Here is a 72,089-nt window from a genome sequence, read left to right on the forward strand (position 1 = left end):
GGTATACAAGAATGAATATAGAATTTTTTAAACCTGTTGAAATCACCATAAGAAGGGGACTAAGGTAGAAAGGAAAAAAATGTTGGGGATGAAACAATTGGGTTTATAACACATATATACAAGGAAATGTTACAATAAACAACCTGTATTGCTATCTTAAACAAACAACAATTTCTTTTTTTCACAAACAGAGAACAAAAAGACAAAATGGGTCCTGTCTGGGATGCTGGTACCAACGGGAGAGGGGAGAATATAAGGAAAGGGTGTAGGAGGGTGAAAATATTATGTACTCGTGTTTGAAAATGGAAAAATGAGACCCGTTGAACTTATTCCAAGAATGGGGTGGGAGAAGGGATAAAGGACCATGATGGAGAGGGTAAATTCAACTATGATATATGATATATTGTAAGAACTTTGGTAAATGTCACAATGTATGTCCAGAGACCAAGATGGCAGATAGTTGAAGGACCCAGGGACCCTGAGCTCCATGATTCCAGAAAAATAGTTCACAATTGTGGTAGCAAGGATTGGGTGACTAGGTTGTTTTTTGCCAACTAAGATACTGCCAATACATAGGATGCATTTAAAATGCAGCAATGACCTGTAAATTAGCTTCTTAAAGCACAAAACCACCCCACAAGCCCAGTTGCTGTGGATCATTTGTGGAGTGGCCTGCCTGCCCACTGGAACACAACTCAGAGAACTACAGAATGAGTTCTGAAAGTATTTAGGACGTCTTAGACCTGCCACAATTAGTGGACTAATTGTCTGCCTGAGCCTTCCTGGAGTTGATTTGATTCAGCCAACTGAAATGCAACCTTTCCATATGAGTGCAACACATCATCTACTCTGGAAGGAATCACATAATCCAGTGCACTGGGTAGGAAGCTTGCACCCCTTCTCTCCCCAGGCAAAACTGGTGGCCAAATAAATGGAGGGAACATTTCACCACCACCTGGTTGGGGGTAGGGTGTAATGCTGAACCAATCCAGCCTGTGTGGGGTCAGGGCGGCCCAACTGCTGTCTGTTGTAAACAAAACATTCACCTTGGAGAAACTAGTAGTGAGAGGAAACTGACTGACTTCCAAGACAAAAGCAGTCCACCAAAAAGCTCAAATCTAGTCCCTAGGCTTGACTTGTGGGCAGTCAGGGCTGGTGACAGCTCACATACCAGCTCCTCATAGGACCACTTCTGAGAACCTGACTGCACAGACAGCCCATTTCACCAAGGAAAGCCTGGCTCAGACACCATGAACTGATCCCATCCAAAGCTGTCTGATAGGGAGAGGCAACATCCATTGCAGCACAGCCCAACAGAACAGTGTTAAGGCGCAGAGACACAAAGAAAACCCTTGTCAAAAGTGTCAGTACCTGGATTAGAAATCAGAGAAAACAGCCCAGAACATTCATTGAACTAAAAGAAACCCATTCCTCTCCATAACAAGGAAAAAAGTTGGAATATATATTCATATTATTTAGTTTTTAAAAAATTATTGTTTTTCTAAATTTCTTGTTGACTGTCTCCTTCTTCCATTCTGTCCAACTATCAATTTGTGAGTCCTGTCTTGTTCCACTTTCCTTTCTTTCCCCCATTTTATTCCTCTCTTTTTTCCATTCCTTTCTTCTCCTTGTATCCCTCTCCTCCCTTTCCCCACCCCTCACAGTCCCTACCTCCTCCAAACTCAACACTGAAGAGCCCATTATAACAACTTTGCATGTTACCCCATCCTTCCTACTCCTCTAAAATTGCTGACAATAGCAACCTCCCCCAAAATGACCAAACTACACATTTACACATATTAAGGCCTTATGCTTTAGGTCCCACATCTTATACCTCATCTCTCCCTTGCTCCATACACTCTCACTGCCCCCTAGCTCCTTCTTTTCCATCTTTTTAATTACCTGAGTATCAATCTCTATGCAAACAACTGTTACCTCCTCAATACCCACTGTTTCTAGATAGTATCACCAAAGGATTTTTTATACATTATTTAAATAAGTGGTTTGGAACTGGATTGGTTAATCTGATATTTCTATGTTACACCTCCAGGTCAAAGAACAGAACTATTGCAACAACCTAGCTGACAACTTGCTAGTCAGAGAATAGAAATTTAGTCAAAGAAAAGATAATAAACAATTAAAACCCCCAAATAACTAAACAACAACACACAAGCAAAGCAGAAAATATAAACATGGGGAGACAAAGAAGGCAGGGAAATACAACTCCTCAAAATATATAGAATTTAGTGGCAAGTGAAGGGGATGAATCCCCATTTGCTGATGTCAGAAGAATGATGACAAGAATGTTCAGTGAGTTTAAAAAGGAGCTTAAAAAGACATACAACACACCTCAATGAATCCCAAGATAACAACAACAACAAAAAAAAAACTAGAGAAGACAAAGAAACAACTAAATGAACTCAAAGAGAATTTCAAAAACTCCAAAATGAAACTAAGGAGATTATAAAAAAAGAGACAAATGAGACAATGATATGAAAAAGGAGTTTAACAAAGATATGGAGAGTCTCATAAAAACAAACAGAAATCTGTAAATAAAACTTTCCTTAAGTCAAATAAAAAATACAGTTGAAAGTTAGTCCAGCAGACTGAAACAAGTAGAAGACAGACTTTTAGCACTCAAAGACAAAAGTAGGTATTAAAGAAAAAACAGAAGAATTCTTAGAAAAGTCTCAAGAGATGTGAAAGGGATACATAAGATCTCTGCAACTCCATCAAAAGACCAAATTTGTGAATCATGGCCATCAAAGAAAGAGAAGAGGTATAAGCCAAAAGCACAGGTAATATATTCAATAGAATAATTGCAGGAAAATTCCCAAATCTGGAGAAAGAGAATCCCATCCAAGTGCAGAAAGCCTCAAAACAGACATAACCCAAACAGAACCTCCCTATGGCATATTATAGTTAAAACAATTATCACAGAAAGCAAGGAAATAATATTGAAGGTTGTAAGAGAGAAAAATCAAATAACATATAAAGGTAAACATCAAAATGATAGCAGATTTTTCAAAAGAAACCTTAAAAGCAAGAAGGGCATGGAGTGAGATATTTTGAGCCCTTGAAAACAATTTCAATACTAAGATACTCTAGGAAGCAAGCCTATCATTCAGGATTGAAAGAGGAATAAAAATCTTCATTGTAAACATGATACATGACCACTAAACCATTACTACAGAAGAGTCTGAAAGGCATCCTACACACAGAAAATGAAAAAAAAAAACCACAGCCATGAAATAATGGGAATCATTAAACCTTAAAATTCCACATCACTCCTGTTGTAATAGCTATCATCAAGAACATAAACAAGAAATATTGGTAAGGATGTGGGGAAAACATAAATTACTGGACTTAAAGACACAGATATACCCCAACAGAGTGGTGGTGGGTGACTTCAGTACTCCTCTATTTATTTACAATGGCATTTTATTCAGCCACAAAGAAGAATGAAATTTTGTTGGTTTGTAGGTAAATGGATGCAACTGTAGAACATCATCTTTAATGAAGTTAGCCAGGCTCAGAAGGCCAAAGCTGCATATTTTCTGTCATATCTGGAATATATACCTAACACAAATACAGCAATACTGTGGAAAACAAGTCACACTAAAGGGAGATCACATTTGAGAGGGGCAGGATAAAAGAAAGAAGTTAAGAAGGTGAATATGATTGATGTATTCTCTATACAAAAATGTATATAGAATTTTTAAACTGTTTCAAATCACCATAAGAAAAGGATGAGGGAGAAATGACCCAAAAAATGTATGCACAAAAGGACTAAGGTAGAATGAAGAAAAACAGAGGAGATGAACCATTTCATCTATATTACATATATACATGGAAGTGCCACAGTGAAACTCCGGTGTAGCTATATTAAACAAGCAATATTTCCCCTTACAATATCGAAGAACAGTTGGTATCAGTGGAAGGGTATGAGGTGGTGGATTTGGTGCACATGTATGTAAATGGAAAAATAAGACCTGTTGAAACTATTCTAGGAATGGGGGGAATAAAGGAGAATGATGGAGGGGGTGAATTTAAATATGATATATTTGATATATTGTAAGAACTTTTGTAAATGCCACAATGTACCTCCACCCAGCACAACAACAAAAATAAATAGCGCACCTCTAGTACAACAATAATATGATACTAAAAATTAAAGCATTAAAAATAGATGTTCTATACAATATAAGAACTATCCACAATAAAATTGCATTGTTATAGGGATTTTGGTTAAGTTTATTTTTAGATGCTATCATCAAGAAAATAAGTAACCCTGAGCTGATAAATATGTTAATTTGCTTCAGTATACTAATCATATTACTACATATATATATATCCCAGAACATCAGGATGCAAATATCATATGCATAAAATAAAATGCACTTTAAAATAACGCATTAAATTTAGTATAGTCTAGGAAATTTATCAACAATTTTAATTTGGAAGCATTGCTATTCATTTATATGTGAAGAAATGTTTCATTGGAAAAAAGTCAAAGTTATTATTATTTTTATTCCATATTTGAATTTCAAATTAAAGCATAATTATGATGGAATTATTCAATATGCTTTTTCAAAAATCATCACCCTCTAATTACTTACTTATGGACACACACTTGGTAAATACAATTGTAAATGATTCAAAAAATACAAATGCATGTAAACGTAAAAATGATACCTGTTGAAACTACTCCAAGAATCAGGGTGGAGAGATGAAGGAGAATGATAGCATAGGTAAATTCATGTATGATATATTTGATACACTGAAGAACTTGTGTAAATGCTACAATGTACCCCCATCCATCACAACAATAAAGGGAAAAATATAAATGAAAATTGATAAAAGATTGAAGATATTTAAATAATTGTTCATTTTTCTAAAGATAATGTTTTCTTTCTTTCACTAAGTTGCAGTTATATCAAAAAGGCACAGTGAAATGGTGCTGCATACATGGAAATTCCACTTAATGACTGCAGAGGAACCAAGCATACTTGGGAGAATAAAATTTTCAAGGCATGGTTTATATCAGGATCCTAGATTCTTGCCCAGTGTCTTGCAGTTTCATTGATGCTTATGATCTTCATAATTGAACTGTTCTATGCTTACTCTAAATTCATCTTTGTTAGCTCATGACATATTGGTTCCTAACAGTCATTTTTATTAAACTAGCAAAGTAAGATGAAACAAAGTAATTTATTAGATTGTTTGCCATGAGATATATTCCATATAATGGCCAGGAGAAAGAAACAACACTACTGCCTTAAAAATCAAAAAAGGAAAAGAAAATATCTCCTTTGAGCAGATTTTGTGGTATACACTTTTGTTTCTTTATTCTTTTTTTTTTCTTTTTCTTTTATTATTCATATGCATACAAGGCTTGGTTCATTTCTCCCCCCTGCCCCCACTCCCTCCCTTACCACCCACTCCGCCCCCTCCCTCTCACCCCCACCCCCTCAATATCCAGCAGAAACTATTTTGCCCTTATTTCTAATTTTGTTGTAGAGCGAGTATAAGCAATAACAGGAAGGAACAAGGGTTTTTGCTGGTTGAGATAGGGATAGCTATACAGGGCATTGACTCACACTGATTTCCTGGGCGTGTGTGTTACCTTCTAGGTTAATTCTTTTTGATCTCACCTTTTCTCTAGTACCTGTCCCTCATTTACTTTTAAGGTATCTGCTTTAGTTTCTCTGCATTGAGGGCAACAAATGCTAGCTAATTTTTTAGGTGTCTTACCTATCCTCACAACTCCCTTGTGTGCTCTTGCTTTTATCATGTGCTCATAGTCCAATCCCATTGTTGTGTTTGCCCTTGATCAAATGTCCACATATGAGGGAGAACATACGATTTTTGGTCTTTTGGGCCAGGCTAACCTCACTCAGAATGATGTTCTCCAATTCCATCCATTTACCAGCGAATAATAACATTTCATTCTTCTTCATGGCTGCATAAAATTCCATTGTGTATAGATACCACATTTTCTTAATCCATTCATCAGTGGTGCGGCATCTTGGCTGTTTCCATAACTTGGCTATTGTGAATCACTGCTCTAGGTGAAGGCAAGAGGATCACTTGAGGCTAACATAGAGAAACCCCTCTCTAAAAGAAAGGAAAAAAAATCTCCTTTGTTGTTGTATGTGTCAAATTGACTATACTTTTATTTGAATTGTGAAGGCCTGGGGTTCAATTTCTATAAAAAGTATCTTCATTATCCTTTATGAGATCATTGGGAAATATTTGCAACTAATTACAAAAGCAAATTCAAATCAATTTATAGTTGTCCCTTGGCCACATCTAAATTATTTTTCATATGGAGCACAATTCTAATAATTATGATCACATAAAATATTACTCAATTTCATAATTCTTAAAAATACAATTCATTGCTTATTTAAATTATCTGTGATATCTATAAATTTTTCCTTTCTTTTAATTTGTGGTTTTTAAATATCATCACATTTTTTTGACCTTTGCCACAATTACAAAGCAAATTATATAATTAGTCAAGGGAAAAGAATTAATAGTACCTCTTTAAAAATGTAAAAATGTATAGTTATATTTTAATTCAGCATGGTAGTCATTTAAATATTTGCTCTAGTTTAATCATTTATCAAATGAACTTACTTATCTATATTGAAAAAGAAATGCTATTATTTTGATATGATATCTACAGAGAAACAACCTAAAGATAACTGAACACTGATTCTTGCCTATGCTGATTTAAATCCCAATTCCTATAAAAAGAATTCTATGATTGACTGAAATACAAATAGCTGTGAAATTTTATAACATTGTTGAGAGAATCAAGATAAGATCAATCATTTTTCTGAATAGTGGTTAGGCCATAATCTTTATTATAAGCATTTACAACTTATTGAAGGGCAGACTGCAGGAGGTAGGAGGTCCACATATTTCCCAAAGGTGTCAATTAGCCAGGGGGAAAAAATCACCTCTTCTCCTTCCCACAATTGTTCACACCAAGAAGACACTTCTCCTTCCATCCTGCCAAAATCTCTGCCCTGGGCAATAAAAAAAAGCTATAAAACCCAACTTCCAACCTGACCCAGGGGACCACCAGTTTCCAGTACTATTGCATGACCCCTTGCAGTCTTTTCTTTCTTTTTCTCTATAAATAAAACTTTTCTGACCTTTGCTGCTGGAGTCCACCTTTGTTTTCTAAGAGCCAACCAAGGACGCTCACCACCTGATCTCCCCTGCTTGTCATTATGATCATAAAAGTACTATATTGTGTATGTAATATAAAATATGTATCTATAAGTATAATTCAGTATCAAGTAAGAGAAAAAAATTTCTCACTAGTTGAAAAAAGTGGAGACACACTTTTCTTAGAGTTTTAATTCAGAAAATTTGTAAGCTAGACTTCCTCTGGCTCTGTGAAATGTAAGTAACCTATTTTACATGCAAAATGAACTGCTTCCTCAAGAGCTGGGGGCCATCTCTTCGAAGACTAATGATCAACAAAGATAGCCTCTCTATCTCCTGGTTCTGTAGGTAGTAGCTAATGTAAGGAAGTGCAGTGCTCCAAATTGCAGAAATACTTTTTGTCTTCTGTCATAGTTTGTTTTTCTTTTGGATAAAGCCAACTTGTTAACACAAATGTTCACCCCAAATGCTAGGTGAGTTCAGGATAACCTATTCATGACAAATGATGCCTTAAACTCTTTTTACTTAAGGATTAGCTATTATTTATCTTAAGAACTTGAACTTAATGGGCTGTAAGGTTTTATCTGTGTGACTATATGAAAAGGTAAGCTTTCATCTCTGTCTTTGCAATTGCCTTTATGGATTGTCAGTGATACTTATCACATACTGCTTTAATGATTATTCAATAAGGAGGATGTTTTTCTTTCTCTGCTTTCTGAAGAGACTTTTGAGGATGGGCAGAGATGTTTCTTTTAATTGTACATCCCCAATAAATGCATCAATTTATATTTCAAAGTGTAGGCAAATGCAGGCCCAAAGTGACCACGTGAACAGGAGTGATCTGGTCAAGAGATTCTTTACTGTCAGATGGAGGAGAGAGAGCCAGAGAAGCAGGAAGGGGCATGGGTTAAATACCCCTTGGTGGGCCCTGGCACAACCTAATCAGCTAGGACCCTTCGGTCCATTCCGATTGGAGGTTGAGGAGTGAGAAAGTCCCAAGCTGGGTGGGTTCATGATCTCAGGAAACTGAAACCTAAGGGCCCTGGGAAATGGAAACTCAAGGGCACAATAAGCAATAGAAACCTAACAATGCCAAGAAACTGAAACCTATCAATGCCAGTAGTGCCAACACAAAGAATATCTTTGGTTGAGCTTTTCAAAGACAAGGGATAGTATGCGTTTTTATTACTTTTTGCTGAAATGGGAATTTTTAGTTCTTGGAAAATGAAAAGGATCATGATTCAATGTAGACTGCTATACAATGTATGTTGTAAACATGCACAATAAAAACTACCCACAACTAAGGTTAACACAGCTGTATATCAGTTCATCTGTGTAAGACATTGTGTCCTTAGAGACACTATGGTCTATGTAGAGTAATGTAAACTAGCTCTTGTTTTTCCTCCTAGTTCCAAAATTACTGTTTTAAAGAACTAAAGTCTGAATCTAAATTTCCAAATGTAGTTAAAGGAGAAAGGCACTAGGAAATACTTTGTTTGTATGAATTTTACAATGTGCAAGTCAACCTTACAAAGGATTGGATTTTAGAAAATGCTCCAAAATTATATGAAATAGGTTTCTGGCTAGGATATCTAGAATATACTATTCAAGAATCATTCAATTTATTTCTTGAATTATTTTCCAATGTATCAAATTTTTAAAAGTTATACAAGTAATAAATCTGAACAAAATGGCACACATTAATTTATGTATAGATTCTGCCCTTTAAGGTAAACCCTGCTAGTAATTCAAAATCGTTTACCTGTGATTTCTCAGTCTGCCTGCTTATTTAAAAGTCAAGGTCTTGTTAAATATAGGCATAAGATAAAATGTGTCAAAGATTTTAACAGAATATAGTTCTTTCTCTCACCTCATTCCACCCTGAACAACTTTGACCTGTCTTAAATGTTACCATTATTTTGTAGCCCAATGACTTCCAAACAAATACATAATTGAAATATTTATTATTTTTATTTTCATTGTTCCTCTTGTCACATTGGTATATAAATTTTATGAGAGCACAGATTCTTGTTCACCTTTTTCACTAGTGCGTCTCAAGTGTTTGACACATAAACTATGCATAGTGAGTATTTATGTAACATTTTAATATCACCATCTCAATGAATGATACTTGAACTGAATATCAATTAGAATGCAACTGATCTTCAAACTGTTATTGAATCATACCAAATATTCCTAGATTTATCTCCATACTTTCATTGAATGGGACCTTAATAGATGTTGTTTAAATAGAAAGGAGCTCAAAAGCCACAGAACAACATACCAAGTCACCAAAAGAAAATTATATAACATCTAAACAAGCTCACAAATGGGCCTAGTGGACAGCATAACACTTTTTTTTTAAACAAATAATGTTGCAAATGCTAATCTTAGAATGTGCCAAATTCTTCATCATAACTTTTACTTATGGGAATAAATTTTCACACCAAATTTTAGGGATGAAACAGAGAGGGAAACTTGGGTTTAGCCAAGTCAAGTGCTTGAGGTAGGACTAGCAAGGTCCTGGATTCAAAACTGCTAGATGTAAGGAATCAGCTCACTAGGAAGTTTAAGGAAAAGCCAAGAGCCAGCTTCTGGAGTTACTAGAAGAGAATGAGTGCTTCCAGATTGCAGGAAAGAATAAAAACAAAGTAGACATAAAAGAGGTCTAAACGGTTTTCTATGTTACTGCTTATCTACTATAAATAGCAAATTTTAGCACTGAATTCAACAGGTAAACTTTGATTAACACACGGTAAAGACAATAGCCTCCCAATCATTCAATATTATGTTGAATGCCAAGTTCATCTTGATTTTTGTTAACTGGCACATATATGATTTGGTGAAAAGTAGTTAAAACTAAGCATGAAGATAAGTCATTCCAAAAGATCTTCATTACAATTTACTGTTATATTAAGACTCACTTATTCTGACTTTGTTAAATTGAGGATTTACCCATAAAATCACGGCTTACATTTTTCCCAATTTAAATCTAATCAGTGGTGGCTCTTCTCTTGCTTGGCAAATAATTTTATTTGTATTCTGACAACAACAATACAGAGCTATTCACCCTATATTGTAAAATTTATGAGTTGAATATGGTGTGTCTCCTGTGTATTTTTTTTCTACAATTTGTCCAGCAACATTTTCTTTGAGATCAAACATGGAGGATCCAGAGTTGGAGTGTGAAATGTACATGAGGAAGGAACTGAAGATGGTATTTTTTTTAAATTTTAAAATGCTTCAAGATTGGAATAGAGGATCAAGTGTGAACCTGTGCCGTGCTCTACAATACACCCCTTAAAATGAATGTACCAGGTCCTTAGCTATGTACTCTATTCTAGTTATTTCCTTTAAAGTCTGTACCACCATGAAAAATGAAACCCAAAGCATTTGACATAACTCAAACAGAAACGATTCATGATTCACTTATTTAGTGAGTAAGCTAGTAAAAAATCTGTTTAAAAACAAAGAAAAAACAACCCTCACATCCTGTTCCATTCTTTTTCATTCTATTTTTAGTTAGGAGGTGTTGTCTTATTTATGCATTTTTCACATCACATTAATTTAAAGAAAAACATCCAGTTCAACCTACTTTTGTAAACAATGGTGCTGAAAATCACAAATGGTGCTTTGTCAAATGCAATGACTTGATAGTAAGTGGAAGAAGAATTGGTATGTTCCAGTTACTCTTTCCACAAAGCTATGCTGCTTTTCACTGTACTAGAATTTTGCTACAGAGTAGCAACTTGCAAATGATTTGTGAGAGACTTCTATAAGAAGTTCCTAAATAATGATTGCATTTTTGTTTGTATGTTTGTTTTAATTTCTGGCTTGTTCATTGAGCCTGAAGATAAGTTTATTTAAAGCTACAAAATTCCTTTTCACCATTTTCTCTCTTATCCTTATTTTAATAGTACTTTACTCCAAAATTTTAAATGCAATAGATCTACTCAAGAATTTTATTTTGTTTATGAGAGAAAAATATGTACACTAGTTATGTTCTATGTGACATGAAGGAACATTGCACTATCTTCCCAAAAGAGTGGTCCTATTCTTTTCTCTTTTGCCCTTGTGGTTGTTATGAACAAGCATCTCAAATTAACTGATATCTAAAAGTATTTCAGGACGAATATAGTGGAAATATTATGTACTCAAATGTGTAAATAGAAAAATGAGAACTGTTGAAATTATTCCAGGAATAAGGTGGGAGAATAAGGGAGAATGAGGGAGGAGATGAATTAAATTCTGATATATTGTAAGAACTTTTCTGAATGTACCCCAATATGACAATAATAAAAAATTCAGGTAAAAAATAAAAGTATTGCATGAAAATAGCACTTTTGTACAACAAAAGAAAATTCAATTAAATCCATCACTATGGAAAATGTGGAAAAATATCTGAGCTGGTCAGATCATGACACTGGATTTGTTAGCTCTATTCCACAAAACTCAATACCCAGTAAAAGTTGAGTTAGGCCTTTATTTTTGGGTTTAAATCTATAATATAAGAATACTAACATTTTAATAAATTTTGATAGCATAGAAAATTTGGCCAAAAATAGAACAATTTTGTTTATAAGAGAATATTTTATACCCCAAACCAACATTACTTCTATGTGATAATAAAAAATGCCCATTTTGTTATGCCAATAAATACAAACACAAACAAATTTTAAAACCAGCATTTTTTTGTTCAATTTAATTGCATAGCTAGATATAATACTATACTATTAATAATATAATTTGTTACATAATTACAGTGTTTTACTCTGGGGGACATTCAATTTCAGTCAAAATTTGTGTTTACAATCCAGTGCTATTTAATTAATTGATTTTCTACAGATAAACTCATAAAAGCAGAATTTCTCAGTCATTAATCTAGATTCTTGAAGTTTTTTTAAAAATTTACTAAACTATTACACAAAATATCATACTAATTCATATTGCAAATGATAACATATAAACATCCATTTTTCAGATTTATAGATGAATGGTACTCCAATTTAAAACAATATTTGGCAATACATTGAGTGAAAATGAATCGCATCACACCATTCTTCTACTGGGCATATTTGAATATTAGTAAAACCAAACATATTTTTGCATATTTTTCTTACAGTGCTGAACCACAGTGTGTCAAGAACTTTCATATGCATTATTTTGCAGGGTTCTCTCTAATATTCAGAGAAAATAACTGGCAGAATAACTGAGTCACAATTTCTTGAAAGTGAAGTAACATGAAAGCACTTATTCATATCTAAAGTAAAATTCAGTTAAAAAAACTGGAGCTAGAGTTTATTTTCCTTTGAAACTCCAAAACAAATTAATTTTTGACTGCCAAAAATAAATGTCAGAAGGGAATATTTCAACTATTATTGTAGTGATACTTAATGTTTTAAAATATTTTATTGTTCTGGGTGGGGGTACACTGTGCCATTTACAAAAGTTCTTACAATATATCAAATACGTTGTATTTGAATTCACCTCCTCCATCATTCTTGTTTACCTCTCGTCCTTCCATTCCTGGAATAGTCTCAGCAGTTTTTGTTTTTTTAATTTACACAGTCTTTGTACTATATTCACTACCATACCCTTTCCCCACTTCCTCATCCCTTCCAGTTGTTCCATCCCCCATCCCTCCCCCGACAGGAATACAGACCTACTAGAAATACAGCAATAGTATGAAAAACACATCATGCTAAGGGAAGGTCACATATGAGAGGGGGAGGGCAAAAGAAGAAAGTTGAGAAGGTGAATATGGTTGATGTACTCTCTATACAAGAATAATTAGAGAATTTTAAACCTGTTGAAACCATCGTAAGAAAGGGATTCAGGTAGGAAGAAGAAAAATAAAGGAAATTATACTCTATTTTTTTTTTTCAGTACTGGGGATTGAACTCAGGGCCTACACCTTGAGCCACTCCACCAGTCCTGTTTTTCCTATGATAGTTTTTTTTTTTTTGAGATAGGATCTTGCAAACTATTTACTAGCTTAGCTTCAAAATGAGATCCTCCTAATCTTACCAACTGAGTGGGATACTGTAATATTTTTAAAAAGGAATAGCACAATAGCCAAGTTATGGAAACAGCCAAGATGCCCCACTACTGGCAAATGGATCAAGAAAATGTGGTATCTATACACAATGAAATTTTATGCAGCCATGAAGAAGAATGAAATGTTATCATTCACTGGTAAATGGATGGAATTGGAGAACATTACTCTGAATGAGGTTAGCCTGGCCCAAAAGACCAAAAATCGTATGTTCTCCCTCATATGTGGACATTTGATCAAGGGCAAACACAACAAGGGGATTGGACTTTGAGCACATGATAAAAGCGAGAGCACACAAGGGAGGGGTGAGGATAGGTAAGACACCTAAAAAACTAGCTAGCATTTGTTGCCCTCAACGCAGAGAAACTAAAGCAGATACCTTAAAAGCAACTGAGGCCAATAGGAGAAGGAGACCAGGAACTAGAGAAAAGGTGAGATCAAAAAGAATTAACCTAGAAGGTAACACACAAGCGCAGGAAATTAATGTGAGTCAACTCCCTGTATAGCTATCCTTATCTCAACCAGCAAAAACCCTTGTTCCTTCCTGTTATTGCTTATACTCTCTCTTCAACAAAATTAGAGATAAGGGCAAAATAGTTTCTGCCAGGTATTGAGGGGGTGGGGGGCAGAGGGAGGGGGTAGTGGGTGGTAAGGGAGGGGGTGGGGGCAGGGGGGAGAAATGACCAAGCATTGTATGCACATATAAATAATAAAACAATAAAAATTAAAAAAAAAAGAATAGCATTATCAGTTAAAACTGAGTTCAGTACAATTTGTGTATTCAAGTAAATATAATAATCAATTATATTTGTTGGAGATAAAGATAAGTAAAATTTATAGACAAACTTACAATAACTAAACAAAACAAAAATCTTGCTTCTATTTTGTGCTTCTGATTTGTTGGAAAACTTCCTAACTATTTAGGTATCTTATACAACCTCAAGGAGCTTTTTTATTTAATTTTTTTCCCATGCTAGGGTTTAAACTCAGGGCCTTCACTTATTAAGCAGGTACTCTACCACTTGATCCATGACCCCAACCCCATCCCATAACTGCTGTGTTTGATATCTTTCTTTCTTTCATCTTTTCATTTCTTTTTTTTTTTTTGATCTATACTGGGGTTTGAACTCAGGGCTTCCTTATGCTATCTCAAAATGAGAAGCAGACACCACCAATGCACATAATTTCCAAGCTCCCCTTTCTTTTCTGTAGAGCATCTCTTTTACACTGACCATTGCCCAAATATTTCCATCTCATCAGCAATTTTTATCAACACAAGATGAACCAAGCACTTTTATCACCTTTGACAGAAGACAGTTATAAATGTCATTTCACTGCCTTTCTTAAACTTGCTTCAGATTAATATAAGAGAGTAACATATGAGAAAAAATTGTGTTAAAAAGTAATATTACATGGCCTCAGTTGTGGCTTAGTGAAAAAGCAGACCATTCTAGGTCTGCTTTCAATGCAGTGCTGATCTTTTTCTAATAACCCAAAATGGGAAATGAGGGGTTGATGCCTCTGCTGGCCCCTGTCATATTGTCCCTGACCCAGACAATAAGTACTGTGATTTTGGTCAGCTTTTTACTTTCAGCAAAACTAAAAGGCTGTTATTTAAAATAGTCCCTGGCCACTAACTTGTCAGGTCACTCCAGCTGGGTAAGAGTCTGCTTTCCAATTTCTGGAAAGTACATGTTATTTTTATTGTTCTGCCTGGGAGCTCATAACAGTTTCTCTTTGTCCTTGGCATTCTGTGGTTATAGCAGGATATGACTAGATCTATCTGTTCATAACAAGATGCCTAGAACTCTCTGTGCCCTTTCAATTTATTGATTCATTTTTAATGCAGAAGATTTTGTTATCACGTACTTTTTAAAAAAATATTTTTCCTTCTCCGGGCTGCTCTTCTCACCATTTTCTGAATTCTTATTTGCATGAGTTTTCCTAGCTCTGAAAATGTCAAAATCACTGCTGTGGGATGCCTTCTGTGGGACTGTGTGAGTAGTGCCTCTCCTAATGGGATCACTGGATTCTTACCTTTTACATTTGAATTTCCAAGCCTGTGTATTTTTACTTGGACTTTGAAATATTTCTTACTTGACAGTCCAAGTCATGAATTCAGGTCTGACACTAAACATCTTTTTCTCCTATTCATATATTAAAATTGTTGGTCATCATTATATATTAATTATGTAAGAATTATTATCTGTTTTCCAAAATAGATTTTCATAAAGTATTCCTTTGTTGAGGTCACTGCTGTCTGTACTGAAGTTGGAATCTACTTCCATGTGGTAACATTTCTCTAAGAGCAGTGTTTTCCTCCTCCTGGGTGTTTTACTCTTCATACAGGATACAGGGTGCTATTGGTGTGTGCTCTTTGGCCTAAGTGCTTTTTTTTTTCTTTTTTCATATATTCATATGTGCATATTGTTTGGGTCATTTCTCTCCACCACCACCCTTGCTTCCAGGCAGAACCTGTTCTGCCCTTATCTCTAATTTTGTTAAAGAGAAGACATAGGCAATAATAAGAGAGACAAAACATTTTTGCTGGCTGAGATAAGGATAGCTATACAGAGAGATTCCTAGCATTGCTTTCATGAACAAGTGTGTTACAACTCTGACTGATTAATCTCTACCAGATCTCATCACTACTTCCCGGTCATCTTCCTATATTGACCCCTATCACTTTAAGGTTATTGTATTAGCTCCTATGCAGTGGAAACAACAAACACTTTCAAGGTTTGGGTTTCTTATCTATCCCCATTCCTACCATATGTGCTCTCCCCTTATCATGTGACCCAAGTCCAACAACATTATTTCCTTTGTCCCAGATCTAAAGTCTGCATATGAGGGAGAACATACGATTTTTGGTCTTCTGAGCCTGGCTGACCTCACTCAGAATGATGTTCTCCAGTTCCATCCATTTACTTGCAAATGGTAAGATTTCATTCTTCTTCATGGCTGAGTAAAATTCCATTGTGTACAAATGCCACAATTTCTGAATGCATTCATCAGTAGTGGGGCATTTTGGCTGCTTCCATAACTTGGCTATTGTGAATAGTGCTGCAATAAACACAGATGTGCAGAAGCTTCTGGAGTGACCTGAGTCACCTTCCTTTGGGTATATCCCTTGAAGTGGGTTTGCTGGATCGTATGGCAGATCTATGTTTAGATTTTTAAGAAGCCTCCATATTTTTTTCCAGAGTGGTTGCACTAGCTTCCATTTCCACCAGCAGTGTACAAGGGTTCCTTTTCCCCCCACATCCTTGCCAACACCTGTTGTTGGTTGTGTTTTTGATGATAGCTATTCGAACAGGAATGAGATGGAATCTTAGTGTGGTTATAATTTGCATTTCCTTTATGGCCAGAGATGGTGAGCGTTTTTTGATGTGTTCTTTGCCAATTTGAATTTCCTCTTTTGAAAAAGTTCTGTTTAGTTCAGTTACCCATTTATTTATTGGTTCATTGATTTTAGGAGAGTTTAGCTTTTTGATGTCCCTGTATTCTGGTTATCAGTCCTTTTTCTGATGTATAGTTGGCAAATATTTTCTCCCACTCTGTGGGTGGTCTCTTCAGTTTAGAGACCATTTCTTTGTTGTTCAGAAGCTTTTTAATTTTATGTAGTCCCATTTGTCCATCCTTTCTCTTAGTTGCTGAGCTACTGGGGTTCTATTGAGGAAGTCCTTACATATACCTATTCCTTCCAGAGTATTCCCTGCTCTTTCCTGTACTAACTTCAGAGTTTCAGGTCTGATATTAAGGTCCTTGATCAATTTTGAGTTGATACTAATACAGGGTGATAAACATCAAACTTGTTTCAGTTTTTTGCAGGCAGATAACCACTTTTTTCAGCAACATTTGCTGAAGAGGCTGTCTTTTCTCCATCGTATGTCTTTGGAGCCTTTGTCAAAAATAAGGTGGGCATAGCTGTGTGAATTCATATCCAGGTTCTCTATTCTGTTCCACTGGTCTTCATATCTGCTTTTATGCCAGTACCATGCTATTTTTGTTATTTTTCCTTTGCAATATAGTTTGAAATGATACCTCCAGCATTGCTCTTTTTGCTGAGTATTGCCTTGGCTATTCACAGTGTCTTGTGGTTCCAAATGAACTTTAAGGTAGATTTTTTTTTAATCTCTGTGATAAATGTCATTGGGATTTTGATGGGAATTGCATTAAACATGTAGATTGCTTTTGGTAGTATAGTCATTTTTACTATGTTGATTCTACAAATCCATGAGCATGGGAGATCTTTCCACCTTCTGTAGTCTTCCTCAATCTCTTTTTTCAGGGGTTTATAGTTCTCCTTGTAGAGATCATTCACATCCTTTGTTAAGTTTACTCCTAGGTATTTGATTTTTTTTTGAGGCTATTGTAAATGGAATTGTTTTCATATGTTCTTTCTCAATTTGTTCAGTGATGGTATATAGAAAAGATAATGATTTTTGTATGTTGATTTTGTATTCTACCAGGTTGCTATAGCTGTTTATCTTGTCTTGGAGCCTTTGGGTAGAGTTTTTTGGGTCTTTAAGATATAGGATCACGTAGTCTGCAAATAGGGATATTTTTGACAGTTTCTTTACCTATTGGTATTCCTTTTATTTCTTCTTCTTCCCTAATTGCTCTGGCTAAGAATTCCAGAACTATGTAGAATAGCAGTGGAAATGGTGGGAACTCTTGTCTCAGTCCTGATTTTAGAGGAAATGGTTTTAGTTTTTCACCATTAAGTATGTTGTTGGCTACAGGTTTGTCATATATAGCTTTTGCAATGTTGAGGTATTATCCTTCCATTTCTAGTTTTCTTAGAGCTTTTATTATGAAGTGGTGTTGAATCTTATCAAAGGCTTTTCCTGCATCTATTGAGATGATCAAGTGGTTTTTGTCTTTGCTTCTGTTAATGTGCTGTATTACATTTATACATTTCCATGTTGAACCTCCCCTCAATCCCTGGGATGAAGCCAACTTGGTCATGGTGAATGATCTTTCTGATATGTTGGTGAACTCGGTTTGCCATTATTTTGTTTAGGATTTTTGCATTGATGTTCATTAAGGAGATTGGGCTATAGCTCTTTTTGAAGGTGTCTTTGTATGATTTTGAGATAAGAATAATACTGGCTTCATAAAATGAGTTAGGCAGTGTTCCTTTCCTTTCTATTTCATGGAACAGTTTAAGGAGAGAGTTGGTATTAGTTCTTCTTTCAACATCTGATAGAATCCAGTGAAGAATCAATCAGGTCCTGAACTTTTCTTTTTTTGGGAGACTCTTTATTGCTGCTTCAATTTTATTTTGTCTTATAGATCTTTTCAGGTTCAATTTTGGATGGTCATAAATATCTAGAAATTTGTCCATTTCTTCAACACTTTCAAATTTATTGGAACATAGATTCTCAAAGTAGTCTCTGATTATATCCTGGATTTCCACAGTGTTTGTTGTTATCTTCCCTTTTGCATTTCTGATTTTATTGAATTGGTTTTCTTCTCTCCTCATTTTAGTCAGGTTTGCCAGGGGTCTACCAATCTTGTTTATTTTATCAAAGAACCAGCCTTTTGTTTCATTGATTCTTTGTATGCTTTTTTGTTTGTTTCTATTTCATTGATTTCAGCCCTTATTTTTATTATTTCTCTCCTTCTACTTGTTTTGGTATTTGCTAGTTCTTGTTTTTTCTAGGAGCTTGAGCTGCAGTATTAGGTCACTGATTTGAGATCTTTCTGTCTTTTTGATATATGCATTCATGGCTATAAACTTTCCTCTTAGGACTGCCTTTGTTGTGTCCCATAGGTTCTGGTAGGTCATGTTTTCATTTTCATTAACTTCCAGAAAACTTTTAATTTCCTCTTTTATTATATCAATGATTCACTGATCATCGAGCAATGTGTTGTTCAGCTTCCAACTCTTTGCATGATTTCTACTGTTGTTTTTGTTGTTGAGTTCTAGTTTTAATGCATTGTGATCAGGTAGAATGCATGGGATTATTTCTATTTTCTTATATTTGCTGAGGCTTGCTTTGTGCCCTAAGATATGATCCATTTTGGAGAAGGTTCCATGAGCTGCTAAGAATGTAGATTATGTAGAAGTTGGATGAAATATTCTGTGGACATCAGCTAGGACCATTTGATCTATGGTGTGATTTAGTTCTAGAATTTCTGTATTGATTTTTTTGTTTGGATGACCTATCTCTTGGTGATAGAGGGGTATTAAAGTCTCCCACTATTACTATGTTAGAGTCTATATATGATTTTAGGTCCTTCAGAATATTTTTTATGAAATTGGGTACACTGACTTTGGGTGCGTATAGGTTGATAATTGCTATTTCCCTTGGTGTATTTCCCCTTTTATTAGTATGGAGTGTCCTACTTTATCTCATTTGATCAATGTAAGTTTGAAGTCTACTTTGTCCAGATAAGTATTGTTACTCCTGGTTGTTTTCAGGGGCCATTGCTTGGTAAAACTTCTTCCAGCCTTTACCCTAAGCCAGTGCTTGTTTCTGTCAATAAAATGGGTCTCCTGTAAACAACAGATTGTTGGATCTTCCTTTTTAATCAAGCTTGCCAGATGGTGTCTTTTGATGGGGGTGTTAAATCCGTTAACATTCAGTGTTAATATTCATTTTTATGTGGTGATTCTTGTCACTTAGTTGTTTTTGATATTTAAGTATTTGATTGTGTGCAGCTCAATAAATGTTACTCTCTGATTCCTTGTCTTTTCTTCTCCTGTGGTTTGGTGCTCCCTGTCCTTTCATGGTTTTGTTTGCTTTCATTTTCTGTGTGCAGAATTCCTAGAAGAATCTTTTGTAGTGGTGGCTTGGTGGTCACATATTGTTTTAGTTTCTGCTTATCATGGAAGACTTTTATTGCTTCATCTATCTTGAATGATTGGTTTGCCAGGTAGAGTATCCTAGGGTTGAACTTGTTTTCATTCAGTGTCTGGAATACCTCACTCCATGCTCTTCTTTCATTTAAGATTTCAATCTGCTGTGATTTTGATGGGTTTACTTTTGTATGTTATTTGTTTTTTCTCTCTTACAGCCTTCAATATTCTTTCTCTATTCTCTGTGCTTGTTGTTTTAATGATAATATATCATGGAGTAATTCTATTTTGGTCTAGGCTGTTTGGTGTCCTGAAGGCTTCCTGTACCTGATGGATATAGATTTCTCTAGGTTTGGGAAATTTTCTGTTATTATTTAGTTGAATATATTATGAATTCCTTTTGCTTGCACCTCTTCTCCTTCTTCAATGCCCAAGATTCTCAGGTTTGGTCTTTTGATGGAGTCAGTGAGTTCTTGCACATTCCTTTAGTAGGTCTTGTGTTGTTTGACTAATAGCTCTTCAATTTTTCATTTAATTTCCATTTGACCTTCAAGTTCTGCGATTCTGTCCTCTGTTCTAGTCTGCTGGAGTGGCCTTCCATCGTGCTTTGTGTTTCTGTTTCATTCTTTTTTCTGAGGTTTTCCCTATCACAGGTCACTTCCTCTTTAAAATAGTCTATTTTCATCTTTAATTCATTTAGCTCCCTCTTTATAGTGTTCTCTGTTTCACTTTGGTGTTTATTTAGGGCTCTTATGAGTTCATTTATTTATTTCTGTGTCTCTTCATATTCATTATTTTTAGTGTCTTGAAATTTCTTCAGTGCTTCTTGTATGTTTTGGTAAACCATGTCTAGTAACATCTCCATGAAATTCTCAGGTATTACTTGCAGGATTTCTTCTTTGAGGTTGTTCTGGTGGACATTGTTGGGTTCCTTGGCATCATTTATCTTTGTTTTGTTGAAGTCTGGACCTGGATATCCATTTTCTTCATTTCCCTTTGAAACCTGTATTAAATTATTTTGGAAGTGAGAATGGTTTCCATTCCTTTTTCTTCTTCCCATCGCTGCACTTGGTACTGTGCAACTATGTTCTTGATAGGTTAGTTGGTGCTTTCAGTCACCTGTTTTCTTTCTCTTGGTTCAATTTTGTTTTGTGGCTGTATTGGATTTATAGCTAAGTGTTTGTGTGTTATTTCTGCCCTAGTCTGGTTGTAATTTAGTATTTGCTAATTCACAATAGTAAAACTAACAAAACCAATAAACACAAAAAGAAGCAAAGAAATTAACATGGAGAGATGAACAAAAAAATAAGAAACAAAACAAAGAAGCAGACAAACAAACAAACAAACAAAATTTCCAGTTTCAGGAAAAACAGAATTTCAGTATTATTTTAAGTTTTGGTTTTACTTCTCCAGCATCTAATCCTGTTGTTGGTATTTAAGCAGAGGATCTGTTATAGTCTCAACAGATGGTTGGGTAGTGTTTGTTTTTTTCTTTCTTCTGTATCTCAGAGCCAGTTGCTTGATTAGCTCATCCCTCAGTGGGGTGTGGCAGTTTATGTTTGTATGTTGTCCTCAGGTTCTGGAATCAGCTCTGAAATCCACTAGTTGTCCTGCTTTGGAATTTGGTTTTCCCAGGGCTGCCAGTGTGTTGTGAGGGTTTTCTGATTGTTTTCCAATTTTGCAGTGTCGTTTGACTTTGGATGTTCCTCACTGGCTCAGCAGATGAGGTTTGTGGACCACTACCTGTCCTACTTCAGGCAGTAGCTTATCACCCCTCTGCTGTCAGCCCTTCTTCCTTTCCAGCCTTTGTTTAGTGAAAGTTTGTTTGGAGATCAGTTCATTGCCTCTCCCCCCTTCTCCAATGCACTTTCAGCAACTCCACCCTTCTGCTGTGTGTTAGTTTTCAGTTTCTTGTTTATTGTTAAGTTTTTTTTGTGAGGGGGGTCAGTCTGCCCAGGGGGCTATGCTAGTTTATCCTAGAGGTAGCTGGGGGAATACTGCATGATGCTTGGTGCTCATCTGTTGGTCAGCCTAATGTCTACCAAGCAGGTTTGGAGCCAGCATCTGACAGCGGCAGGAACCCTCCTGTTTTCTCAGTGTAACGTGACATGGAGAAGCTTTCCATGGGCTAGGGGTTTAGGGTGTCAAAGTTTTGATTCTCCTTGCTGCTTTGTTTCTGCCAAGTGTGGCTTCAGCATCTCAGCAAGGTTTTAGAGTCATGGAGCTCACACTGTCTGTTTCTGCACCCTAGTCACCATCTTGGATCTTCCCCTGCCTAAGCTCTTTATGGGAGGTTAGAGCTAATTGTTGCTGCTTCCTAAGCAGCAGCATTTCTCCAGGCAGCTATATGTTCAGTGATTTCTTTTCCTACAGGCTTGCAATATTCTAGCCAACAAGTTGAAAATACCTTTGTATTTACAACAACTCAGTTGTAGAGGCTAAGTTTCTTCTATCATAAAAATAGAAAACTGTCCAGTTTCTCCCACTCTCCTCAGGATCCAAGAAGATCAACTGGCCTTCTAGATCTCCCTTGGCAGAGCTTCATGTACACTCTACAGTGTATGTGTATTTACACATATTGAATGTGCTGGGCAATTAGTATATTTTAGTAATCTTCTCATCACTTCATTGATGAGGGCCATCACACCATAGGACTATGAGGCTAGCTGAACATGCAGCCCCTGACATTCAATGGATGAGTTTGACAGCACATTTTCTGCCATCTACAGTCACAACCTAGGGAAAAAGGACCCTACACCACATAGAGAGAGATGGGTGTCACAGCCAAGAACAGAGTTACCTGCCAGAGGATGCAGGAAGACCCTTCTCCTTATCACTTCACTTGTTTCATTCTTTCAAATACTCTGATATCATTCAATTGTATTTATAATAATGTTTTGTTTCTTTATGTGCTTCTATATTTTATTTCAGGTGATTTCTGTTAAAACAATAATCCATGTTTAATTGTTAAGACAAACTAATTGTATGAATTTGAATGAATTTGCTAACTTAGAGATTTATTTCCTTGATTGTATTAATGAAATACATTTCAATAAACCAAAAATGCTGCTTAGAGTGATGCTATTTCCTCTTACTAGCCTACATACTAGCCTAAATGAAAATCAGCTTTGTTTTAATATGGCTTAAATTTAACATCTGAAAATGGAAATGATAATTTCTCTTTTTTTGAGAAAATCAGAAAATGTATTAAGATTGAAAAGTAATAATTTCTTGACATAGTATCAAAAAGGTGTTAAAGTTCTATTCATAGTAGTCAATCATTACTTTTTCATATTTATGTTATTAATATGAGTGTGAATTTCATTTATAAAATAAAATACATTCACTTATTTATTGTTAGTCAATTTACTTTATGTTTATTCACTCCACATTTTATATACTTATGTGTGTGTATTTTAGGCACTTGACTTACCTCTTTTTTTCTTAAAACAGTTTATTAGTGCATATTTTCTTACTTTTCATGACAGAAAGAGAAAGAAAGGTGATATGAATAATTTAGTTGTATACTTTTGCTAGCTGAGAGACAAATGGAGTCACATCCTGTAAAGAGTAGCAATATTATAGAATCAATGATATTCCAGGACCTATTATGATTAAGTAACAACCTCCCAGAATAGGGCAAACTCCTTGTAGTTAGCATATTATGTTGTAGGTCTTAGCTATGGTATGCAAGTAATTTCAATATCAGTTTTATATGAGCAGAAACTCCTACAAAATACTAATGTTCATGTCTGTTGTAGCTTTTTTTGCTATACTAATCCTGGAAGATTAACTATGCTAATCCTGGAGAAAATGCATCTATATTTCAAAGATAATTTGTATTTCAGTAATTCCATTAGTACATACTTAAACTTGTTGCAATCCAGTAAGCCTTCAGAATCTGTAGTAGAGACTTGAGAAGTACAGGTATCTTGATAAGAAAACTGTTATTTTCATTGTTTAACTTATTAAAATTATTACATGTTTATGCTTTCCAAACACCATAGTCTCCACAAATACATGCTAACTTTCTGAAATGTATTCAACTACCATATATTGGTATAAACTTTTCATTAATAAAATTTGCTACTTATGTAAGATTTTCAATTTTAAAGGTTTCTTGAATTCTGATATGTAGAGTTTAAAGATGTTTGGGTTGAATTATTTTCTCCATCAATATATATTCTACTTCATATGTTTCTCCATGGAAAAAATGTTTCTCCAAGGGTAAATATATTTTTAATAAGATAAATTCTGTACACTTTATCTGCCAAATCTCAGGTTTTGCATTGTGTGAACTCTCAAGAATAATTTTGCAGCTCTTAAGCAATGCATGCTCAAATTGCCAAAAAATTGCCTTATAAAATCATATATGAGTAAGGGTAGAACTGATGTCAATCACACAACGTACTGATGACAGACATCTTTACATTGAAAAGTAATTACAAACAATAAAGTAAATTAATCTCTTTGGGAAAATAATGTCGCATTTTGTTTTATAGCCAAAGTATCAATAAAGCAATGTGATCTACCCTGAAGGTTATAAGAGAAGTCATGCATGATATGGAAGATAAGAGAACAGTTTATGAGAATCACAATTCATTAGTCTGCCCAAACTAATGATGATGCTCATCTGAATTATGCCTTAAATAGTACTGGGTATGCACTTTATCAATATTGGATCTCATGCATCATTACTCTAATTATAAGCTAGTTTCTCTCTGCTTCCTATCTCTTCCTTTTTATTCTGCTTTGTGATTTGGATGTTGGGACTCTGCAAAATTACGGATCTCTTTACCAGCTGCCTGTGATTAGTGTTTGCTAATAGGAAGCACAGAGGGAAATTAGAAGAGGAGAGAGGAAGGGAATATCTTTTTCCTCACTGTGTGCTTTGAGTTCCTCTCAGACTGTTCTTAGTTATGGCATTTTGCCACAACATTGCTCTCCCAAATTAGTCTCACTGTTATCTGGAATGACAAAGTAGCAACAGCATATTTATTTTGCATTCTAAGAAGACTGAGTCTAAGTTCCAGGAGAAACCTCTTCTGAGTCTGTTGATGTTGATATTACCAAGAACTTTCCTGTTTCCTCAGTACCAGGAATGGAGGCTGATCTTTTATTATTTCTCATACCTTAATGTTTTCCTTGTGTTCATCCACCTCTCCAATCCTGGCATTGTGAATCCCTATATCCTTATATTAAATTCATTCTGTAAAAATACCTTGGGAGGTTTATAGTGTCCCAACTGTACTGTTATAGATTACCTGATGACTAATGATCTCTTAAAAATTCAATTAAATGTCCTAATACTCCCAAACTTGTACAATCACTATCATTCATACAGGCAGGGAGACACAGTCCTGGCCTATATATGCCCCTTATGGTTTCATCTATTATCTTCCTTCCTACAAAATTGGATTAGTCAATAAAATATCCACATCTCCCTGTTAATTGTGATCAATTGTCTTCATTTAAAAGATATTGAACATGTTTGAGTTCATTTCACTCTTTGAAATTGATTACCTCAGTGATTTAATAATTCCTGCTTAGTTATTTCTAAATAAAATATGCAGCCAGTATCCCAGGTATAAACTGTGGCAATGTATCATAAACACACATATAAATGTAATAAATAAGATTATTCCAGAAAGATAGCTGAAATGGAGAGAGAAGGATTAAACAGCTTTGAGGAAACTAAATGTAGGAAATTAGCATATTATTATTATAATGCTTCTTGTAAGATTAATGCTGAATGATAGGGCAAAGGATGTGAAATGGGTCCAAAATGTAGAGTCTGTAATGGTGGTTTTAAATTTCTTAAATTGATTTAGAAGACACAGAATGCACAAGCACTACTCTCAGAAGCTGAATAATATAGTACATAAACAACAAAAATCAGGTTTGCTGCTGTTGAGGAAACAAGAGAAGAGTATCACTTACTATAAGCACATTCTAGATCATTCTTTCCAAAATGGAAACATTTGTGGTAAAGCTGTCAAGACCTTTAACTGAAAAAACAGAGACCTGGTCATTGTTCCTGTTCTTGTGCTCAAGATAGTTCCCTCAATGCTAAAAAACGTCTTCCAGAATAGCCCACACAGATGACTGTTTGATAAAGGGATATCAAAGAATCTTCCATGGTGGTGTACTTTCAGACTTTTCTAGGAAAAATAAAAGCTCAATAGCAACATGTTACAAAATACTATGCACTGTGGCCACACTGTGTGGGGACAACTATTAAAACTTTCACTGTGGATAAGTTTCATTGACAGAAGTGGAAAAGAATACCTGATGAATGGAATATTTCAGAAGCTTGAGGAATTAAGGGAAAGGTCAGTTATAAGGAACAAAGGGATCTGGTGAAAACTTTGAAGACTTTGAAGGGAAAAATGGAAAACTCATAACTATTAATGAAGATTTAACAGCTAACCATGAAATTCTGGCAGATGCATTGGCAGCTTATAAAGGAATTCTCATCTCTTGTTCTTTAATGGTAGAAAAGAAACAAGGATCTATATATACACTGATTAGAGTTGAGAAAATGGTTTGAGTCTTCAAGACAAACAGGTCAACTATGAGCATGTTGTGGTCCTTATGCCAAGTGCAATTCTGAATTCTGGTTTGAACAACTAGTTGTGCTCTTGAAAATATTTAATCTCCAGACTTCCTATAGCCATTGTACCTACAAACATAACGACTTATTCTTGTAAAAGTCCAGAGTCCTTTGGAAGATAAGGCAGAAACTTCTGTGCTATTGGACACTGTGTGTCTCTTTATCTCTCTTCGTAGTCCTTAACCAGAGCATTAATTACAGTCAATTACAGCACAACCCCATGTGGAGATGCTGCATCAGCTGAGGATGAAGATGTTAAGCCAAGAACTCACTGCAGGACAAATTCAACAGTGCCAAGCAGTGTCTAACAGAGTATGGATGGGACTGGTTTCTGAGGTGGCCAGAATAGCATGTAAGCACAAAACACAACGTCAAATAAAAAAGAGTGGTGGACTGGTGTTTGTGTTCTCTTCACATTCAAATATTAAAACCCTAGTCCTAAAATAGTGGTATTTGGAGGTGAGGACTTTAAAGGTGATTAAGTCATGAGAGAGACCCCTCATTTACATGAATAGTGGCCTTAAATGAGGCCCAAGCTCTTGTTGACTGTCTTTGTACCATGTAAAGATGCAATGAGGTGTAGCTAGTCTTCACTTGAGCCACTACACCAACCTCTGTAGCTAGTCTTGAACTTGGAAGAGGACCCTCACTAGAACCTAACTAAACTGACATACTGATCTCAGACTCCAGAACTGTGAGAAACAAATTTTTGCTCTTTGTAACCACCTAGTCAATAGTATTTGGTGTTAGCAGTTCAAGTTTGCCAAGGCAGAGTTTAACAAAATGAAATAACTTTCCAATGAAATAGACATTAACTTGATGAGAAAATCTCAGGAGACAGTATGAACTTGCTGCTGGGTGGCATTTGAAAGCTTAGAGGCGGTGATGATTCTTACTGGGATGGAGACATGTCAAAACCACCATGGTGAGAGAGAAGAAGTAAACAAAACATTAGGAAAATTGAGAGCTACATAAGAGCATAAAATGCATCTCCCAACTATGTACTATGAGAGAACTTAGAGGATAACACAGTTACCAAATGAACAGAACAACACTGAGAGGGACATCTGCATTGCTGACAAGTTCATCAGTGATTCTCCTGTGTTGATGAGAGCTGAAGATTGGGATGTTTCTGTCAATTTAGATTTGCTGATGATAGTGGAGAAAACAGACTTATGAAATAATAGAAGTTAGGAGGTGGTGATTAATCATCAAAAGTAAGGTGAGCAAAATACTTTTAATGAGTATAATATCTGATTGGCATCCACCGGTGTCTGACCTGAAAAGGGTTCTGGGGAGGGTTGAAAAAACATAGACTGCAAGGGCAAGAATGATGGATATTTGACAAAGGTAATGCTCTACTTATAAGAAGAAATCAAGAATGGCTGATATGAGGTTAAATGTAGCTCCCACAATTAAAAACAATTTAATGATGTGATTGTCTAAATTTTTCAGGTTTAGTTTTCAGACTCAGAACCCAGTGACTAAATGAGAGTGCATCTCTCCAGGAGAAGGGATTCAACAAAGGCACAGCATTTAAATATGGTAGTAATCCAGCTAATCTTTTCTCAAAGGGATATACATGGTCTTTACAAGTATCTGTAAGTTTGGTCAAAGTATGTTCTCAATAATTTTGCAGACTGATGGATAAAGTTCTAAAACTGACATTATTAAACAAGAAATGAAACATTACCAGGTCAACTTTGGAGTGGTATTTTTAGGATGCTGTTATTCTTCCTTCTATAGAGGAGTAACAAATCTGTCCAATAATACATGAAGAATTATTCCCACTTCAGAGGAACTAATACAGAAACCTTAAATCAACAGAAGTCAATATGGGAAGGGGATCAGGAACTAGTGAAAAGGTCAGGTACAGATGAGTCAACTTGGGTTGTAACACATTTGTACAAGGAAGCAATGCTAGGAATCTCTCTCTATAGCTATCCTTATCTCAACTAGCAAAAACACTTTTCTTTTCTTATTATTGCTTATGTCTTCTCTTCAACAAAATTAGAGATAAGGGCAGAACAGGTTCTGCCTGGAAGCAAGGAGGGGTTGTGAGGGACAGAGAGGGGACCAGTGGTAGGGGGGAGAAATGACCAAAACAATGTATGCGCAGGTGAATAAATGAATAAAAAAATTTTTTAATGTAATATGTATAGAAGAAAAAGAATTATCTCTAACCTGACTCATGATGAGTCCAGTAGGTCCTTGAAATTATGCAATGGTTATTTTCCTGGTCTCCTACTTCATAATTGGAATGAACATAATTTGTGGTTGACAGGACCATCATGTAAGTTTCTTGGTCTGTGAATAAAGACTTTTACCTCTTAGAAATTACTAGAGGAGCTCAGTCAAAGGCTCTGAAATTGCTTGGGTCATTTTCCAAGTATAGATAAAAAAACAATGTCACATTCAGGAAAAATGGTTTTGTGTGTACTTACCTTTAAAGATCCACATAATTCAACAATTATAGATCTCATCATGTCTCTATTTAATTCACTCTCCTGGCCCCTAAAAGTCAGATGGATCCCAAAAGATGACTGAGTACTATAAAACCTCAACTTTGCCAAAGTCCTAATGGAACATGCTTTGCTAGCAATGTACCCTAAGATATGCTGGGCACTGTCCTTCATCCTTTCCTTCCCTATGAAAAAGAAGTACCAGAAATTCAAATTCAAATTCATACCAAAGTGCACTTAGAGTAATGTCTCAGTACAATAGGAATGCTTTCACCTTCTATAATCATTCTATTTTGACAAACATATATGTCGATAGGTACTGAACCATCTTTTCAGTCCACAGAAAAAAAGAATAAACCACCATATGTGGAAACCATTTTGATTACATTGTGTTGTTTCTACCAAATGATAAGTAAGTAGTAAGTATACTAAAGGTTGTAGTGAAATATATGTTCTAAACATTAAGAGAATTAACTGGGGCTTAATTTAGGCTTTTAAAAATCTCGAGTACATGCTAAATAAAAATTAAAATTATTTATCTCCAGTTTTCTTCCACCATAAAGGGAGGAAAATTCTTTGTAGGTTTCTTCAGGTATAAGCAGCGATTTATCACATATCTTGGAATAATGTTCTAATCCATTTTCCAAATGACAAAGAAGTCAGCTTTGATTAAGGCACACAGGAAAGCACTCTGAAACAAGTGCAGCCTGAAGTTCAAGCACACAACTTTTTGATTCATGCAGACTATCAGCTGTCAGGCTTGACTACAACTGTGATTTCTGCGGCAGGATATGATAATGTGTGGTTCACAATCAACGGCAATAGAATCACAAAAAGTTTGCTGATGTGAAAGTTCCAGGGCAAGGTTCTAGCTACATGAGTACAATGCATATCTCTGAGAACACAGAAAACTTTTGTGGACTTTAGAAAGAGAGTAAATCAGACCAGACTGCCTCTTGGATTTATGAAACAAAAGCAGCAAAGTCTACGAAGAAATGGTTTCAAGGTCTAGATACAAAGAAATACATCACAATGATCTTGGGAGAATAAAAACAATGAAAGGGCCCTCATATTGCCCTAGCTTATTGCCTAAAGAAGGTATATATGTATGTGCATACAAAGGCTTGCAATAAGTGTTCATAATATCTTTATTTGCAATATCTAAAATTAGTAACAAACAAATGTCTGTAAAAAGAGGTGAACAAATTGTTTATATGCATAAACAATGAAACACTACATAGCAATAAAAAATACAAAATGAAACATGGATGAATTTCAGGGTAACTATGCTGAGTGAAAGAAGACAAGAAAAAATTCTGAAAAAGGAGATTAGGATGACTGTAGAGAATGCATTTGTGGTTGCTTAAAGATGTGGGAGTTAGGGAGATAAAGGACAGAGGAATCAGAAAGAAGTATGAGGAAGTAGAAGTAGAGATGTAAAAATGCTCATTCTCCTGACTATGGTGTAGGTTTATAAGTATACATTTTAATTATGTTTTTAGACAAGCTACAAGCAACTTAATTTGTCAATTTAGGCTGCATTTGTACCAAAATGAGTACCACCAAGAGCATGGCTTTTTCATTGATCATATCTCTTTGCAGAGAATGGATATTAATGGAATGGGAACTGGTTCTTGCTGAAGGTTTTGACTGATAAAACATGAAGATAATGACCTATTTTAGATAATACGTCCAATCTAAGGATTCCCACAGACTTTCATCTTGTGGTAGCCTTAGGTTTATTATCTGAGTTGTGTTTTAAGGTGTCATCTGAGAAGTAGTTGCACCTCTAGCATCCAAGCATTATTTGATGAATACAAGCAAAGCTTTTAGTACTAACTCTCTGATCCTTTTTAAAACATCAGAGGCTAGCAAACTAACTACTCTTCTTCAAGCCATTATATCCAAAATTAGTAGGTGATGTGTTTATGTGTAGAGAAGAGAAAGGAGCTTAGGTAGGATTTGCTTCTTTTTCCTCTCTCTTCAATGCCTCTTCTCTTTTAATGATTAATCTCCTAGTAGCTAGTCTGACTCTATCATATTTTGGATAATTAACAAAATCATTGTTTTAATTACCAAATGGTTCAAAGTTAGATCTAAAGCCCACTCACGTCCAACCTTAACCTACATGCAAAAAATTTTACTTTTTCTAAAAAAAAATTCTCAAAGAATAATTTGCATAGAGAATCAGCAGTCTGCTTTATGTTTTTCCTTCTTACACAATCACAAATAGAACTTCAGCACTGCATTATGCTAATATTGTACAAGTGCCAGGTGACTCCTCTTCAACATTTATATACCAGACAAGATTGCTACTCTCTGTCATTTGTAATGGTGATGTCTCTTCAACAGCATTGAGGAACTGACAAAATGTTTTATGATTCCAAGCGAAATGCTGCAAATCTGTATATTCTTGTGAAGTCATTCTCAGTTGTGTTCCTGTTTATTGAATTTCAGTTTTTATTCATGGAAGCAATGCTATGGGTGTACAAATAGTATGCCTAAAATATTTCCAAAAGAAAATAGTTAAACATCTACAAATTGTAATAGCAAAAGCATAAAAAATTATTAGGCAGCACACATCCTAAATGGATTTCTTTAAGACTTAAGATATCAATCTGAAGTGACTAAGTTATTTCATAAAAATATCTAACATTTTCTGACAATATGTTATTATATAGCATCCATGTTAAATTCTGAAATTCACAACAAATTAAAAGTTTTAAAATACAATAAATGAGTTGATCATCAGATAACACCTTCATACAGATAGGTTTGATGTAGTGAACTAACGTTTTCAGAGGGTAGAGATCTCTCTGACTTGATAAAATTCTCCATCTTGATAGATTTTGTGGCATTTACCTCTCTCTTTTGGCTTTAAAGTGAGAGTATTGGCAACCAGCTGCTAGTGAATATATTCTTAGATGATCTGAGAGGTATTCAAAGAATTTTCTAGTACTTTGGAATTAAAAAATATAACTTTGTGATCTGATAACTATGTGACTCTGAAAAAGCTAAAAATCTTTCTAAATTTGAATTTTCTTATTTGTAAAATGAATAGTGCAGCAATTAATTCATGAGATTTTGAAAGAAAACATCTTTAACAGCTATCTATTAGAAAGAAAAACTCTCAGATTGTATCTCCAACATAACCATCCCTAAGGTAGTTAAACTTCTAACTGGGAGCATTCTATTGGGGGAAATGTCTATTTACTAAGGAAAATATAAAAGAGCAAATGATAGAATAAATAAATATAGGTTAAATTTTTTAGCTAATCCAAAGCAACTGTTCAAACAATAAAAAGATACTATGTCCTCGCCCCGACTCCAAGTTTCCTTCATTTATTTGTCTTATAATGCTTTTCACATTTTTCATTAAAAAATTTAAAAAATTCTATTTCCATTTCAAAAGAAATCCAGACAGTTGTTTTAAAATGATACTATTTCCTCAGGACATTTAATTGTTTAGTATTTTAGCAAATTAAGGCAGGTAACATTTGGTATTAAAAAACACAATTAGGAAAGCATTGTTAAGATGATGGAAACCTTTCATTCTTTTCAAAATTATCTTAAGGCAGGAGAGCTTGAGCATGCTAGTATATCTATGTAAATCCTGCATTTCCCCTCTCAGTTTCATTCATTAATTTCAAACAGGTTTATTCACATATTAATAAATAAATAGGTCATCAAAATTAAGGGGGGGAGAATTCCTAGAATCAAGCAAAAATTCCTAGAATCATACAAATTATCAGAACCTTTAGAACAGTGCAAAGACTAAGAAAAAAGTTCTAGATATGAATACCTTCATTAAAAAATTAGCGATACCTCTGGACCCAGAGCTATGGCTCACACTTGTAATTCCAACTATCTGGGAAGCAGCACTTAGTAGGATTGCAGTTCAAAGACAGCCCAAGCTAAAGCTACCAAGATCTCATATCAATCATAAGATGTGTACAAGGTGGTACACGTCTGTAAAACCAGTTATATGGGAGGCTGCAGGTAGGAGAATTGTGCACTGAGACTAGTCCAGCCCTATATGAAAAATGGCTAAAGTAAAAAAGGATTAGGAGCATGACTCAAGCAGTAGGGTGCATTCCTAGCAAGCATGAGACCCTGAGTTCAAACCCCAATGTCCTCCCCAAAAGATTCAGATAGTTCCTCCCAAAAAATAAATAAATAATGCATCTAATGCACTTAGGAAAACGAATAGATACCAAACCTTAAAGTGGTAGATGGAATGAAATAATAAAGATCAGGACAGAAATTAATGAAATGGATAAAATAACAATATAAAGAATCAATAAAACAAAAACTGACACTTTGAAATAATAAGCAAGATTTTAAAACCATGGCCATATTTATATATTTTTATAAACAATATGTTAGTACAAACATCCTCCCTATTCATCTCTATCACCATTGTGAGAAAATGATTCTATTATTTAAGATGATTAGAATAAAGGTGTAACCCTATAAGATTTTCAACCATCTGAGATATGGTATATTTAATATTAATATTAATATTAATAATTGTGGAATGTTAACACTGATAAGCGTAAGAGAAACAGAAATATTGAGTCACTCTGGATTTAAAGATGTAAGAAAATGAGCAATAAGGGGAATATTTAAAATAAAAGGACAAGACTTAAATCATTTTAAGTTTAAAGTAGAAAACACTATTAAGGTAAGTTTGGAAAAGAAAAGTTTTTACCAAGAAACACATTGACTTTCACATAGTTTATTTTCATATTTTTTTCTTTTAAACTTGATTGATGAGTTGAACCAGATTGTTGTACTGGATTTTGTGAGGAAATATTTACAGAAGTGTTTTATTCGGTGTGAAGAACTTATTTAAGAATTATTTCATATTTACTTATATTTTATTCTTGAAATTTGCCAACAAAGTTGCAAATGCTTGAGTGGAGAGATGGTGGAGACTTTGAATATAAGCAGAATAAGCTGTCAGTTTTTATTTTAAAAGAATAAATTTATTATTGTTCAATAAAAATGACATGCTTGTAAAAAATAAAGAAAAAAAGAAATAAAATTGATAGCCAATGAACCAGAAGAAGACACAAATTAATGAAATTAGGGATGAGAAAGGGATATCACAACAAACACTGGTAATATTCAGAGGATCATTAAGGAATACCTCAAAAACTTGTATTCTAATAAACTGGAAAATCTGGAAGAAAAGGATAAATTTCTAGATGCATATGTTCTACTAAAATTGAAGCAAGAGGATATAATCCACTTAGCAGATCTATAATGAGATTGAAACAATAATAGTCTCCCAGTGATTGTGTAAGAAGGAAAAATACAAAGCAGGCTGCTGATTCTCTATGCAAATTATTCCTTGAGAATATTTTTTTCTTTTGAGAAAAAGTAAAATTTTTCACACATAAGTTAAGGTAGGACTTTGTGTAGGTTTTAGATCTAACTTTGAACAATTTGGTAATTTAAAAAAAAAGAATCCTACCAGTTCTTTAAGGAAGAATTGACACCAATGCTCCTTAAACTATTCCATAAAATAGAAAGAGAAAAAATGACACCATCCTCATTCTATGAATCTGGTACTACTCAGATACTCAAACTGGATGAGGATACAAGTAAAAAAGAAAGTTACAGAGAAATATCTTTGATGAATACACCTGCAAAGTTTCTTAATAAAATACTTGCAAATGGAAATCAACAACACATTTAAAGGACAATGTGCCACAATCAAGTTGGTTTCATTCCAGGGGGGCAAGAATGGCTCAACATAAACCAATAAATGTAATATATAGCTGATAAACAGAATAAAGAGCAAAATTCACATGATCATCCAATAGGTTCAGAAAATGCCATTGACAAAATCAATATTCATTCTTCATAAAAGCTCTGAAACAACTATGAATAAAAGGAACATTCCTCCACATAATAATGGCTATGTATATTAAACCAAAAACCATAGTCCACTGAGAAAACCTGAACCCATTTCCTCTAAACTCAAGAATGAGAAAACCATAACCACTCATTCTATTCTTATGTAATGCAGTGCTTGAATTTTTAGCAAAATAATAAGGCAAGAGAAAGAAACAAAAAGGATACAAATAAGAAGACAGTAAATGAAATTATGCCTGTTTGCAGATGGTAGAATATTTACTGAACTCTAAAGACTCCATTCAAAACTATTAAATTGGATAAACACTATAGGAAAGTATCACAATACGAAATTAACATGAAGAACAGTAGCTTCACTATGTGCCAGTAATGGGCAGGTTGAGAAAAATATCAGGGAACAATCCTTGATTGTTTCCCAAAAAATTAACTATCAAGGAATAAACCTAACAAAAGAAGTGAAAGACCTCTGCAATGAAAATTCTAAAACCTTGAAGAAAGAAACTGAAGAAAACACAGAAGTAAGAAGGACATTCCACATTCATTACTATACAATCACAAGTAATATACAGATTCAATGCAGCCCCCATAAAAATTCCAATGTTGTTTTTCACAGAATAGAAAAATCAGTCTTAAAACTTACAAAGAAACACAAAAAACCCCAAATAGCCAAAGCAATTCTGAGTAAAAACAGCAATGCTGAAGATGTCACAAGATCTGACTTCAAATTATACTACAAAGCCATAATAGCAACACCACCATGATACTGACAAAAAAACAACCAAATGAAATAGCATAGAAGACAGAGAACCCCACAGAGATACAGTAGTCTGATTTTCAAAAAAGGAACCTAAAACCTATGCGGGAGAAAAGATAGTCTCTTCAACAGTGTTGGAAAAGCTAGATATCCACATGTAGAAGCTTGAAGCTAGATTGGTATCTTTCGCCTTTTACAAGAATTAATTCAAGAAGGATCAAGTTTCTAGAAAGAACATGATTATAATAGTGGGTCTGTCCAAAGGTTTACAGGGAAGCAAGAGAGGAAAAGAGAATGATAATGAATGATATTGAAATATATTGCATCTTTATATGAAGATAGTATAACAAAACACATTGAAAGCTGCTTATTGAAAGCAAAGAAAGGCAACAGAGAATGAGTAAATACTAGACTGGGTTAAATTAGTTAAGCACAATATATACATGTGTGAAATATCAGCACAAAACCCCTTTGAATAATCAATGTACAATTTAAAAATGAAATTCAGAAAGGTAAAATAGAGCCTGTCTGGGAGAGGGCACCAATGAAAGTGGGAAGGATAGATGGAGAAAATAGAGGAACATAAATATAGTTGTTGTTCTTTGCATACACATTTGGACATTGAATGATGAAATTTATTTAAATTGTCATAAAGGGGGAGAAAAGATAAGAATTACTGGGGTGGGGGCAGAATTTAACTCAGGCACCTTGTAAACACCCATGTAAATGTCACAATGAAAAACCCTGGACAACTATTAAATGCTTGTAATTTTTTTTAAAAGATCCCTAAAACCTTGAAACTTAGGGAAAACACTTGGAGGTAGAAACACAGGTAATGCCTTTCTGAATATGATTCCATTTCCTCAGGAAATAAGAACAAGAATTGACAAATAAGATTGCATCAAATTAGAAAGCTTTTGCACAACACAGGAAAACTATTATAAGAATCAAGAGACTATGTTGAATAGGAGTGGAGATAGTGGGCATCCTTGTCTAGTTCCTGATTTTAGAGGGAATGGTTTCAGTTTTTCTCTATTAAGTATAATACTGGCTGTAGGTTTGTCATATATTGCTTTTATAATGTTGAGGTACATTCCTTCTATTCCTAGTTTTCTTAGAGCTTTTATCATGAAATGGTGTTGGATCTTATCAAAGACTTTTTCTGCATCTATTTAGATGATCAAGTGGTTTTTGTCTTGCTTCTGTTAATGTGGCTTATTACGTTTATTGATTTTCATATGTTGAACCACACCTGCATTCCTAGGATGAAGCCAACTTGGTTGTGGTGAGTGATCTTTTTGATGTGCTGTTGAATTCGGTTTGCCATTATTTTGTTAAGGATTTTTGCATCAATGTTCATTAAGGAGATTGGCCTATAGTTCTCCTTTTTGGAGGTGTCATTGCCTGGTTTTGGGATAAGTGTAATACTGGCTTCATAAAATGTGTTAGGCAGTTTTCCTTCCCTTTCTATTTTGTGGCACAGTTTAAGGAGGGTTGGTGTCAGTTCTTCTTTGAAGGTCTGATAGAATTCAGCAGAGAATCCATCAGTTCCTGGATTTTTCTTTTTGGGGAGACTCTTGATTGCTGTTTCAATTTCATTTTGTGTTATAGATCTATTCAGGTGATTAATATCCTCTTGGTTCAATTTTTGGATGATCGTATATATCTAGAAATCTGCCCATTTCTTTAAGATTTTTCTAATTTATTTGAATATAGGTTCTCAAAGTAGTCTCTGATGATTTCCTGGACTTCCATGGTATTTGTTGTTATCTCCCCTTTTGCATTCCTGATTCTACTAATTTGTTTTTTTTTCTCTCCTCATTTTAGTCAGGTTTGCCAGGGGTCTATCTTGTTTATTTTTTCAAAGAACCAACTTTTTGTTTCATTAATTCTTCTCCACTCCTATTCAACACAGTACTGGAATTCCTAGCCAGAGCAATTAGGCAAGAAGAAGGAATAAAAGGAATACAAATAGGTAAAGAACCTGTCAAAATATCCCTATTTGCAGATGACATGATCCTATACCTTAAAGACCCAAAAAACTCTACTCAGAAGCTCTTAGACACCATCAATAGCTACAGCAAGGTAACAGGATATAAAGTCAACATAGAAAAATCATTAACATTTCTATATACTAATAATGAACAAACTGAAAAAGGATATATGAAAATAATTCTATTTACAATAGCCTCAAAAAAAATCAAATACCTAGGTGTAAACCTAACAAAGATGTGAAAGACCTCTACAAGGAAAACTATAAACTTCTGAAGAAAGAGATTGAGGAAGTCTATAGAAAGTGGAGAGATCTCCCATGCTCATGGATTGGTAGAAACAACATAGTAAAAATGTCTATACTCCCAAAAGTAATCTACATGTTTAATGCAATTCCCATCAAAATTCCAATGACATTCATTAAAGAGGTTGAAAAATCTACCATTAAATTTATATGGAAACACAAGAGGCCATGAATAGCCAAGGCAATACTCAGTCAAAAGAACAATGCTGGAGGTATCACGATACCTGACTTTAAACTATATTACAAAGCAATAACGATAAAAACAGCATGGTACTGGCACAAAAACAGACATGAAGACCAGTGGAACAGAATAGAGGACCCAGATATGAAGCCACACAACTATAAGCAACTTGTCTTTGACAAAGGCGCTAAAAATATATGATGGAGAAATAGCAGCCTCTTCAACAAAAACTGCTGGGAAAACTGGTTAGCAATCTGCAAAAAACTGAAACTAGATCCATGTATATCACCCTATACCAATATTAACTCAAAATTGGTCAGGGATCTTAATATCAGACCACAAACTATAAAATTGATACAGGAAAGAGTAGGACCTACTCTGGAGTTAGTAGGTATAGGTAAGAACTTTCTCAATGGAACCACAACAGCACAGCAACTAAGAGATAGCATAGGTAAATGGGACCTCATAAAGCTAAAAAGCTTCTGTTCATCAAAAGAAATGGTCTCTAAACTGAAGAGAACACACACAGAGTGGGAGAAAATATTTGTCAGCTATACATCAGACCAAGGACTGATAACCAGAATATACAGGGAACTTAAAAAACTAAATTCTCCCAAAACTAATGAACCAATAAAGAAATGGGCACGTGAACTAAACAGAACTTTCTCAAAAGAAGAAATTCAAATGGCCAAAAAACACATGAAAAAATGCTCACCATCTCTAGCAATAAAGGAAATGCAAATTAAAACCACACTAAGATTCCACCTCACCCCTGTTAGAATAGCCATCATTAGGAACACCACCAACAACAGGTGTTGGTGAGGATGCGGGGAAAAAGGAACCCTTTTACACTGTTGGTGGGAATGTAAACTAGTACAACCACTCTGGAAAAAAATTTGAGGGTACTTAAAAAGCTAAACATTGATCTACCATTTGATCCAGCAATACCACTCTTGGGGATATACCCAAAAGATTGTGACACAGGTACCTCGAGAGGCACCTGCACACCCATGTTTATTGCAACACTATTCACAATAGCCAAGTTATGGAAACAGCCAAGATGCCCCACTACTGACGAATGGATCAAGAAAATGTGATATCTATACACAATGGGATTTTATGCAACCATGAAGAATAATGAAATGTTATCATTTGCTGGTAAATGGATGGAATTGGAGAACATCATTCTGAGTGAGGTTAGCCTGGCCCAAAAGACCAAAAATTGTATATCCTCCCTCATATGTGGACATTAGATCAAGGGCAAACACAAACAAGGGGATTGAACTTTGATCACAAAATAAAAGCGAGAGCCCACAAGAGAGATATGAGGATGGGTAAGACACCTAAAAAATTAGCCAGCCTTTGTTACCCTCAACGCAGAGAAACTAAAGCAGATACCTTAAAAGCAACTGAGGCCAATAGGAGAAGGGGACCAAGAACTAGAGAAAAGGTTAGATCAAAAAGAATTAACCTAGAAGGTAACACCCACGCACAGGAAATTAATGTGAGTCAACTCCCTGTATAGCTATCCTTATCTCAACTAGCAAAAACCCTTGTTCCTTCCTATTATTGCTTATGCTCTCTCTACAACAAAATTAGAAATAAGGGCAAAAAAGTTTCTGCCAGATATCGAGAGGGTGGGTGGGAGAGAAAGGGGGCGGGTGAGTGGTAAGGGAGGGGGTGGGGGCAGGGGGGAGTAATGACCCAAGCATTGTATGCACATATGAATAATAAAAAAATAAATTAATTAAAATAAGAATCAAGAGACAAACTACAGAAGAGAGGAACAATTTTGCCAGCTATTCATTGGATAAAGGATTAATATCCAAGAATTAAACATCAATACAACAAACAATCCAATTAATAAATAGGCAATTAAATTTAAGACAATTCCAAAAAGAAGAGCTATAAATGGCCAATGAATACATGAAGAAATGTTCAACACCTTTTTCCATAAAGGAAATGCAAATCAAAACTACACTGAGAGTCCATCTTAATCCATCAAAAAATCAACAACAAATATTGGTAAGGAAGTGAGCAGAAGTGAAGCCCTTATAGTGTTAGTGGTGATGTAAATTAGTATGAACAGTATGCAAATCAGTATGGAAGTTCCTGAAAAAACTACAATTAGACTTCTCACATGAACTCGCTCTACTACTCCTTGGCATACATCCACAGAAATGTAAGTGTACGATAGAGATCTCTGCACACACATGTTTACAGGAACACCATTCATAGTAACCAAACAATGAAATTAGCCTAGGTGTCCATCAGCTGAAGAACAAGTAAAGAAAATATTATATGCATACACAATGAAGTATTATTCAGCCATGAAGAAGAATGAAATCATTTTGTTTGCAGGAAAATGGATAGAACTGGAAATCATCATGTTAAACAAAGTAAACAAGACTGAGGATGACAACACATTTCTTTGATATGCAGAATTCAGAAATTAAAAAAAAATAAAAAGAATGACAAAAGTATACAACAGGTGACTTTCTATGGGAGGGAATCACTGGAGGGAGGAGTGAAGGAGAACTTGAAGGTGTTAATAGATCTAAGTATTTCACACTTATGTTTGGAAATAGAATGATGAAATTTGTTAAAATTGTTTTAAAAAGTGGAGAGCAGTAGAGGGGTTAAATTTGATCAAAGCCCACTGTATGCATCACAGTGAAACCTCTTTGTAGAAGTAATATATGCTAATAAAAACAGGAACAGACACAACTCCCCCCAGCCCCCCTTCCCAAAAAGAAAGAAAGAAAGAATAAGAAAGAAAGAAAGAAAAAGCCAGCGGCACTCTGACATGAAAGCCAGTAATTTAAGGACAGTCCTGTAAGAAATGCAAATTTTAAGTTTTAGAAAGAAAAGGAAAATAACCTATAAAAGACTAGAATAATATCATGCTGATAACATATGCTTAATGTCTTAAGTCATCAAACATCTAATATCAAAACTGCACAGAGAATCCCTTCATTTCAAAAATGCGAGAGACAGTAAAGTAACATGATCCCTCTCTGATACAATGGGAAAACACCTCAAAAGCTCCCTGCTATGCGAAAGCACACAGATAATGACAGATACATATTACTGACTCAATGAACATCTACATAAGTCACTTCATGGAGACAGAAAGTAGAGCGAATTCCAATGGGCATTGCCGCTTAATGTGCACAGGTTTTTGTTTGGTTGAAGGAAAAGTTGTGGAAATAAATATTGGTGATATTTATACAGCAGTATAAATGCAATTAATGCTCTGAATTCACACTTGAACATGGATAAAGTGGAAAACTTTATGCAAATATATAGATACGGTTGATGTATTTCCTATGCAAGAATGAATGTAGAATTTTTAAACTGTTGAAATCATCATAAGAAGGGGACTAAAATAGAATGGAGAAAGATAGAGGGGTTATAATAAATATAATACATATATACATGGTAATATCCCAATGAAACACCCTATATAGCTACCTAAAACAAACAAAAATGCCATTTTTTTTCTTTTGCCAAAACTGAGAACAAGAAAGAAAAACAGGTCCTGTCTTGGGGATTGTACCAGTGGGAGGGGGGAGGATATAATGAAAAGGTGTAGAAGATTAACATGTTGGAAATATTCTGTACACATATGTGTAAATGGAAAAATGAGACCTGTTGAAACTATTCCAGGAATGGGGGGGAGGGGAGATAAAGGAGAATGATGGTGAAAGGGGTGAATTCAACTATGATAAATTGTAAGAAATTTTTTGAATGTCACAATGTAATCCAAGTACAACAATAATAAAAATAAAGCATAAAAAAGCAAACATACTGGATAAAAACATAATCATAACAAAAATAACCTTAGCTATTACTTTTAAAGAACATGAGCTTCAATAACTAACACAGAATGGCTTACTGTAAGCAATATTTAAATTGCAGCACAAAGGTACTAAAAACAAAAACACAGGCATGATTGGGTCACTAGAGTTAAAAATAATTTTTAAAAATAAATAATTATTTCTTATTTCTGAAAGGAAAATTATTCCACCAAGCTCTAATTGTCAAAAAATTGTATATATTTTATTGTATAATTTTGAAATGAAAGAAAACACCCAAAAATAGGGAAAATATTTTTAAAATTCACATCATACTGCTAAGGTAGATTTCGTACAAATATCCCACTTCTTTATACTCAAGTCATTTCCTTAAATGTTTAAAGCTTTGTTTAATATTTATTTATTTTTATCATTATTACCCTGATACATTGGTGTACATTTTCCTTTCTTTACTTTTCTTTAATAAGTTGTAAAAATATCTTTGTCAGACCATAAAGATCGCTGGTCATGAGCTGGAGATGTAGCTCCCGGGTATGGAGTGCTTTCCTGGTATGCGCAAGGCCCTGTGCAAAACAATCTTAAGAACTAGTGTGGGATCCAACAAATTTTGTGTCTTTTGAAAAATTATCAGAACTTTAATGTTGTTTTGTTGTTTTGGATAAATAATAGAAAAACAAAAAGATAGGGAAATGAGTATTTAGTTACTATTCTATGATTTAAAACATTGGAAACACTAACAAAGAGTTTTAATTTTTTGTGTAAGGGGTGTAAATTTGCAGAGCTCTTGGCTGGCAGTTATATCCCAGTCCCTGGCTTCCACAATGGGTTAAGTTGACCGATTTGTGCCATCCTCCTGATGTCAGGATGGACATGTGCATAAGGGGCAGACAAAACCAAAGCACTGGCTAAGGGATGCACAAGAATCAGGAGGAGTGTCTTAGAGAATGTGACATCTGTACTGAGTTTAATGTGTCTAGATGCATTTGATACAGCTAGCTGGACCCCATCAGAATCCTTTCCTATTTCCCCACCTCAAGTTTTCTACATAGGTCATTCATTCCTATGTTAAAATAAAATGCCCTTTTCCTTCTTTGTAAAATAACTTCTCTATAACGAACCTTAATCTACACCTGATAACTCCTTGAGATTTTTCTAGACAAATCACTCACTATTGTTCTACTGGGCAGCCAGTGTGCTTTGTGCATAGGCAGTCCTCACTGCACAGGAGGAATAAGCTTTGAACTTGACCTGTCAGGAGGAGGAGTGCAAAGCAATCTTAATAATCAAAGGGGGATAATTGTTCTGTGGCTTTAAAATACTTTGTAAAAACATTAGAAAACACTTATATTGTTGCTAATAAACATACAGAGAAGTAAAAAAAATGTTAATATTTAGTCCATGTAATTGAAAAATATTAGAAATCCTGAGTACTAACATTCTTTATAAAAACTGTAAGAAGAGTAGTTTGAAACAATGGGTGTGTGAGTGAACTCGTCGAACACCTCCCTTGCAAGCTCAAAGCTCTGAATTCAAAACACTGTACCACAAAAATAAAAATGTAAGAGTTGTTTGAGGGGTGTTTGCCTTTTCATACTAAAGCTTAGTTATGTTACTAACAACTTTTCTATGTCCATGGCAGACCATCACATCCTGAATTTGGATCATCACCATGCATTGCAGTTGTTGCTTTAATGCTGTGAAATGTCTCTGAGTATTCATTTCATGTGAACTTTTTTGTATCTTCGTCCTCTTCCTTTCTTTCGTCAGATCTGCCAGAGACTGCTTTTATCAAGTTCTTCCAGTTCTGTGTCTGGTGTCTCTCAAACCAGTCAGTGTCTATGCGCCTATGGTCAGCTACTTCTTTTACAACTTCATCTCCAGAGTTAACACTTTATATTTCTTTGGTCCAGTCTCATCTTTGTTGGCCATTTTACTCTTTCATGTTTTATAAGTGTTTTGTGGTTTATCATTGAGAAACAAGGAGGCAAAGCAACTACACACTTAGCTATCTGTGCGTGAGCCACATAACAGATGCACAGTTGCCAATCGCTGACAAAATCGGAGAGGAGTGATGTGATTGGTTATGATGCACATCTGGATTTACAGAGTGAGCTGGAAACCAAAGAGCTAGAAGCAAAGTGTGCAATTTATGGCATTGCTCACAGTTTATATGCCAGGGCTACTGAGACTCAGACTGGGTTGTTAGAGCAAACAGTGTTAAGTAAAACCTAATAATTGAAACCCATGTATACCACATCTTTACAAAGGGAAGACTGCTTGTATATGAAGTTTAAAATGCTCTCCATTATTAAACTTTAAAAACGTATAAACTTAATAATGTAGTGTAATGAGTAAAAGATTTTAGCATTGATCAAAAAAATTATTAATTTTTAATTTAAGGTTACTACTTCTGGTATTTTGTCTAATAATTCTTTGCCTACTCCTATATCCTAAAGACATTAACTTTAGTATTCATTGGAAATTAATTAATTTTTTATGAATGGCGTGAGGAAATGGTCCAGATTCACTTATTTTAATATGAATATTCATATTGTCTGAGCACCATTTTTTAAAGTACTTCTCTTTTTACATTATGTTATGTGAGGTACCTTTCTTAAAGTTACCTTGACCACAGAAGAATGGATCCATTTCTGATCCTACATTTACCTTGTAGCCAATGACACTGATAATTGAAGTTTATAGTTCTAGTGCCTATATTTGATTAAGATTTTCTACATTACAAACAATACCCATCTATAAACACAAAGTTTTCTTTATTTGTTTAATCCTGATCTTTAGGAAAACTGCTTTTTTCTATCCATCTTTAGTATAGCAATTAGGACTTTGAGTAATATTTTCTCTAGAAAATATTTAGTATGTCCTCTATGTGTATGATATATATAGGTTATTTTGTTATGATTTGGAAAGTCTCTCTAGAAAGACATACATTTTTAAAGGAAATTTATATGAAGAATTATAAATGTGTCCATTTCTAATCAGTGAGTGTGATTCTGAAACCAGCAATAAATAGTATTACAAGAACTGAAGAAATAAAGACCATTGTCAGGGCAATAAAACTACAAAGGTTGTTGTTGGAGGGAATGAAATGTATAGGATGTGTCTAAATAAAATGGCCCCTTTAATCTTCACATCAGTGATCTGGTAGAATCTCTTTATTCTAATGATTTTACATTTTCTCTCAAGTGTTGTGAGTGTAATATTTTGGCTATAATTGTTTATTTCTTCTTTTATTTTTGTTGAAAAAACAAAACATTGCTGTCCACAAAAGCTTATGCCTGCAGCCCTAGGAACTTAGAAGGCAGAGATAGGAGGATCGCAGTTTGAGCCCGGCTTTGCCAAACAAACTGTGAGACCCTATGTCAAAGAACGAGCTGGGCGTAGTGAAACACTTCTGCAATCCTAGCTTCTTGGGAGGCACATGCAGAAGAATCCCAGTCCAACACCAGCCCTGGTAAAAGCATGAAACCCTATCAGAGGAATAACTAAAAGTTACAAGGCATGGAGTTGTAGTTTAAGTGATAAAAGTGCTTGCCCAGCAAGCACAAGTCCCAGCATTCAAAATCCAGTTCTAGTTGGCCAACAAAAGACATATTGTTTACATTAAAGCTTATGTAATATAATATATGCAGTTACTGCCTCTGTTTTTTATCTCTTCAACAGTATTTTCTGCTTTTCTTTTCTATGCTATATAAACAGCTTTCTATGCTATATAAACACTTTTCTCCGAAGAGATTAAAGCTATACGTGATGTAAGGATGTGTGTATGTATCAGTGCGCACATTGGTAAGTCCCAACAAACAGTGTTTGGAGCCAAGCTAATCAAGATTAATGCATTCATTTAACAGATGGTTACAATGTTATTAAAATGCAAATGATTGGTCCCTTGTAATTGTTCGACGACAAAAACAATTAATCAGATGATTTTTTAAAATTTTCTTTTAGCTCTGTAGATTTTACCTCAAGAGAGTAACATAAAAGGAGATATGTAAATTTTTCTCACTAACCCCAGGAGAGAGAGCTAACTTGAAAGAAAAGTGGAATAATGATTATATATTTATAGTAGGGGAAGAATCCTTTTAGTACTGTAATTTGCTCATGAATTTTTTACACCCAGTTTAGTCTCAATGTAATTACATTTACTGGAATATCTATTGAAATATAATGGGATTTGGTGCCTTACTTTGAGTTGAAAAGACAAACTAATAGCTTGAATAAATAAAGTAATCCAGTGGAGAAATTAATTACTTTATAATAGGAATAATAGGTAATCTAGAATTTCCAAATTGAGAAGAAAATTCAACAGCTATTTATTGAACAATTATTATGTTCTAAAACTACTAAATATTAATGTATTTGGAATATATCACAAAACCAAATGGATATCTCTGATTCTGTGGAGAACATATTCATAGAAACAACTAATAAGAAAACCTTTTAATAAATAATTCATATAGAAATTTTGAAGGTTATAAACATCATGTATATTAATTATTTGTGATGTTTTCTGTATTTCATGACATTTTGGGGCCCTGTGGATGAGGATAAGGGCAACTTCTTTCAAAAAATGAGGGTGTTTTTGTTGTTTTGTTTTGTTTGGCAGTACTGGGATTTGAAGTCATGCAGGAACTCTACCACATGAATCATGCCTCCAGACCTAGAGTTTTCTAATTCTTATAATTTTTCAGTTTTATTTTTGAGATGGGGTTCACTGTGCTGATCAACACAGTGACACCAGGCTCAAGGGAGCCTCCTGCCTCAGCTTCGTGAGAGGCTAGGACTAAACTCTTAAAGATGGCAAACAACTGACCCATCTTGGGAAGCTCCATGAGTGACTCAGCAAGCCAGAGCTGTTTGATCATTTTTGTTTTAATTTTTAAAAGTTTCTTGAGCATATGATAGTTGTACAGGTAGATGTATTGTGATATTTACATATATGCTTACAATGTATCTTAGTTAGATTACCCCATCCATCATTCTCCCTTTTCCCCTTCCTCCCCTCTTGGAAAAATTTCCATAGGTTTCATTTTCCTACTTTCATACATGGATACAAAATACATCCACTATATTCACCTTGTACCCACCTCACCCTGGAAAAGACCTGTTCTACTCTCCTGTCCTTCCTTTTTTTAAGTGTATGCTGATTGTCCAAGGGGCATTGGCCTTAGTACTTCAGGTCTTATATTGTATATATTGTGCTTTAATCAAATTAACCCCTCTCCTTGTTACTTTTTCTCTACCAGCATGCTCCCCAATATTCAACAGCTTACAGTATAGTACATTACATTATATTCATATATAGATGTATTGTTTCAATATTTTTCATTTGCTAACATTTTCTTTACCTCTCCTGCCTACTATGGTCCCAGCAACGGACTCACCAAAATAATTTTTTTCTCTCTCTGTCACTATATTTACATGTGCATGTGTATTTGTGTATGCATATTATATATATATAATACACATACATGATTATATATGTTTCTATGTATACATTTAACTTACAGATCTAGATTCCACTTTGACCTTTTTTTTCTCTACATACTGATTCTATTTTTTACATTGGCTCTTAGCATCACAACTTATGCAGCAGCACAATGTGAACAACTTTTTCTCTCTCAGCTTTCAGTCACTTTCTACCATGATTTCTCAACACTTTGACGTGAGTCTGGCTTACTTCATTTAACATGAAATTCTCCAGTTCCATCCATTTACCTGCAAACAATATAATTTCATTCTTCTTTATGGCTGAATAAAATTCCATTGTTTATGTATTATTCTGAATGACTTCTATCTGGCTCTTACATGCCAGGGGTAAAATTCCTAAAACCAGAAAATAGAGAACAAGAAACATCCCCTACCCCTTACAGCGCAGAAGCCTCTGAAATTCTTCTGACTGCCAACCCAGGCCTGCTTACATTGCCTATTGCTTCCTGACCTGCCTGGCAGCCACAAGTGGCCCTGAGCGGTGTCCTGTGCCTTCCTTTCCTCCTCAGATCTGCCCCTTGGAGTCTTTTCTATGGCCTTTTCTCTTCATGTGCTGGTTTGGACTTCACCAAGTGAAAACCATATAAATATATATTTTTACATATACATATATGCATGCACAACATATATATGTGTATTTATACATATGAGATTTTGTCCTTCCTGGCATACATTAGAATAAGTCAGGCTTTTCCATGATACCTAAATAAAATAGAAGATCTTAAAATAGACAATCAGGATTTAATATTAGATATCTATATGTAACTATACAAATATGTGATCACATGCAAATGAATGAATGGTCCTAGTATAGGAAAAAATACATACAATTAATACTCATTATATATAATTGGTTGTTCTTCCTTCACCATTTGAATTTTCAGAATGGTGCAATATCATTTTAAATCTTCATTAATGAATAATATTGATTAATACAAACTCAGTGTATCCATTACTTATACTAAAAATTTTAAAGTAATGCCTAAAATGTTTTAAACAAACTTTATTTTTTGAGGATGATCAACATAAGCTCAAAATCAAATACATTGGTTCTACAAATTATGATACTACACATGTAATTTAAATACACTTACCAAAGTAATGGACCTATCTGATAATATGCCTTACTTTTCTGAAGATGTAATACTTTTTCAAGTTGTAAACCCTGTTTTTCAAGTTGCAAGACATGAAACATAGGTGCCATAAGATGTCATAAAGATCAGAGTAACTGGCCTTGGAATGTTGGAAGAAAGAGTACTCACCAAGCCACATGGTGTAATTCTCATAGAAACACCTGTTCTGAGAATAATTCTGCAGTACCTTTAATGGTTGCACTGCAAAACAGAAGATGCTACTTCAGAAAAGGAAATATTAAAGTAAAAGCACTATGTTTATCTTAGATGCATATTTGAATAAACAGTATTCTTAAACCACTTTGTATATTTGAAAGGAAATAGGAAAGTGATCAGGAAGTGGTGAAGAGGTCAGGTAGAGACGTATCAATTTGGGTTGTAATACACTTGTGCATGGAAGCAGTGTGAGGAAGCTCTCCGTATAGCTATCCTTATCTCTACTAGCAAAAACACTTTCTTATTGTTGCTTATGTCTACTCTTCAACAAAATTGGAGAAAAGGGCAGAACAGGCTCTGCATAGAAGTGAGGGGAGTTAGGGAGAGGGAGGAGGTGGGGGGCAGAGGGGAGAAATGTCCCAAACAATGTATGTACATATGAATAAATGAATAAAGAAAAAAATTCTTTTATGATTAAAGTTAAATATAAAGTAAAATCAATTTGAACACCTTCTCAACCACAGCACAATATTCATATGTTTAAGTTGTCTTATTACAATTTAAATTTTTTACTAATACACGTTATCCTTATTTCTTAAATCATTTGTAGACTTTGCTTTTTGTAAATGTTTTTCATAATCCCAAGTTCAATAATAGTCTAGTCAAGGTCAAATGGTATGAACTTTTACTATGAGGTGCTTTAAGCATGCATTTCATGCTTTTGTTGCTAGAGAAGCACATTTTAAAAACTCTTTGGTTACTTTTAATATTTGTCAGTACTTGTCTGTACTTGTCAGTACTTGTTTATTGCTTTTTTTTAATAGCTTTTATTTAGAACAGTTGCAGTTCTTAGAAGTATAAAACAAAAAAAAATACAAGTAAAGTATAATAAGCTAATAAAATAGGAAAGGAATATGTAATAAATATCCAAAGGAAAATAAAGTTAATCCTTAATATCATAATGTTCAAATTATCATTGAAGTGCAGATACACACACACACACACAAAGACGAGCTGAAGTATGGTGTTGCCTATACCAAATGAGAATTTGAAGTAATAATAAGAACAAACTCTTTAGTCAGAATATTGAAAGTTTGAACCGTGTTATTATTATAAAACTATGTAAATGAAATTAAATGCAACATGTAAATTTGATTATGTAAAATATAGACTGTAATACCATCTTGTTTGTCTTATTTTCTCAACTTTTAAATATATAAGTTTGACATAGTCTCACTATTTATGCAGTGATATTTATACAGTGATTTTACAGGTGAAATAACTGAATTTTGAAAAGAATAATCGCAATATGCCTATAAACACATACTAAATTGTGGACCCAAAAATTAAAACTAATCTTGACTTTGATCAGTTGTACTTTTTATTTTTAACTGCTTTATTTTGTCTTGCCTTTATTGAAAGCTGATTGACATTTTAAGTAGTAATACATATCTCTATATTTTTCATGTTTTACCTAATGACACTGAATTTCGTGGTTGAGTTAATTTGTACTATTATTTATAGTGAATATTTCAAGAACGGATATAGTCTTCATCTTGACTTTCAAACTACTATATAATGACTTTAACAACTAAAAGAATGAACAAGGGAGGCTGTGATTATAGGAGCTGAGTCAGGCACAGTATTTCCACAAAGAAACTGTGTCATAGGGTTGTAATAACTAGTTCTATCAGAAGCAGAGCACCCAAGAGGAGGTGGTGAGCTGTTGTAATGGAATTAAAACAAAAGCTGAGCTAACCTAAATGCAGAAATAATCTTAAAAGAAACTTTCGTAGAACTCACATAATTATCTTAGCTGAAAATAAATGAAACTTAACCTTTCTGTGTGTCTTTTTTTACCACACATTCATGATAAATCTGATGACACATTCTTTGCTTAGGTGTCTAAATATTTCAAAGTAGATTTTCTCTAAGAACCATACAGGGATAAGGAGATATTTAAATCTGCAGTTTAATTAAAATGTTAATCCAGCTACCTAAACAAATACATACCATAAAAATCCTAGATCTTTTCCACCTATATCATGACAATAAAAATTCAAGAATTTTCGTCTTCTTTGCATCTATTCCATGTAGAATATTTTGATTATATGGAAGTACTAAAAAATACAGGTGGATTGAATTATTCCATACAGCAAGCATTGTTTCTTACAAAGGTAGAACAAATTCAAGGGTAACTGACAGTAGTCCAGTAGAGCTAAAATGGCAGACTTATAGCTCCCAGATTTAAAAATATTCCCAGCTCTCTAGTTTGACCCACATGGCAATAAAATAATGAGTAAAAATTATTTTTCTACTTATAGATGTAAGAAATGTTTATGTAAAGCAATATTTCTTGTGTGTCTTAAGAAATTGAAGCTATGTAATAACATTAATTCCTATTTCTCCTTTGGGAGTCAATTGCTTGAATTAAATATTGGTTACTACATGTATATAAATAAGTGCTTTTCAGTTATCATTCTATGCATTCCTTCACTAATTTAATTAATTCTGTAGGTCTTTGTAACTGTAATTCATAAAATGAAAATAAGCTTTGAAATACCAAAGTCATACAGCACTCTTGATTGGTTATAAATACACCACCATAAAAGCTTATTAGCTTTGCTAATAATTTTATTTTTAAAATTGATAAAATTTAGTTTTATTGGTTTTATAGATTTATTTCATATTATATAGCTATTCCTTTTTCAAAAGAAATTAATACTTTCAACTTATGCATGTCACTAAATTGAAAATTATTCTTTTGCAAATAGCATGAACTTGAGCCAATATTTTAATACAATTACCTGATTTTGCTTTTTGATGCATTAACACTGCTTATAGTTAAGGCAATCACCATAATGTTAGGCTTAGGTAAACTATTTTATAATTTGTTTTCTATTTCTTTCCTCCATTTTTCATTTATCTTTCCTTGTTTTCCTGTGAGTTGCTTGAAAATCTTTTGAAACTCACTCTTGATTTATTTATAGTACTTTTGAGTGAATCTCTTGATAGAGTTCTTTTAGTGGTTTCTCTGGTTTTACAACATGTATTTTGGATGAATTACAGTCTACTGGGTTCAGAATTAATCATTTCAGGAGAAACGCAGTATTCTAACTCCTATTAGGCCTCTTCATCCCTAAATAATAATTGCCTTGATATTATAATTTATATTAGAATTATTACATATAATTTAAAAAAACTCATGTGGTAAAGGATAGCTGTTACGTATACTGCCATTTCTGCTCATTCTTTGTTTCTTCCTTTCTAATACTGCAAGATTTCTCTTTTATATTCTTATGATCGAAATATCAGCTTTATTTCATGTCTTCATTTTCCTTTTGCTCCTGAACTATAGTTTTACAGGTTTAGGAAAGTGTGATGAACAGCTCATAAATGTCAACACTTGAAACATGCTGTGTTAACCAACCTCTATAGTTTCAGAAGAGACACCTGCTGTCTTTCATGCACCACTTAAGTTGATCCTTTCCTATAGGCAGTAGATGTTTCATTCTGGCACTTTGGATGTAATTTCAAGTTTAGTTGTGATGCATGTTGATGTGGATTTTGGAAGGTACAGCCTGTTTTGAGATCTTTTGGATCTAAGGATTTATGTGTTTTTCCACATTATAATCTATTCAGCAATTATCACTTCAAATAGTTTTGAAGTCCTACTCTTCTTTCTGTCTGCTTCCGATGCCCAATAATACCAATATCAGATCCATTATTGTCTCACAAGTCCTCGAATTCCTGATGATATACTCATTTTTACTACTTTTATTTTGTATTAACTTTTCAGTTCTATAACTCCCTTTTCTGCTTTGACTCCTAGAATTCTAGTTTTTATACTTATTTCAAGCAAATGTATAACTTTTTGTTGCATCATTTTTTTTATGATAGCTGCTTTATCCTTGACTGAGAATTCCAACATTTGCTTAATCATAATTTTGGTAGCAGTTATTTTTGTTTTGTATTTTAGGTCTGATTTTCTTGATGTTACACTGCAAGCCTTCTGTCTATGTAGTCGTGAGATTTGGGTCCTATGCATATACATTTAAATTTTAATAGGAAATCATTTTGTTAAGATTTATCATGAAGGCCATGCCAACTTCTGTGGTCTATTGTTACAATCATTTTGCATCTAATTTTCAAGGTTTCCATGATGTTATTTTGGTGTAGTTCGTAGTATCTCCTGCTATTGTTTTACTTCATATTAACTCTTGCTGCTGTTTTGTCTTGTGGCTCTTATTCATGCTGCTTGAGAGGAATTTCCCAAGCCAGAATAAACATTACCTCCTGGTGAAGTAAAAGACTCTTCAGTCTGTCAGTATGAAAAGTATTTCCCTAGCAGTTGTTTCTTGAGGAATGATACACTGCTGCCTGTGGGGGACCAAGAGCTTGTGATATGAACACGTTTTCAGGTGCATTCACCTTTGCCCTGCTGCCTATCATTTCTGGGAGACAAAGCTGAGTCTCTTGTGTGATAGGGAAGGAGTGTGCTTCCCCTGGCTGCTTACTGTCAGCAAAGAGCACAATTAATCCTTCTTGCTGATTCTGTCAGGCTCAACTGCTTTTGTTGTCAAGACATCTATCCAGTCCAGCAGAGGAATAACCACACTCTGTTGCTAGGTTACTTGTCAGAGAACAACAGATCTGGACCACTTTTCCCATTTGAGCCTACACTAATCTTTGTAGAGTAGGAAAGATTTTTAAGATTTTACTTTCTTGGGTTCTTCTTTCATTGTATGTTGAATTATTTCTGGTACACATAGTTAAACTTAGCAAAGAGAACCATAGAAGCATATGTATTTTTTTCTCTTTGGAAGCATGGGGGTTTGAACTCAGGGATTCATGCTTATAAGCCAGGCATGCTACCACTTCAGTCATGCCTCCAACCTAGTCTATGTAACCTGGAATGGACCAAATTTATATAGATTTGAGAATGGAATTATTATCTTTTTGTTTTCTTTGCTTGTTTGCTTGGCTTTTAAAAAATACAAAGAATATTCATAATTGGTTTATATGAAATCTAGATTTAAGTACATTTAATAATTTGTTTGAATTATTGCTGGATAATCATTATTTTTGGAGTGTCATTTTTTGTTTCAGTTATTTTGATTTTTTTAAAAAATGGTTAATCCATTACATCAATGATACAAGTATTAAGTCCTTGACTTTTGAAGATATTAAATCATTTTACAGTAAGATTTCACTAGCCTGGAGACATTCAATCCCTGTAAGGGGACTGAACATTTACTTCTCGGTTCTACCATGCATACACTCTACAGTTAAACTTTCAAAATCAGTAGTGCTCTCTACATTTTAAGTGTCTAGTAACTCATATAACTGGAACCATCTGCTACATATAATACCACAATTTGATCTTAATAATCACACTATGTAATAGTCCTTGTTACCTGTTTTCCTGAGGCTTAAAGGAGGCTAGCTGACTTCCCTGATTGAACAAATCAATGTTCATGTCTTTTATTTTTCTTCCTCCTACACTTTCCTTGTGTAAGATAAAGATAAAATTGCAAAAAAAATTTACTAAGCAAGTTTGTGATTATCTCATCTTGGATAATAGTAAAAAAAGAATGTGTTTATAATTTTGTTTGTAAATGCCTGCTACTATATGAACGTAAGAACAATTTTTATTCCCAACAAATTCAAGCTACAATGATTTACATTCTAGCATTTCATAGTCTTAACATCCTAAGCATAACATAAATCTAAGTGTAAGAAGTTTTTCCCTCAGTTATATGATTCTGTCTCATTTCAGAGTCATAGAAGATCCATGTTAACTTTTCAGCAAATGGCTATTTCAGTCCAAGCTCTTCCTCTGTACTTCCATTTATTCATATCTCAGTGCACTGCTGCTGCCCATGGCTCCTGTAACACACACTGAAGGGCTTGTCTGGTAGTAGTTACTCTGCTGGTGCATCTGTCTTCTTTTCTCCCATTAGTAGTACTACATGTTTACAAAGAATAGGTTGCATTGTTTCCCAAGTGTGGCTATACAAATCATGCACTTTATTGTTATTACCTATTTTAATTAAATAGTAAATAGTAAACTCATATTTTAAGTATACAAATGGAATATTTTGCTAATGAAAAAATAATTTAATGTACAAATATTTGTAAGTTAAGTCAATAAAATTGCTAGTACATTAAGTATTTGTAAGACAACATTAACATTTCAGAAGAATGTCTCCAGGGTCGTGCATCTACTGGCCGTCACAGACGCCTGTAAGCCTGTTTCTTAACACTTTGAAGACAGTGAACTTATTGGAAATTATGCTTTGCATTGATGATGTGATTTAACCAATCAAGGAATTGGGGTATTTGAACCAATGAACCTTTTCTTTAACATTTTGAATTAAAAGGTAATATTAATTTATCATGCATCCCCATTGGAGATATACCATTTAACTGTTTTCAATAAAGGCATTTTGCAACATCTTTTCCCATTAACACTAAATAGATAATGAACAGGTTTCTTTTACTATAAAAATTTGATGTACATTAATTCTATAATGCCAAGAACCATATCCATTGTTTCAATACAAAATGAGTCTAAATCTTCTATCTTGGATTATTTCAACTAGCAGATTAAAATTAAAAAAATACATTTGAAGCCAGCTGTGGTGGGTGATGTCCATCATGTCTGTAACTTGGTAGATAGATATTGAAAGATCTCAGTTCAAGGTCAGCCCTGGCAAAAAGTTAATATGACCCTATCTCAAAAAAGAAAAGCCAGAACATGTTTCCTTGTTTCTGTTATCACTGAGCAGAAATTTGCTTTTCTCAGAACAAGTCTTAATTACAAACAAAAGATCAACCTTAGTTAGATTACTTGTAAAAGTGCATAGCATTTTAAATTTAACAAATCACTCAATACTCATGTAAATCCTTTTCTTGTAAAGCAAATGCTGGAATTAAGGAAAGAAGGAAAAAAATTAGGTGTCAGAGCTAAAATAGTTCATGGCTTACTAGCTAATAAGTTTACTACTTTTGCTCCTACTGGTTTTAGTACCCTCAGAGGATCAAACCTTCACATATGATAGATACTGGTAGATAAAATCTGCACAGCTGGAAAATATTACTCTGTAATTAAAAATATGTGATGGATTTTTACACACAATATAATAAGGAACTTGCAAAAATTAACTTACCACAAAGAAAAATGATTTTCCCTTGTCTTCCTAAATCTACTGTTGATTTAGTCCCTTAAATTGTTGTTGGGGATATCTGAAGATATTTTTTCACTCAAAGGATCCATCTTAATCGGCTGAAAGATCATATCAGAGTCACTGCCCTAGACTATCTACCAAAATCCTTCAGAAGTCCTTTCTTTTATTTCTCTGCTTTACGGTTTTATCGGACTGTTTCAAATCAGCAATAAGAGAGATAAGAACAAAAAGAAACATATTCATTAGAACGGAATAAAGTTAAAATGACTCAGTTATTCCCAACTCTTCAGGAGCCCATACTTGCTTTCCCTCCCTTGCTTCCAGTTTTACTTCAAATTTATTCATTCTATATGAGAATTTTATAAATTCTTAACTTCATGAACTTACCTGTGTCACTCAGGTATTCAGTAATGCTTTATTTATTCTACATATTTTTGAACATTTATTCTACCTAAAGGGGAAAGAGTGAAGTTAAATGTGTGAAGACCATTCTTGCTGTCATACATCTTATGTTATAGAAAATGAATAAGAATAATAGCTACAACTAAAAAGTCAAATAGCTGCTACATAGAGTTAAAAGAGAATGACTAAATATTTGCTTTCACTGCTGTGAAAAAGAACGCTCTCCAATGGTAACACTTAAGTAAGATAAAAGAATGTTGGCCTGAAAATACTTAGAGAAAGAGGATTGTTGGCAAAAGATAGAAATGCCCAGTAAATACTCTCTGACTTTTGCCAAAGCTTTGCAACTCGATGAAAGCAAAGGTCAGTGAAGTTCAGTTGAAGTAGGATTGAAGAAAAGAGTGATGTAAGTTGCAGTCAGTTTGGTGACAGGGGCTGATCCATGGACTGTATGAAAACTAGGGAGAGAATCCTGGACTGTATTGGAGCTAACAAAAGAGTTTACTTGTGGAGGAGGAGTGACATAGTATGAGTTAAAGTTAGTAGCATTTTGATTTCCAGATACTCAGTCAGTCTCAGGAAGGAGAACCACACAGGTGTACAATGACCACAAATAAATATTCTGTGAGATATGGTATTTTCATAGTAGGGAAATAAAATGGAAAATACATCCCATGTCTTCCAGAACTTACAACCTATTTATGGTATCTCCCTTTCCTCTATTACTGCCCTTTCAAACCATAATGGATTAGAAGGGCCATTTCCACTCCAAACCCTTCCTGACCCCCTTTCACACAAAGACTGCCATTTTGCAAAGGATTTAAAAGTAACAATTTCCTCTCTTAAACTCTGGTAATATTTTATATGCATAGCCCACATGAAACTAAGAAATCTCTTCTTTAAATAGTATCTTATTTAAAGATACTAGTTGAAAGTATTCTAAAGAAACTAGCTATAATTGTATCAATAAAAATATACTAGTTATAAGTAATCTGAATAACTTGTTTTTCCTAAAGACTCACTATGCTTTACTAATGAAAGGTCTATAAATGAAGGGCAGAGCTATAATAGCAGGGGTTGTAGTAGACAGACCTCTGAGCTGTGAATGTAGGAAGAGGCAGAGTGTGGAATTGCAGAAGAGCAGTCTCCTGGGGCTCTGAGATGTCATTCTATTTTTGCTGTGCTGTCTCTGAGGCTGAGGTGGCACCAGCTGTGGCAGGAGGATGCTTCACCATGGCTAGCCCAAAGGAGCTCTTATTGCTTCTCCTACTTTTTACCAATCACTCACTCCATTTTGGAGTTATGAATCTGCATTAGATTCTTTCCTGCTTCTTCAATGTACAGGATCATTGGACTGACTTCACCCTAATGTCCTCACTGAGAAACCCACATATTTCAGTCCTCTTCTCATTAGGCGCTGTACATAAGTCCCTTCATCAGAATGACCGTCCCTTGGGCAAGCACAGTGGCTCATATCTGTAATCCAAGTTACTCAAGAGGAAGAAATCTAAAGGATCACAGTTTGAGGGCAATTTTGGACAAAAAAAGTTAGGGAGACCAAATCTCACCAAGCAACCTGGGTATGGAGGTGCATGCCTGAAATCCCAGCTATCAAGGAGACAAAGGGAGGAGGACCATGGTATGAGGCCAGCCCTGGAAAGAAGTGTAAGCGCTTATCCAAATAATAACCAAAAAAAAAAAAAAACTAAAAAGGGTTGGGGGTATAGCTCAAGTAGTACAACACTTGCCTCAAAATCACAAGACCCTGAGCTCAAACCCTAGTACCACCAAAAAGGAAAAGCATCTCAGATTATGCTACATGAATACTTCTGATATCCCTATTCCCATGCATTGTTTTACCCTTTATAGAAGGTGGCAAGGCTGGTGGAACAGCTCAAGTGGTAACACTGCCTGCCTAGCAAGCATGAGGCCCTGAGTTCCAACCCCACTGCTACTAAAAAACCAAAAATTACATAGAAGTTGACAGATATAATTTTTGTTTGTTCATCTGCTTCCACTCACACGTAACATCTGTAAAATCAAACTTTATATGGTTGTGTCACCCTAGACAACATGTATGTAGAATGTTTTCAATATTTGCTGAATGAATGACTCAGTAGATGGATGCAGGAATTTAACTTTGATATAATTTGACCTATGATGATTTAATGTGAGCTTTCTATAAACATGAAGAAATAATAAAAGGCAGTTCTGTGCAAAGTGACAATCACTTTTATAAGCATGTTCAGGACACTATTCGGAGATCATTGTGTATAAACAAGGTGGTGGAAGGAGAATCACGAGAGATAGGGCATATCAGCACATCTTACAGAGCATGACGATGCTCTGATGCCCTATTGAAAATAATTGCATTGATCTAACTATTTGGTGCATTAAATGACATCATTTTTACATTTTAGAAAAAGTAGTGTGGACTGGGAATATAGTTCTTTGCTAAGTGCTTGGTCAGCATAGGCAAGGCCATGGGTGCCGTCCTTAGCACTGCAAATCAAAAGCAGAAATAAAGACAACAATATTAAAAACATCCCACATCATTTTGAAAACCAAAAACCTGAATAAAATTGATCAAATTTGACAGTAATTGGTTCACTTTGATTTTTTTCCATGTGATAATAGGTATACAGAGACTACTTTCTTTGCTTAATTTTCACAGATGGCATTTTTACTCTCATAAGTGAGATTTTGAAATAGTATTGCAAGTATCCTACAACTCCTTAGAGTAGCATTGGTTGCCTGGTCAACAGACAATATTCAAGAAAAAATCCATTTGAGGAATGCTCATTCAAGAAATTATAAGATTTATTAACATTTCAATTATCATCACCAAAAGTGTTGAGGTCAACTTTAAATAATGTTTTTTCAGATAAGTTATGTTCCCTAATAATCATTAAATAAAAGTAAACTTAAATGCATACAGTATGTTCATTAGATTATTTTTATTAGTTTTTACTTCAAAACTATCAGGCAAAACTTGCTGTATTTTCAGATAGAATTAATTAAGATTTTTATGTGTACATACAATAGAAAGTTGACTTTCAGCTGAGTATGGTGGTGCATTCTGTAAACCCAGTTACATGGCAAGTGGAAATAATAGGATCACTATTTGAGGCCAGCCAAGGGCAAAAGTGGTGTGACCCAATTTGAAAAATAAAGCAAAAAAAGCTGGTGTGTGTCTCAGGTGGTAGAAGCACTTGAGGAACAAGTGCATGACCCAAAGTTCAAACCCCGTACTACCAAAAATAAAAGGTGACTTTGAAACATATTTTTTAATTTTATAATTTTTCAAGATTTATTTTGAAAGAAGTATCAATTTTTTAATTTAATAATTATTCAACATTTTAGTAACTTCATTGCAAAATACATATGGCACTTGGAAATTAATGATTTTAATGAATATTATTTCTTCATAACTACATAAATATTAATTATATTTAAAATACAGAGAAGCTAATGAGATTGAAGAAAATAATCAACGAAAAGTGATTTGGTACAAATCATGCTCAATGTTAAAAACATTGCAATTCTTTTCCAAAAATTAACTCTACAACCTCATTGACATAACTTGTGTGAAATGATTTTCAAAGCACTGCCATCCTATTAACTATATTGATAGTTCAGCTAAAACATCTTATTAAGAACTAAGATATGTCTTGCATGAGTCTGGAAATGTGCATACTCATCTGAATTAATGGGACATGATTTTAGCAGTCATAATCAGAAAATGCAGTCCGTTCAAAATTCCAAGTGTCTTTCCTATAGGATAGTCAGAGAAAATATAGAATGCTCAGTCAAATTTGAATTTTACAAAAAAAGTAAATCTTAATTGAGGATTTTCCAGATATTGCATGGGAATACTTGTAGTAAAATATTTATTGTTTAGTTGAAGCTCAAATTTTACATGGCATTCTAACAATCCTATTTTTGCTTGGTCTGCATTAATGAGCTCTCTCCAATCTTATATTTCTCAGGAAATATTATTTACCTAAGTGCTATTTTTAAAAATCTTTACGTATTGTATTGCGACAGATTTTTTTTCAGTACATTATAAACTCCTGTGAGGTTGAAATGCCATTCTCATTATGTGTTCCTCAGATTACAGAGAACAATATTCCAGTTAAAAGCAGGTTCTCCATTAAATCTTGCTGATTACTATGTGAAAAATATACAAGCAAATGAAAGTTCAAGTCATTTATATTTTACTGTACATGTTTGTTTTCCAACGCAATGACTCTCCAGAGGCCTAGAAGTCTGTTTTCAGGTGGCTTCCAGGTTTAAGCACTGGGCTAGATGTTAGGACAAGAGATAAACTGATTACACCCCAGGCAATCTGGGAAAACAGAAAGTGAATGGTTACCAACACCTGGTAAGGGTGTTTTCCTACACTCTCATACCATAGGATAGGCATTTTTATTGTTTCAGTTGCTTACCACAGAAGGACTTAGCGATACTTCAGGTACCCTAAGCCCTCCAGAGACTTCTTTACAACAAGAGGAGCAGACATTGTCACTTCCGTCTCTTTAATTTCTGCTCTGAACATTTTCTACAACTCTGAGAGACTGACCTGAAAAACAAGAGAGAATATGATTTATTTAGTGAAATAGTTGGCAGTTCTGGGGTTTTGCAGGGAATCAGTGGATTGAAATAATGGGGAGGTGTTTTATGAAGAAGTAACAATTAGACTTCGAATTAGATAACAGACTATTTTCTTGTTTTAGTGCTACACTCCCCAGTAGTTGGAAATGGCTGTGGAAACTCATGAAAGACAGCCGCTGACATGAGAAATGCACCATCACTTACCACTGGTATCATTAGTATGAAAGTGTAGACCACCATTAATTTTAATAAAAGTATATGTTGAACTGGTAACCTTCTGTATATATTATGTTTACTGTGCTATATGAACAAATTCATTTGATAGGTTTCTTTTCCCTTTTTTAGCTTGAATATTAGAAAATTCAAAATTATATATGTGATTTGAATTATATTTTACAATGGATTCCTGTGCTTCAAGTAGCATTAAAATTAATTCTGAAAATTATACCTATAATGAACAATCTTTTTTTCTTTTCTTGGGACTGGTGTTTGAACTCAGGGTTTCACACTTGCAAAGCAGGCTTTCTACCACTTGAGCCACACCTCCAGTCCATTTTGTTCTGCTTATTTTGGAGATGGGGTCTTGTGAACAATTTGCCCAGACTGGGGCTAGAATCCTCCTGATCTCAGCCTCCCCAGTAGCTGGGATTACAGGTGCCTGGCTTGAACAATCTTTTTTATTTGATGTTGTTAAACTTAGGAGGATCCTTTGTTTTTCTCACTCATTTCCATTGGTTCTTTAACGTTTGAATTTCTTAAAGAAACACAGCAAGAACAAATATAAGAAATAACAATACAATGATGATTTTATTTTCAAAAAATATTCCTTATATTTATGAATAAATACTGAGAATAATTTTTAATTTATCTCAATACAATAATAGTCTCAAAATATACCAAACTAATTAACAATCAAAAACCATGTATCAGATCTTTTAACACTTCACAATTTTTGTTTTACTGCATTTGTTTTTCTGAGAAATGATTTTGTGTAATGCATTTAAATTATCATACTAAATTAAAATGAACATTTGATCATGCTTTATTTATATTACCTTTGAAATCTGAGCATGATAAAATGAAGGGTGAATTCTAATAATGATATTTCCTACTTAACAAGTTTGCTGAATAATCTTTTTCTTTAATATACCCAATAAAAAATGAGAGCAATCAGTATTGAATAATTAGCATATATTAATTATTTCTTTTTCTACAATCTAAACCCTTATATGAGTTTTGGGATAAAACCAGTACCTGCCACATGTACCAATTCTAGACAGAGTGTGAGCCAAGTGGTTTGCATAAACTCCTTTGCATACAGCAGACCATGAATAAACCCACCTCCTCCTTCATTCTAGTTGACCTCACACACTGAAAAAATCATTTACCATTTTCCAAATCCTGTATTGTGTTCTGCATCTCATGTGACTTCCTCAGAGGCAGTAGCCTACTGCAACAAAATAATTAATATTTATCTGGACTACATATTAATTTGCTTTATACAATTATTAATTTGATTTTCCCATACTTTATCAGGTAAGAGCTCTTACAACATATCATAAGAAATAAACTGAGGAACAAAAAGTTTTAATACATTTCTTCTCTCTCCCTCTCTTTTCTTGTTGGTGCTAGGGTTTGAACTCAGCTTCACACTAGGCAGGTGGACTACCAGTTGAGCCACTCTACCTGTACCTGCCCTTTCAGTGTGTGAATAGGGTATTTTCAAGGTAAGGTTTTAAGAACTATTTGTCTAAACAGGCTTGGAACTATGATCCTCCTGATCTCTGCCTCCTGAGTAGCTAGGATTATAGGCACGAGCCACTGGTGCGTGGCTCATTTGCTCTCATTTTGTCAGAATTCACAGAAATAAAATTTGGACATTGGCAATTTGCTCAAAGGCTCATGATTTTAACCACTCTGCTATAATTATTCATGTTTAACAAAATTATTACTATTATTATTAGTCTGTCCCTATATTTTACTTATTGGCTCAAATTTCCATGTATATTTTATAAATGTTTACAATTGTAATTAATCATTATTAATTAAAATACTCAGTAATTATTCCTGAATCCTAATTAATTTAGACACAGTTTGAATCAAACTAAGCATTTTAGACATTCCTTATTATATGTTATATGGAAATTTAATTTAATGGTAAGGATATAAATATTGTTTTTGTTTACTAAATAAAGAGTGGACCAAAGCAATAACAATACTTTTGTGGGGGACAAAGTAATGTCAGTGCTTCTTACTGTACCAAAAAATCCCTTGTATATTTCCATCTAACTAATAAATACAGGGTAACATTTATCACACAGTGATTCTTTAGCAATAAATTACGAGGGACAGTTATTTTTCTGCATATAATGTGAGGTTACTTAAGTAAGTTATTATTGTAATGTGAATTTATAGGCCTACAATCAATTAAATATTATGTTCCTTCCTCTATCACCTTTTCCCCTTCCTTTACATGTTAGCGTAATTAGAAGTTGTTTTATAGCTCTGTCAGAATTGATAAAATATTTAAAGCTTTAAAATATTAACCAGAAAACATTACACATTCATTTAAAGTCTTTTGAATAACTGGTGTGAAGGGAAATGAAAAATGAAATATCTCCCATAAAGTCATTGGAAGAAAATAAAAGTGTCTATAAAATATCCATTATATGAAATGAATCCTCTGGACTTGAACTCATCAGACTTCTTCCTAAAGAGTAATACTTCGTCTTTTAACTTAACACCACATAATTTTCAACTACAGAACTTTAACTTACTTTAAAATTTAAACTTCTAATTAATCACTTGCAAACACCAAATTTCTGATGCCTTAGAAAATTTTCTCTCATATCAAAAATATGATAAAATCTGCTATAAAAATTATTCATTTATATTGAGATTACCTTTTCACATTAGTTTCAATTACAGAAATTTGATTTCTATATTTTACATTGTAACCACATTTAACTATTGTGGTTGTTAACATACCCCAACATTGCTTAATAAATATGTTTTGTTGTATATGGAGAAAGGGTGTTCTTAAATGTGTTGTTTCCTGTGTTTCCTGGCTTGCTACTTCTGATTCCTTCATTCCGAAACAAGCACTAGGAGAAAATATAGCAAACTTGTATTGAGTAATAATTATGTTCCAGTAATTTTCAAATACCTGTCAACATTCCATCCTCACAAATAAATTTACTTAATAGTTATAAAGACATTGGGATGGGCTGAGTGTGCATATTTCTCCAAATCCTGACTCTCAAGGTTGACGATACTAAGATGCAGGTGTTAGGAGTTTGATTTTTCATGACAGCATTAGCACCCTTATAACAGAGGTCTCAGGGAGGTTGTTTGACTTTCCAACAGATGAGGATTCAGGTAGATGGTACCATCTACAAGGAATGGACCTTCACCAGACAGCAAATCTGCTAGCACTTTGATTTTGGATCTCCTGGACTCCAGAACTGTGAGAAGCAAATGCTTGTTATTAATAACACAGTGAGTTTATGGTGTTTGTCATAGAAGCCCAAAGGTACAAAGATGCATAAAGCACTTACACGCACAGGAAATCAATGTGAGTCAATGCCCTGTATAGCTATCCTTATCTCAACCAGCAAAAACCCTTGTTCCTTCCTATTATTGCTTATACTCTCTCTACAACAAAATTAGAAATAAGGGCAAAATAGTTTCTGTTGGGTATTGAGGGAGGGGAGATGGAGGGGGCGGAGTAGGTGGTAAGGGAGGGGGTGGGGGGCAGTGGGGAGAAATGAACCAATCCTTGTATGCACATATGAATAATAAAAAAATAAATAAAGTACAAAATGCTTCAAAAAAAAAAACAAATGTCAAAAAGATAGATAACTTACTCATATTTAAGCAGGGGCAAATGGAAAAATGATTTCAGTGCAGAAGTGGCCACCTCTGAATCTTCTTTTTCATATTTCACATCAGTGCTCCCTGTCCCATCTTAACCACAACTATGAAAACTGAGGCTTGGACCATTGTTGTCTCAAAGGAAAGCTCTGAAGGCTTTTTTCTTGTCATTTGTCCCCTTTGATAAGGACTCATATTTGTTAAGACTAATTTAATTGAACTAAACAGTGGACATTTTGGTGTGATGAACTTCTGTTTATGTTAGTCAGTAGAAATGTCAGCCATAGATATTTCCTAGCCCTTCCCATCTCTGTGTCTCATCCCAAACTCTGGTGCTCTTTCCGCCACGCATACCTGTCAGAGTGGGCTCTCTCTCCTCTGTCTCTCCCTTCGTGTCCTGGCTCTTACAGAAACTCACATCTCCTGGGAAGACACTGTCTCCTGAGCTGTTTTACTTATTTGTTTTTCTGCTTTTCCTGGTCTTGCTTGGGTATAATTTGCTTATTAAGACAAAGTCTTACTATGTAGCCCAGCATGACCTTGAACTTAAGATGGTTCCATCTTCCAGATGCTGATATTACATATGTGCACCATCACACCTGACTTTCCTGAAACTTTTGCTGTCCCTTTCATTCCTTCAAATAGAATGTTCTCATGCATTTCAATACTTTCTAAACATTTTCAAATGAAGTGTATCTTTTTTTTACATTAAATGCAAGCCCAGGAATGTGTATGACTTGATCTTGTAGCTTCTCTCAGCACTTGATGTTGACTGGTTATTTACTCACATTCAGTTCAGGATGGCTTCCTGGACTGACTCCCTTCCCTCTCATGACCCTACTCTCACACAATGTGAGGAGGTAGCCATGATGGAAATGCCTGTGTCTCATAATGCACTGCTGCTAAGCAGATGCCTTTCCCCAGCTCACTTTCGGTTATTTCTGGGGATGATGTTTCCTGGCATGCAGAGTTGTTTTATCAGCTGAAATCTATTTTCTGTCCACTTATTTGAACTGTATGTCACTTTTCCACTTTCAATGTACTTTTTTGCATTTATAAACATCATGGTTAGGAGAAATCCCTCTGAAACTGTTAAACATGATTGCTATAATTTGCAGGGGTGAATTTTTGTGATATGCTTAATATCCCTCCTCTGACCCTTGATATTTTGATGGAAACTAAGAGACACTGTGTCAAGTCCTACTTGTCAAGTGTCATTTGAAACAGTTTATCTTAAAAACAACATTTTATACCACCATTTTGCATGAATATGAGCATATCAATAGCTCTAAAACTCTGCAAAATCCAATGAAATTATGTCTAAGGGTGGTTTCAAAACACACAGGTGTTTGATTCAAATATTGTTCAGGTCTGTTTATACTACATGTGTGCACAATTTACAGTCATTGATTTCATCACATGTAATCACAAGAATTAGGTACACTATACATATAAATTATATATATTATATATATATGTACACTGAACACAATGTCAATTTTAAATACGTCTTACCAATCTTATATTAACCTTCAAACATTTTCTTAAAATATTCAAGTATTAACACATATATTTAATATATACTCAAATATTTTAATTCCCATGTGTTTATAAGAAATGGAACAGTAAAGGGCCCTTGCATAGTCTATATATCATCTGCCTTTCCAAGGAGTAATGCATTTTATTATAGGCCCTAAGGAAAAGGATGTGCTAACCAAAGACTTTAAATATGTCTCTGAGCATGAACCTAATTCAAACTGATAAGAGAATAATTGGCCCTCTCTGTTGCTACATGTATTACCTAATTAGAGAATGAATAAAATGTCACAGCAAAGAGAGTGACATTTGTTTAACAAGAAATCATTACCAACATGTCTTTTCCTATTGAACTTAGAAAAGGCTCTAGAGTTGAATGTGTCTAATAATCTACCAATTCTGGAAAAAGTCAAACACATATTATATCCATTCTCTGAAATCCTAACTATTTATAGCCCTTGAAAAATAATTGCTAAAAACAATAACTAAGAGAAAATTTCTTAAGATAATTATATTTTTGTTCAGTTCTTATTTTTGTGGCAATTGAAAATGAGAATTCCTTTGTAAAAGGAGGCTGTGCTTATAGATTTAATACTAAAACTCTGAGTCTAGTGTACCTTTATGCTCCAGATTAATTATTATATTCTAAAATTCTCATTCATTTGCTTTTATTCATGATCAACAATCCCAAATAAAGTATCATTAGTAGAATAGTTTCTCAACTCTATGTGCAATTTCTGAAAGAACTTGGTACACATATTAAGATCATTTAAACTTATCAATAAATACTGTTTCTTTCAGTCTTTTATTTCTACATTGAGTTACCCAACAACTCTGCATTTGTTGCATTGTTTCCTATGTTAACACAGGATAATTTAGCTCTTTCTTTTTATTCCTTTCTTTCTTTTTTCCTTTTTCCTCTTTTTCTTTTCATTGATTTTTAAATTGGGAGTTTCAGGTACTATAAGAAAACCCAATAATACAAATTTTAGAGCAAAACCTTCAATGGAATTGGAAATTCAGCAAGAAAATGTGGTTCTACTCCACTTTGCTAATTACATGAGTGATTTCTGAACATAATAACTAGAGGGCACCTATGGACACTAGTATTAGTGTTCAAGTTTGCATTTTACTGTTCTTTCACATGTATTTTGTTGTTCATTACTCTGCACAAAAATGTTCTCATTGCAAGTTAATAATGACTTCAGTGTTGTACATGTCGCATACTCATTCAGAAGTCTTCTAAAATCATAGTGTATGATGAAACCTCCATAAACTCACATCAACTGAAGGCAGGTTTTCTGTTTAATAATTATGTCTGCTTTCATTGTTGTAGGAATTTAGTTAGGTTCAATAAAGAGATGAGGAAATATTACTAAGAAATTATTCACTGGCACTATAACTACGTGTCAGGACATATAGAAACAAATACATTTTTGTTAATGATACTGTATCATTCTAATAAACTCATTTCCATTTCATGATCTGAGAGTTGAGTGAACATACTTCCAGTTTTTTGTGGCCTGGTTCTCATGAATCTCACAATTCATTAGAATGAGGACAATGAAACAAAGAATGAACACAGTGTAGCAGATACTCCAAAATTACTGCAATATAGGCATAAACAGAAAGTGAAGACAAGCAGGAAATTAATTTTTTTTCTAAACATATCAATTCCTTTCCTGTGGCGGTAATCAGGACCAAACCTGCCGCATGGCATACTTAGCATGTTGGTTAGTACAGTTGACACAGTAGTCTGGATAGTACACAGGAAGAAAGTCATGAGTACATCAAAGAAGGGTTCATGCTGAAAAGTATATTTTGTTTTATTTCTTTATTTTTTGTCAATACTAGCAATTGAACTCAGGGTCTTGAATTTGCTAAGCATGTGCTGCCACTGGAACTGCACCTCACAGCTCTTTTTCCTTTAGGTTATTTTTCAGATAGGGTCTTGCTTTTTGCCCTTGGACCACAATCCTCCTGCCTACACCTCCCGTATATCTGGGACCTCAGGTGCGTACCGTCATGCCTGGGATGTTTTGTTGAAATGCAGTCTTGCTAATATGTTGCCTGGGCTAGTCTCAAAACACATTCTCTGGATCATTATCTCCTGAGTAGCATGGTGAGACACTCTACTCAACCAAGAGAAGTATTTTAGAAGAACAATGAAGCATGCATACTATTTAAATTAGCAAGAAGAAGTATTGTAGTTTGTATTATCTATCAAGCATGTTATTATATCATGTTATATTAAAGATGATAAATATCAAAATGCATTTTAAATGTTTCATAAATATTCATAGATTTGATAGCTGTAATGAATCTATTAAATGACAAAGATGGTCTTCTTGTTACTGGAAAGCTTAGTGCTGGTGTACACCTTGGATCTTGCATCTAGCAAGAGAAGAATTTAGGAAAGATGTGAAAATGAAGTGAAATAATAGTAATATTTATGGGTAAAGGAATATAGTATAACATCATGAAAGTAGGGAGAAATAAAAAAAAGGAGAGACATTTCCTGCTCCCCATGCAGGAAATGGAAATAAAGACTAAAAATGGTGGTCTTCTCAGTCTTACCCTTCCTGAGCTGAAGGAATATATGTGGTAATTATAGTATTGGATCTGGGTGACTAACAAGGGTACTAAAACAGGCAGGTGTCATCCAAGCATACTCAAATCACAGTGACAATAGATGAGCTTTAGGATGTCCATTTGTTAGATATATCTTTCATTCTTTTTGTCTGTCCACTCATTCCTCCAAAGAGCCTTGGGGCTTGTTAACATTCCAAAGAGAAAGGCAGATGCAGATAGCCCTGGAATGTAGAATGGGAAGGGGTGGCTAATTGCTCTGTCTTTTTAGCTGTTACTTTCTATTTTCAACAGCTGAATCTGGCACTTTGAATATTTGCTAAAATAATATAATTTCCCTACCTTCTTTTATGCTGCCTCATCCATCACTCATGACTAATTGCTACCTAAAAGCAAGGGAAATTGATACTTCAACATGGCATAAATGATTTCTAAACATTTTCAAGAACTTGTGCAGATAACCTAAAAAGTAAAGTTCTACTAATCTTCAATACATCCTTGTCATTCTGTGTAAATCTTTCTGTAAGACATTCTAGCATGTCAGGAACTGCAAGGCATATGGACTGTCTTGTGACTTGGTATTTACACATTCCTTGGTTTCTATGTTATTCAGCTACTTATTAGTGTAATGAGTACCTGAGTTAATAAACTTCTATGGAGAAAAGTCTTTTGTTGGCTCATAGTTTTCAAGGTATCAGTCCAGGAGCACTTTTCTCTGCTGATTTGGGGCATGTGGCAAGGTACTGCATCATGGTGGCACTGTGTGGTGAAACTGCTCACCTAGTAGCTTAGGAGCAAAACAGAGGATGAAGAAGGAGCTAGAGGCCCACCGTCAGGTTCAGAGGCAAGTTCCAGTAATGTGATGACTATTCACCAGGCCCCAGCTCTTAAAGGTTCTACCACCTTCCAATGGCATCAGTCTGGTGGGAAACATTTAATACATGGCTCATTTAGGGACACCTAGGACCCAAACTATATCAGTTACCATCCACATACCATTATCTTAATAGCACTTCCCTCAGTACCTAACTATAAGATTGTCCAAATTACCTGCCTCTCTCAATTTATTTCTTTACATTCTTGTAAATAATGAAATACCAAGCTAGAAGAATTCATCTTGAAAGTATATCTTAATAATCTACTTAAAACATCATAGAGGGCTGAATTTGATAATCTATTTAAAATAGTTTCTGCAGATATACAGATAATATAAATTAAAAGGGTTTAGGCTTGACTCATGAAGTTATTTCACTTTGGAATTATTTTTCGATATATATTTAGATTATTAAAGCATGCTTCAAATGTTAATGAATTACTCATTTATTATAAAAGAGCTTTTCTGTAAGAAAACTTTTAAACTTGTTTCTTTCAAAGTACAATTAATAAGAACTCTTTTTAATAAAATGAAAGAAATTTTATTTATCTTGTTTTTGAATCATCCAATTGCATAAATTTAAATTGTATAAAGTATTTGGTGTATTCATACATCATTAAATGATTATCATAGTCAATCAAAGTAGCATTAATATCTCACATATTACCTCCCTTTTTTGCAGTGAGCACCTAAAATAAATGTGTAACTATGTAATATTAAAATAATTTTAAATAAAGAAAAGCACTGAGCACAAAATAGCTTCTTTAGCTATAATTTCCTCCTTAGTTATAAAAAATGTAGTGGATTTATGAAATAAAGGAGAATATCTCTCTTAGACATATAGCCTGAAACCTAACCAATAACATGTGCAGGATTATTTCATACACTCCTTCAGATGTTCTTCCCAATGTCTGATTTAAACAAAACTCTCCAGTTTTGTTTGTGGATCAGCACACAATTAATAGCATATAATCCCATCAAAAAACCTTATAGGTTTTCAGGTCAACATTAGGACTGCTAAAGGTTTCATTGAAGAAGTGACATTAGAAATGTCAACAAATATTGTTACACAAACAGAGATTTTTTTTTTGGATCATGTAAATGGATTAATGATGGTGATTCTCATGGAAAAATAGATTTCTGAGAATTAAGGTCTCAGGAATGATAATACCTCACCTCAACCTCAGGCAATTTTATATCATTGATATTCACAGTCTCTTTTACAGGTATTTGGGTTTTTCAGGACATATTTGATATATGAATGTGTCCATGATAGCTTGTAAACAATGTATGTTGGTAACCAATTCTAATTATATAAAACCAAAGTACAAGGCAATAATATACATCTGGAAGTCAGCGAGAGATTATGAATTGGAGTCCTCTCCTGCAATGAGAATTGAAACCAGTCCCAACAAAGGATGTAAGGGAGAAATACGTGGAAAACGAATACATGCAAATAGCTAGATATGAGAAATAGGGCAGCATATTTAGACTCCCGAAAAGAAAAGCTAGAATTAAAATAAGAAAGTACGCAATGAATTTGGAGAGGTGAGAGCCAAAGGCATTCAACATTGGTGAAACTATGCCTCACAAATTTAAGTCAAAGCATTACATGTCAAAAGAAATTCTTGAATCTGCGATAGATCCATGAGAATTTATTTTTATATCAGTTGTCATATATATGGTTGGAAACAATATACAATAAAAATTTTTCAATTCACTCTTCCAGAGTAAGTCAATATTTCTATTTATCCAAATGAATTGAAGTATTACAAATTGGTACACAATTTACTAGGTATAACCTAGCTAACAAAGGACAGTTATATAATATATATACATTTAAAGTTAGACCATATCAATGTCCAGAAAGTGAATTGGACTTAGAATTGATTATTATCTATTTTCCTCCAAAACATAATGATCACTAGCAATAAATACATAATGAACCTATCACAGATTAAAATATAAAATTAGCATATTTACATTACTCATATTCAATAGGCAACATTTAGTTTCACAAAACTTTTCTATTATTACTTACTGTGTTTCAAAATTGAATTATGTGAATTACAAGATTAGAAAAAAGATATATTTGTTGTTCTTACTGTAAGCTCAGTGCCTAAGATAATGCATATGCTTTTAAAAAATCTCATTTCCATCTTCAA

The 72,089-nt window shown here is 34.2% G+C and overlaps 1 long non-coding RNA gene across 1 annotated transcript; it reads left to right on the top strand.

The window, feature by feature from the left end:
• Window positions 1–15,155: 15,155 nt before the first annotated feature.
• LOC141423938 (uncharacterized) lies at window positions 15,156–23,201 on the top strand. The gene is made up of 3 exons (XR_012448704.1): window positions 15,156–15,234; window positions 16,069–16,174; window positions 22,775–23,201. It is a non-coding gene; the product is annotated as an uncharacterized lncRNA (long non-coding RNA).
• The last annotated feature ends 48,888 nt before the right edge of the window (window positions 23,202–72,089 follow it).

The sequence above is a fragment of the Castor canadensis genome, chromosome 6 (assembly GCF_047511655.1).
Source record: "Castor canadensis chromosome 6, mCasCan1.hap1v2, whole genome shotgun sequence".
Lineage (NCBI taxonomy): Eukaryota > Metazoa > Chordata > Mammalia > Rodentia > Castoridae > Castor > Castor canadensis.